This window comes from Halichoerus grypus, chromosome 10, assembly GCF_964656455.1.
Source record: "Halichoerus grypus chromosome 10, mHalGry1.hap1.1, whole genome shotgun sequence".
NCBI classification, from domain to species: Eukaryota; Metazoa; Chordata; class Mammalia; order Carnivora; family Phocidae; genus Halichoerus; species Halichoerus grypus.
In genome coordinates, this window is record NC_135721.1 from 94,035,211 (window position 1) to 94,107,299 (window position 72,089).

The window sequence follows — 72,089 nt, forward strand, 5'->3', positions numbered from 1 at the left end:
ATCTCAGGAAACAAACTGAGGGTTGCTGGAGTGGGTGGTGGGGTTGGGGGGATGGGATGGCTAGGTGATAGACACTGTGGAGGGTATGCGCTATGGTGAGCGCTGTGAATTGTGCAAGACTGTTGAATCACAGATCTGTACCTCTGAAACCAATAATGCAATATATGTTAAGAAAAAAAAAAAGAAGATAGCAGGAGCAGAAGAATGAAGGGGGGGGGGAATCGGAGGGGGAGACGAACCATGAGAGATGATGGAATTTGAAAAACAAACTGAGGGTTCTAGAGGGGAGGGGGGTGGGAGGATGGGTTAGCCTGGTGATGGGTATTAAAGAGGGCACGTTCTGCATGGAGCACTGGGTGTTAATCACAAACAATGAATCATGGAACACTACATCAAGGACTAATGATGTAATGTATGGTGATTAACGTAACAATAAAAAAACCCAAAACAAAACTCTTCAGAGTACAGGGATAGAGCGTTCATACCTCAATATCATAAAAGCCATCTATGAAAAACCCACAGCAAATATCATTCTCAATGGGGAAAAACTGAGAGCTTTCCCCCTAAGGTCAGAAACACGGCATGGATGTCCACTATCACCACTGCTATTCAACATAGTATTAGAAGTCCTAGCCACAGCAATCAGACAACAAAAAGAAATAAAAGGCATCCAAATCGGCAAAGAAGTCAAACTTTCACTCTTTGCAGATGATATGATACTTTATGTTGAAAACCCAAAAGACCATCCAAAAACTGCTAGCACTCATACAGGAATTCAGTCAAGTGGCAGGATATAAAATCAATGCACAGAAATCAGTGGCATTCCTATACACTAACAACAAGACAGAAGAAAGAGAAATTCAGGAGTCGATCCCATTTACAATTGCACCCAAAACCATAAGACACGTAGGAATAAATCTAACCAAAGAGGCAAAGGATCTGGACTCCAAAAACTATAAAATACTCATGAAAGAAATTGAGGAAGACACAAAGAAATGGAAAAACGTTCTATGCTCATGGATTGGAAGAACAAATATGGTGAAGATGTCAATGCTACCTAGAGCAATCCTCACATTTAATACAATCCCTATCAAAATACCATGCCCTTTTCTCAAAGAAATGGAACAAATAATCCTAAAATTTGTATGGAACCAGAAAAGACCCCGAATAGCCAGAGGAATGTTGAAAAAGAAAAGCAAAGCTGGCGGCATCACAATTCCGGACTTCCAGCTCTATTACAAAGCTGTCATCATCAAGACAGTATGGTACTGGCACAAAAACAGACACATAGATCAATGGAAGAGAATAGAGAGCCCAGAGATGGACCCTCAACTCTATGGTCAACTCATCTTCGACAAAGCAGGAAAGAATGTCCGATGGAAAAAAGACAGTCTCTTCAACAAATGGTGTTGGGAAAATTGGACAGCCACATGCAGAAGAATGAAACTGGACCATATCCTTACACCACACACAAAAATAGACTCCAAATGGTTGAAAGACCTCAATGTGAGATAGGAGTCCGTCAAAATCCTAAAGGAGAACACAGGCAGCAACCTCTTCGACCTCAGCTGCAACAACTTCTTCCTAGAAACATCGCCAAAGGCAAGGGAAGCAAGGGAAAAATGAACTATTGGGACTTCATCAAGATAAAAAGCTTTTGCACAGCAAAAGAAACAGTCCACAAAACCAAAAGGCAACAGACAGAATGGGAGAAGCTATTTGCAAATGACATATCAGATAAAGGGCTAGTATCCAAAATCTATAAAGAACTTATCAAACTCAACACCCAAAGAATAAATTATGCAATCAAGAAATGGGCAGAAGTCACGAACAGACATTTTTCCAAAGAAGACATCCAAATGGCCAACAGACACATGAAAAAGTACTCAACATCGCTTGGCATCAGGGAAATCCAAATCAAAACCTCAGTGAGATACCACCTCACACCAGTCAGAATGGCTAAAATTAACAAGTCAGGAAATGACAGATGTTGGCGGGGATGCAGAGAAAGGGGAACCCTCCTACACTGTTGGTGGGAATGCAAGCTGGTACAGCCACTCTGGAAAACAGTATGGACATTCCTCAAAAAGTTGAAAATAGAGCTACCATATGATCCAGCAATTGCACTACTGGGTATTTACCCCAAAGATACAAGTGTAGGGATCTGAAGGGGTACATGCACCCCGATGTTTATAGCAGCAATGTCCACAATAGCCAAACTGTGGAAAGAGCCAAGATGTCCATCGACAGATGAATGGATAAAGAAGAGTGGTATATATATAGAATGGAATATTATGCAGCCATCAAAAGGAATGAAATCTTGAGATTTGCAATGACGTGGATGGAACTGGAGAGTGTTATGCTGAGTGAAATAAGTCAATCAGAGAAAGACATGTATCATACGACCTCACTGATATGAGGAATTCTTAATCTCAGGAAACAAATTGAAGGTTGCTGGAGTGGTGGGAGGTGGGAGGGATGGGGTGGCTGGGTGGTAGACATTGGGGGAGGTATGTGCTATGGTGAGCGCTGTGAATTGTGCAAGACTGTTGAATCACAGATCTGTACCTCTGAAACAAATAATACATTATTTGTAAAAAAAAAAAAAAAAGAAGAAGAAGAAGACGAAGATAGCAGGAGGGTAAGAATGAAGGCAGGGAAATTGGAGGGGGAGATGAACCATGAGAGATGGTGGACTCTGAGAAACAAACTGAGGGTTTTATAGGGGAGTGGGGTGGGAGGATGGGTTAGCCTGGTGATGGGTGTTAAAGAGGGCATGTTCTGCATGGAGCACTGGGTTTATACGCAAATAATGAATCATGGAATACTACATCAAAAACTAATGATGTAATGTATGGTGATTAACATAATATAATAATAAAAAAATAAAAATAAAAATAAATAAATAAAATAGGATGAAAACATGAGGCAAACTTTTAGTGATGTCACTTTAAGGTTTGGTCGATTTGTCATTTTGCTATTATTCTTCATGATCTTTATCAACCAATTGATATAACCTCTATTCAAAATAGGCATATTTTACATTAATGACCAGATTCAGTCTCTACTTCTCTTTCTCTTTCTCTTTCTTTTATCCCTCTTTTTAATCATTAGGTCCTAATTTAGGGCTTTGTGTATAATAACTGTTCAATAAATCTTTGGAAACAATCTCTGTAACTGAAGTTCATGCCACGTTCAGAAGTACCATTAGCCTATTTAACAGGTGGGAAGCATGACCATCAGGTTTAATGAGTTGCCATAAGTCAGAAATCAAGTCTATGGTTGATATTTCAAGTGCATTAAAGCGTTTTCATTGAGTCAAGTTTTTTATAGTGCTATCTGCTGAGAAACAGGGTGATCATTTGCGAATTCAAAGGTGTTTACTAATTTGTCTGCTTGCTTTTCTCTCCCTCATAAGTAATGATATAAATAAGTAGTCACATTCATGAACATTCACTCATATCCTTTACATAATCCCATGTAAGCCCTTTCTCAATTAAAAGCAAATGATCTACCATCTATGTTTGTCTTGTAGTGGGGGCCAGACTGATTGCCAGGATTCCAGAGGCTTCGGTCTTGGAACCAGCATGTCTGGTGGAGGTGGGGAGTGAGGAATGGAGCTGGACACAGTGGAAGGGAGGAATGTTTACACAACTGTCTCTGAGGGTCCCTATCTGCCATGTGCAGAATCCCTATCAAAATCTGGGGAACCTTCTCTGAAAAATCTGCATGTACTGGGAGGGGTGTTCTCATGAGTGGATGTCGGTGCTTCTCAAGTAAAGCCTTCCGAATTCTGCCTTCTGCAGAGCGTGCAGCTTGCCAGTTGGCCCAAACCTACTCAACTGTATCATCAGGTCCTGACACCCCAATTAGAATAATGCACGGTGGGCTTCTCTATAAGGGACTGTACTAGACTCCTCTAACACCGCTTCAGGTCCTCTGGGCCTTACCTGTTTCTTGGTCCAGCCACTGCAGACTCCAACTTCCTTTTCACAGGTGCAATTCAGTAATGTCCATGGAGCCAGTCCTTACTGGCTTGGGAGGATTAAAATAGCCATTTAAAAATTAAGTTATATAAATTTACAAATAAATAAATTATATAAGAAACAAAAGCAATTAATATTCAAAACTCATTACTTTTTACCTATTTCACCCCATTTTACTATTATTTATACTCTGGAGTATATTCTATTGTATCTGTATGATGTCTATCGTACCTGTATGATGAACATACCATATAAGGGACGTCTATATTGAAATCAGGCATGGTGAGAATTACTACCATGGAAATAAGAGAGCCAGTTGTCAAACATTTAGTACCGCCACACTGGTGCAATCTGCCAGCACATGCCCTCATACCTGCCCTGCACACATATTACTTCCTGCCCTGGGGCTTAATTAGCAAACTGAGTTGGGCCACCAGGAGATCATGCTTGGAGCCCACCACATGCCACCTGAAAGTGCTGGGACATGAACACCTTGTGGAGTTACTACCCTTTGACAAATGGGAGATGGGAGTCAGTGGATAAATTTTTGCCCCTGTCTTCCCTTGGACAGCCTGTCCTACTTACACCCCATCTAAGAACATAGTCCTGTTCTTAGGACTGAGCAACCAGCTGCACTCAGGGGGCAGCCAGCACCATCCTATCTCCTAGTATTGGCTCCCCGTCCTTAGCCCCATTTCCTTATTCCTCTGCTCTGGGATTGAATTCTCTAATAAAAATAGCATGTTGCCTCTGGCTCTGCCTTCTAGGGAAGTCAAGGTAAGATGAATCCTAATAAGGAAAGTGAATGAGGGGTGCTGGGAAGACAAGGGATGGTGCTAGACCCAAGGCCAGAAGCAGCAGGGTGTCATAACCCCCAGTTTTAAGAGGCAAGGGCAGGGAGCAGTTATCAAAAGCTGGAGGGTGAGTCATTTTGAAAAGATCTGAGACCTTCTGCTGATGAGCACAGACAATCTGAAACAACACACGGGGAGGAAGACAGGAAAGTAAACACCCAGACCACACTCTTGTTCTCTCTGTCTCGTCTCTTACCAGCATGCCTTATTGACCAAACACAACTGGGAGGGAAGAGATCAGGAGGGGGTTGGGACAGGGTGGAAGGAAGGGCAAATGGAAAATTTCCTCACTCTATCCTAGAGCAAAATCTGTCCATTAGCATTCACAGGACTCAGGTGCACTTTCCACCCAGGAGAGAGTCTGGTCATAATATTGACCAGCTGTCTCAGTAGCAAACAGACAGCAAATCAGCTGTGTGTGTGAGAGAAAAACCAAAACAAAGACAAAACTGATTCTGGAAGAAACAAAGACAGGCACTTGAAAACAAACTTATTATATATCTATACAATGAGAACAGGGTGTTATGAGTAAAAGGAACAATCAGATAAACAAGAAAGAGTTTTTAGAAATTAAAAAATGATTATGGAAGTAAAAATTTCAATAGATGAACTAGAAGGTAAATGAAAAAATTTTCCAGACCCTAAGGCAAAGCCTTAGAAAATATGAGTCCATAGATAAGAGTCAAAAAAGTTTAATCCAAAAGAGTAACTGAGGAAGAGAGTAAAAAAATTGAAGAACATATCAGCTGTAGCAACATTTTTTTTCTAGATACGTTTCCTAAGGCAAGAGAAACAAAAGCAAAAATGAACTATTGAGACTACATCAAAATAAAAAGCTTTTGCGTATAACACCCAGTGTGCCATGCAGAATGTGTAATGCATGGTGATTAACATAACATAATAAAAAAAAATTTAATAAAAAAAAGTTTAAAAAAATAAAATAAAATAAAAAGCTTTTGCATAGTGAGGGAAACCATCAACAAAACAGAGACAACCTACTGAATGGGAGAAGATATTTTCAAATGATATATCTGATAAGAGGTTAATATGGCCAAAATATATAAAGAAATTATACAACTCAACACCAAAAAAACCCAAATAATCCACTGAAAAAAACAGGCAGACGACCTAAATAGATGCTTTTCCAAAGAAGACATACATCCAGATGGCAAACAGACATATGAGAAGATGATCAACATCACTAATCATCAGGGAAATGCAAATCAAAATCACAATGAGGTATCATCTTACACCTTTTAGAATGTCTGAAATAAAAAAGACAAGAAATAACAAGTGCTGGGTGCCTGGGTGGCTCAGTCATTAAGCGTCTGCCTTCGGCTCAGGTCATGATACCAGCAACCTGGGATCAAGCCCCACATCAGGCTCTCTGTTCCGCAGGAAGCCTGCTTCTCCCTCTCCCACTCCCCCCTGCTTGTGTTCCTGCTCTCTCTCTCTCTCTCTGTCAAATAAATAAATAAAATCTTAAAAAAAAAAAAATCAAGTGCTGGTGAAGATATGGAGAAAATAGAACCATTGGTGGGAAAGTAAATTGGTGCAGCCACTGTGGAAAACAGTATGGAAGTTCCTCAAAAAAATAAAAATAGAATTACCAAAGGATCCAGTAATTCCACTATTAGGTATTTGCCCAAAGAAAACAAAAACACTAATTTGAAATGACATATACACCCCTATGTTTATTGCAACATTATTTACAATAGCCAAGACATGGAAGCAGACTAAGTGTCCATTAATAGACGAATGGATAAAGAAGATGTGGTACACACAAACACACACACACACACACACACACACACACACACACATATATTACACTGCCATAAAAAGGATGGGGTTGTGCTATTTGAGACAACATGGATGGACCTAGAGGGTATTATCCTAAGTGAATAAGTCAAACTGAGAAAGACAAATACCATATGATTTCACTCATATGGGGACTCTAAAACAACAACAAATGAATAAACAAACAAAAAACAAAACCAGACCTACAAATACAGAGAACAAACTGATAATTGCCAGAAGGGAAGGGGTTGGGAGGTTGGGCAAAATGGGTGAAGGGAAGTGGGAGATACAGGCTTCCAGTGATGGCATGAATAAGTCACAGGAATAAAAGACACAGCATAAAGAATATAATCAATGGTATTGTCATGGTGATGTATGGTGACAGATGGTAGCCACACTTGTGGTGAACTTAGCACAATGTATAAACTTGTTGAATCACTAGGTTGTACACCTGAAACTAACGAATATTCTGTGTCAACTATACTCAATTTTTAAATAAAAAGAACATATTGAAGATAGATAGATAGATGATAGATAAAATATGAAAATGTTCCAGGATTAAAGATCCAAGTCTTGAAAAGGACTAGACCTTTGTACCCCTTTATTGACCGGTCACTGGACATGGGCTACCTTCAGGGAGGGGATGGGTATAACCTCGAGGAAAGTGGCTCCCTTCAGCCAAGGCAATTCCTGGAGAGGGACTTAGCTGTCAGCCATCAGCAATCAATACCTCTGGGAGCAGGGAAAGAAATCTGGGTTTTAAAAGGGAATCTGATGGTACACCACTTGTGCTGCTCAAGTTCGGTTGCTGAAATAGACATTCATCCCATCTGGGAACAAACTTGTCCAGGATTCTAGTTGGGCCTTCTCCTGGGAAAACATAGAAGAGGAAGGGCAGTGAGATCAGCTGTAATGCCCATACCTGCTGCTGGTCTGGAGGCTGTAGCTGATTCTCATCATCTCCCTCCTCTATTTTATACCCTCACCTCTTGTCACCTTTGACACCTCTGCTGGCCTGAGGTTGTTTCTCTGGTATATACTGCATACAGCTCTAGAGGCTGGGAGTCTGAGATCAGGGTGCTGGCATGGTTGGGTGAGGGCCGTCTTCCGGGTCTCTGACTTCCTGTTGTATTGTCAGGTGGTGGAAGGGGCAAGGAAACTCCCTCAGGTCTCTTTTATAAGAGCTCTAATCCCATTCAGGAGGACTCTGCCCTAATCACCTCCCAAAGGCCCCACCTCCTGAGGGTTAGGTTTCAACATATTGGGGCAGAGTGGGGGGGAACACATTCAGACTATAGCAACCTCTATGTCAGCGGCTCTCAAGAGGGGGATGATTTTGTCAACAGGGGATATTTGTGGATGTCTGGGAACATTTGGATCACAGCGAGAGGGGGAGGGGCAGTACTACTGGCATCTAGCAGGTGGAGGCCAGGGATGCTGCTGAACATCCCACAATGCACAGGACAGCCCCACACAACAAAGAACTACCTCACTCAAAATGTCGGCAGTGCCAAAGTTGAGAAGCTCTGCTCCATGTGATAAAACACAGGGCTTCATTAGCACAGGCTATTTGGGCCAAAACTGCAACTTAGCATGAGCTTTGAGAAAAGCATCCCTCACTTTCACCTGGTCCCATTTCTTACTCTGCCAACAAATGACTGTGGATTCAGAAATTTACAGATCCTCTTTGTTCCCCATCCCTGAATCTGGACTTAAAAGAAGCTGATGCCCAATGCTCATGTGATCACAGGTCTGCTACACCTTGACAGTTACCAGTGAGGCTACGACTTGTTTACTTTTCTTTATGGAAATGAGGGTTCTGAGAAAAAAGTTCATTTGGCAAACTACGGGGGGAATATAAGGAAACAGGAACATTCCAGAAAGATTTTTCAGGGTCTACCTGGCTCTGAGGTAGTTAAAGTAAAGCATACAATTTTTAAAAAGAGGGGCGCCTGGGTGGCTCAGTCGTTAAGCGTCTGCCTTCGGCTCACGTCATGATCCCAGGGTCCTGTGATGGAGCCCCGCATCAGGCTCACTGCTCAGCCAGGAGCCTGCTTCTCCCTCTCCCGCTCCCCCTGCTTATGTTCCCTCTCTCCCTATCTCTCTCTCTGTCAAATAAATAAATAAAATCTTAAAAAAAATGAGAGAGAGAAAGAAAAGTAAGACAAACACCCAACAAACCACAGAAGTCATAGGTGTTGTCTTTGCAACCTGGGACTTTTGCAACTGTCTTTGCAAGCTGAGGAAAAGGCAGCAGGCCTGGGAGCTCCAGAGCGAGGGATTGCCTGCTGGAGGAGCCCCACCCTGCAAAGAAAGGCCAGGCCCTGCACCTGTGCCTTGCTTAGTCTTTGGCAGGGGCCACCCCCAGAATAGCATATTGTCAGCCAACCACATTCCGGGGCAGCACCTCTTTTCCTAAATGGGGAACTGAGTTGTGTCTCAGCCTGGATCCCCAGAAACAGACTCTGAGACAGGCATTTGTGTGAAAAGGATTTATGATGAAGTATTCCCAGGAAAACCTGAAGTGGGATAGTAGACCAGAGAAGGGAGCAAGGCTAAACCAGTGACATCTCAGGCAAAATCCCACTGAGGGCAACTTTGGCTCAGCCCTGATGAAGGGCACGCTTGGAGTTGACCAATCAGGGTGGCCAGCCCCAGTCTCCACCCCTGCACCCTGCCAGACCCTGGTGAGTCACAGGTCAGGGCTGCCCCCAGGGGCAGTAAATTCCCAGGCACTTGGGTTTTCTGTTCCGCACTCACTCAAAGTGAGTTCCCACAGTTTAGGAACAGCCTGCTAAAGAGACTCAAGCGCTGGCTGTAGAAGGTGAAAACATCCCAAGAGTAGGTGTGCTTGAAAATGCAAAGGGCCCAAGGATGCATGGGTTGAGCTCCAACAACACCCAATCCAGACTGAAACCCAAATCTACAATGATTGAGGCAGAGAAGGAAAATCGAAAATAGAACCAATTATTTTTAAAGTTTGTGTAACTTTATTTAAAAGTAACCCTGACATTTTTTTTTTCTTAAAAACATCCGGGCATGGGGGCAGGGAGGGCAGGTAGGGAAAGGTTGGTAAAAGGGTACAAACTTTCAGCTATAAGGTAAACAAGGTCTGAGGATCCAATGTAAAATATGGTGACTACGGTTGATCACATTGTATTATTTAATTGAAATTTGCCAAGAAAGCAGAACATAAATGTTCTAACCCCCCCCAAAAGATAAATATGTGAATTGATGGATGTGTTAATTAGATGGTGAGAACCTTTGTATGATGTATACATCTATCAAATCGCCATGGTGCACTTTTTAAATATCTTACAATTTTATTTGTTAATTATACTTAAGTAAAAGTGGAAAAACTCAGCATAGTATTAATGCTTCAACTTCTCCAGAGCTCACCTATCTGTAGCACTGAGGCTTCAGCAACCCTGCCTGGGATATTGGAGGGGTCTTGCAGACACAAAGACTGATCAGAGTCTTCCCAGCAGCATGATATCTATAGAGAGCAAATAAGCCAAAGGGGTGGGAAGCCACTTGCTTCAGCAAGCAAATTCAATGTATTTCCCATAGCTACAGTAATGGACTTTGCTTCAATAAGGCCTTTGGGTTGTGAAAAAAGAAAGTCCATCAGTGACTTCAACAAGCACAGAAGGATTTAGTTAAGGTGAATCAGAAGTTATCCTCAAAATGCTTTTCCCCTAAGTCACACTGCAGAAGCTTGCTTACAGACTTTTCTTCCTCTCAATATTTTTTTCCTTGAGTCTCTAGATAGAAGCTTCCAGAAAGAAATTTTAGAACTTTTATTTCTTTGGTTCTTGTAGGGGTGGGAAATGGATCAAAGATGTCTCCCCACCACAAATCACGGCTCAGATTTGGATTTCCCACGATGAATTTGATCACTGTTGATAGTGGAACCAGATAACTCTGATCCAAATACTGTCGCCCTTGAAATCCAAGTTATCTGTCTGGATGGTTTATGTGAACTTAGCCAGAAATTGTCAAATCTCCATGAAGTACTATGTAAACACATGTGGTATAACTCAATTTGCTTTTTCTTTTATTTTGCTTATTTATCGTATTTGCTTATTTGCTTTTTGGTTTTTTAGAACAGTTTCAGATATACAGAAAAATTAAGAAGGTAGTAAAAAGAGTTCCCATATAGCCCCCTGCCCACAGATTCCCCTATTATCAATATCTTACATTATTATTGTACATTTACTACAATTGATGAACTAATGTTGACATATTCTTATTAAACAGTTTATAGTTTATTTGGATTTCCTTAATTTTTAACTTAACATCCCTTTTCTGTCCCAAGATCCCATCCAGGAGACCACATTACACTTGCTCATCATGTCTTCTTGGGCTCCTCTTGAATGTGACAGTTTTTAGACTTCCTTTGTTTTTGATGACTTTGGTAGTTATTTTTTTAATTTAAATTGTGTTAGTTACCGTACAGTGCAATATTGGTTTCTGGGGTAGAATTCAGTGATTCATCACTTACATACAACATCCAGTGCTCATCACAGTAAGTGCCCTCTTCAATACCCATCACCCATCTAGCCCATCCCCCACCCACCCCCCTCCATCAGCCCTCAGTTTGTTCTCTATCGTTAGGAGTCACTTATGGCTTGTTGCCCTCTCTCCTTTTTTTCTTTAGCCCCTTCCCATATGTTCATCTGTTTTCTTTCTTAAATTCCACAGATATCATATGGTATTTGTCTCTCTCTGACTTATTTCACTTAGCATAATATACTCTAGTTCTATCCATGTCATTGTAAGTGGCAATATTTCATTTTTTTTTTTTGATTGCTGAGTAGTATTCCATTGTATATATATACCACCTCTTCTTTATCCACTCATCAGTTGATGGACATTTGGGTTCTCGCCATAGTTTGGCTATTGTTGATAATGTTGCTAAAAACATTGGGGTGTATGTGCCCCTTTGAATCTGTATTTTTGTATCCTTTGGGTATATACCTAGAAGTGCAATTCCTGGGTCATAGGTTAGTTCTATTTTTAACTTTTTGAGGAACATCCAAACTGTTCTCCACAGTGGCTGCACCAGTTTGTATTCCCACCAAAAGAGCAAGAGCGTTCCCCTTTCTCTGTATCCTCGCCAATACCTGTTGTTTCTTGTGTTGTTAATTTTAGCCATTCTGACAGTGTGAGGTGGTATCTCAGCGTGGTTTTGATTTGTATTTCCCTGATGATGAGTGATGTTGAGCATCTTTTCATGTGCCTGGTAGCTATGTGGATGTCTTCTTTGGAAAAGTGTCTATTCATGTCTTCTGTTTTGAGAAGTTGCTGGCCAGGTATATTGTGGGATGTCCCTCTATAAAAATTTGTCTGGTGTTTTTGTCATCATTAAAATGGGATTATGGATGGGACGCCTAGGTAACTCAGTCAGTCAAGCGTCTGCCTTCGGCTGAGGTCATGATTCCAGGGTCCTGGGATCGAGTCCTGCATTGGGCTCCCTGCTCAGCAGGGAGCCTGCTTTTCCCTCTCCCTCTGCCTGCCGATCTCCCTGCTTGTGTTCTTTATCTCTCTGTGTGTCAAATAAATAAATAAAATTTAAATAAATAAAATAAATAAAATAAAATGGGATCATGGGTTTTCAGGAGGAAGAGCACAGAGAGGAAATGCCATTTTCTTCACTTCGTCTCAAGGGCACACACTATGAACATAAATGTGACTGCTGATATTGCCTTTGAGCACCTGGCTGAGGTAGTGTTTGTCAGGTTTCTCCACTGTAAAGCTCCTCTTTTATTTCCACCTTCCATACAGTGCTCTTTGTAAGTAAGTCACTGTGTGCAGCCCATACTTAAGGAGTAGGAAGTTTGCTCCACCACATTGAGACTAGAATATCCACATAATCTACTTGGAATTCTGCCTGAGAGATTTGTCTCTTCTCTCCCCATTAATTATTCATCATTTACTTATATCAGTATGGGCGCATAGATATTTATTTTTTATTTTACTCCTGCTTTATTTAATACCATTTTTTTCTTTTTTTATTATGTTATTTTAATCACCATACATTACATCATTAGTTTTTAATGTAGTGTTCCATGATTCATTGTTTGTGTATAACACCCAGTGCTCCATGCAGAACGTGCCCTCCTTAATACCCATCACCAGGCTAACCCATCCCCCTACCCCTCTCCCCTCTAGATCCCTCAGTTTGTTTCTCAGAGTCCATCATCTCTCATGGTTCGTCTCCCCCTCCGATTTCCCTCCCTTCATTTTTCCCTTCCTGCTATCTTCTTTTTTTATTATTATTATGTTATGTTAATCACCATACATTACATCATTAGTTTTTGATGTAGTGTTCCATGATTCATTGTTTGCGTATAACACCCAGTGCTCCATGCAGAACATGCCCTCTTTAATACCCATCACCAGGCTAACCCATCCTCTCACCCCCCCTCCCCTCTAGAACCCTCAGTTTGTTTTCAAGAGTCCATCGTCTCTTATGGTTCCTCTCCCGCTCTGATTCCCCCCCTTCATTCTTCCCCTCCTGTTATCTTCTTCTTCTTCTTTTTTTTTTAACATATAATGTATTATTTGTTTCAGAGGTACAGATCTGTGATTCAACAGTCTTGCACAATTCACAGCGCTCACCATAGCTCATAACTTCCCCAATGTCTATCACCCAGCCACCCCATCCCTCCCACCCCCCACCACTCCAGCAACCCTCAGTTTGTTTCCTGAAACTAAGAATTCCTCATATCAGTGAGGTCATATGATACGTCTTTCTCTGATTGACTTATTTCGCTCAGCATAACACCCTCCAGTTCCATCCACGTCGTTGCAAATGGCAAGATCTCATTCCTTTTGATGGCTGCATAATATTCCATTCTATATATATACCACCTCTTCTTTATCCATTCATCTGTTGATGGACATCTTGGCTCTTTCCACAGTTTGGCTATTGTGGACATTGCTGCTATAAACATTGGGGTGCATGTACCCCTTCAGATCCCTACATTTGTATCTTTGGGGTAAATACCCAGTAGTGCAATTGCTGGGTCGTATGATAGCTCTATTTTCAACTTTTTGAGGAACCTCCATACTGTTTTCCAGAGTGGCTGCACCCACCAACAGTGTAGGAAGGTTCCCCTTTCTCCGCATTTGCACCAACATCTGTCATTTCCTGACTTGTTAATTTTGGCCATTCTGACTGGTGTGAGGTGGTATCTCATTGAGGTTTTGATTTGGATTTCCCTGATGCCGAGCGATGTTGAGCACTTTTTCATGTGTCTGTTGGCCATTTGGATGTCTTCTTTGGAAAAATGTCTGTTCATGTCTTCTGCCCATTTCTTGATTGGATCATTTATTCCTTGGGTGTTGAGTTTATGAAGTTCTTTATAGATTTTGGATACTAGCCCTTTATCTGATATGTCATTTGCAAATATCTTCTCCCATTCTGTCCGTTGCCTTTTGGTTTGTTGACTGTTTCTTTTGCTGTGCAAAAGCTTTTTATCTTGATGAAGTCCCAATAGTTCCTTTTGCCCTTGCTTCCCTTGCCTTTGGCGATGTTTCTAGGAAGAAGTTGTTGCAGCTGAGGTCGAAGAGGCTGCTGCCTGTGTTCTCCTTTAGGATTTTGATGGACTCCTATCTCACATTGAGGTCTTTCAACCATTGGGAGTCTATTTCTGTGTGTGGTGTAAGGAAATGGTCCAGTTTCATTCTTCTGCATGTGGCTGTCCAATTTTCCCAACACCATTTGTTGAAGAGACTGTCTTTTTTCCATCGGACATTCTTTCCTGCTTTGTCGAAGATGAGTTGACCATAGAGTTGAGGGTCCATTTCTGGGCTCTCTATTCTGTTCCATTGATCTATGTGTCTGTTTTTGTGCCAGTACCATACTGTCTTGATGATCACAGCTTTGTAATCCAGAATTGTGATGCCGCCAGCTTTGCTTTTCTTTTTCAACATTCCTCTGGCTATTCGGGGTCTTTTCTGGTTCCATACAAATTTTAGGATTATTTGTTCCATTTCTTTGAGAAAAGTGGATGGTATTTTGATGGGGATTGCATTGAATGTGTAGATTGCTCTAGGTAGCATTGACATCTTCACAATATTTGTTCTTCCAATCCATAAGCATGGAACCTTTTTCCATTTCTTTGTGTCTTCCTGAATTTCTTTCATGAGTATTTTATGGTTTTTGGAGTACAGATCCTTTGCCTCTTTGGTTAGATTTATTCCTAGGTGTCTTATGGTTTTGGGTGCAATTGTAAATGGGATCGACTCCTTAATTTCTCTTTCTTCTGTCTTGTTATTGTGTATAGGAATGTCACTGATTTCTGTGCATTGATTTTACATCCACAAATTAATCATTGTGATACAATACATTAAAAAAGAAAGAACAAGAACCATATGATCTTCTCAATAGATGCAGAAAAAGCATTTGACAAAGTACAGCATCCTTTCTTGATCAAAACTCTTCAGAGTATAGGGATAGAGGGTACATACCTCAATATCATAAAAGCCATCTATGAAAAACCCACAGCAAATATCATTCTCAATGGGGAAAAACTGAGAGCTTTCCCCCTAAGGTCAGGAACGCGGCAGGGATGTCCACTATCACCACTGCTATTCAATATAGTACTAGAAGTTCTAGCCACAGCAATCAGACAACAAAAAGAAATAAAGGCATCCAAATCAGCAAAGAAGTAGTCAAACTCTCACTCTTTGCAGATGATATGATACTTTATGTGGAAAACCCAAAAGACTCCATCCCAAAACTGCTAGAACTCATACAGGAATTCAGTAAAGTGGCAGGATATAAAATCAATGCACAGAAATCAGTGGCATTCCTATTTAATACCATTTTATTTATTTTGTTGCTCACATTGTTCTAGCTTTCACCATTGGGGGCTCTTTCAGCTGGCTGCTGTGGTCATACATACCCCCGTCAGTGTGTGTGTTGTATTTTTTAGTACTTTTTTATTTTATAGCACTACAAGGCTCCAGGCTCATCTGGCATATTTCCCACCCCAGTTGCAAAATGTGCAATTTCTCCGAGGGCCCTGATTCCTTTTATTGGAGAATGGTATTAGAAACCAAGATCTGGGCACTAGGTGCACTCATTGCTATGAGGGTGTCATTGCTTCTAGACTGTCTCAAGCTGACAGAGCAACGAAATACATGTATAAACACACATATCTATCTGTAACCATGTGTACTTATATTGGGTTAAACATTAGTTCTTACTGATATCTCTAACTCCAACTCATTACCACATGGCTCACTCTAGCCTCCTCTCCTTGCTCATACGTAAATTCCCACTCCAACATGAGAAACTGGCTCCCATCATCACCATCATTAGCTTAATTGTTCTGTTCCATATACAGGCATAATGGTATCAAACTCGTTAACTCTTCCCCTATGGGAAACGAGTTTATCAAATAGAGTGCAATGATTTTGTGCAGTTCCTTTTGCCTTTAGAATTACAGACTCCATTCATTTCCAAAGTGATTTGGGTCAATACCTTCCCCTTGATCCCCCCGCCCTGACTCTCTTCAGTGAAGTTATTTCATATTTGCAATACATTTAGATTCTCTTGTCATAGTCTTCATTTTCCCCCTGGGATTCTGTTTAATTTGCTTCAGATTTTTAAATCTGAAGTAGTTTTTCTCTCCCCTTCAGAGTGCATCAAACAGAAAACATAAATAGCAAAATCATTTTCGCTGGTAATCCAACAATATAAAAAAGTTGTCACTAACTAAAGCATGCCACATGTTAAGGAGAGGGACAAATTGTTTAACTCCTATGTAACTATGTATTCAGTTTTCCTGTGAATCAAAAAATGATAAAATTGGTCCCTACTTCTCAGGGTTTTCGTAAGGCTTAAATGAGTTTAATACACCCGACAGCCTCAGAACAGATCCTAGCACCTAGAAAATGCTTCACAAATGCCCCAATTATTATTATCACCAACAAGTTTTCAGTGGAAGAGCACTGTGGCATGAATAACATCTTAAAGGGTCATTCTGGAAACTGAAGACAAGAAGTGAAGAAGCTATTGTTAGAAATCTGATTGAGGGATGGGGGCAGCATGGGGTCAAGCATGGAGAGAGGGAGAAGGTTAGTTGCCAATGGATATGAAAGGATATGAGATGGAAAGAAAAAAGTCAAGGATATTACATAGTATTTGTCTTGAACAAACAGGTGCCAAAACAGTGGTGTCATTTACTGTGGGGAGAAGACTGGGGACCTTGGTTTGGATAATCCTGAAAGCAGAGCCTTCCCAAAGTTTATTTGGACGGTAGTCCCAGAAAACTGGAGTGAGGGATAGTGATCTGGAAAGAGAAAAGTCAACAAAGGATATGTCATTGGGCCATTATTGGGATGATCCATTGGGATGAGTCATCACTATGGGCCACTGGACTCCGTCCCACTAGGACATACCTCAGAGTCATTCCACTGAAGGATAAGGGGTTGAGATGTTTACCCACCAGCCCCTACTCCTGTTAGTGGAGGGGTGCCCCTAGAAGCATGAACTGCCCCATACTTGCTGTAGACTATGTGGGCTTCCATTAGCATTAGAGAAAGCCCTAGGGCAGAAAAGTGAAAGGTGCTATGGTGGCAGAGGCAAGAAGCTCTTGGTGTGCACCTCAGCTGCAAGAACATCAGAAGTAGTCAGAGATGCCCAAAAAGTTGGCTATACTGAGAGAGAACAGGGTGCCAAGGGTGGGGTGGAGCACAAATTAAAGTCTTTTCATTTTCAATTCAATGATTATTTACTGAGCATGTAGAATACATAAGGTATTCTGCCCAATGCATGGGAGATAGGCAAGGGATACATACCACAGAGAGTAGAGACATGGTCCCTTCTCTCAGGGAATTACATCTAGTAATATAATGGAATGGAATGTCTTATGACGTGACATGACATGATATGATGTGACATGACATGACATGACTTGATGTGACATAATATAGAGCACTGGCTTTGGAGTTACACATGTCAGTTTCAGGTATACCATTTTCCACCTAGATGAACTTAGGACATGTTGCTTGACCTTTCTGAGATTGTTTCCTCATTTGTAAAATGAGGATAACATTAGCTCCTCCCTGAGAAGTTTGTGTTGAGTATGACATGAAATGATGAACATGAGGAAAGCAGTCGGTAACTATTAGCTGCTTTTATTCCTGCTGCTGATAAGAAGAGAGATAAGATATTTGTCACAATCACTATAAGGCAAAAAGATTTTCATAAGAAGGCAAAATCTTATCTCTCAACCCTCTCCTAGTTAATTCTAGTTACTTCTAGAATTTTTTTAAAGATTTATTTATGTGAGAGAGAGAGATGGGGAAGGGGCAGAGGAAGAAGGAGAGAGAAGCAGACTCCCCACTAAAATCAGAGCCTGACAGGGGCTCAATCTCATGACCTTGAGATCATAACCTGAGCTGAAATCAAGAGTCAGACAGCCAACCAACTGAGCCACCTAGGCGCCCCTAGTTACTTCTAGAATTTTGAGGAAGACAAACAATAAACCTAATACCTGATTATGTAGCCCATTCTTTATGGCTACAAAGTGAAGAGTCACCCAAAAGGAATCATTTAAAAATATTTCACATATGTTCAATCTTATCCCTTTCCAACCTCAGAATTTATTCATTATAACCTTAGAATCCCCCATTTGTGTCAAGAAGTGGACTACAGAACAATTTTTTTGTGAGAACTATAACCCATACTACCAAAATTTATCACCCTGATGTCCTTATAGCTTATCTTTATCATTTTTAGTCTTTTCTCTGTAGATTGAAATCAGGGGCTCTCAATTTGGAGAATGTATGCATGTATATGTTTGTATGTATGTTTAAATGAGTGTGTTTAAGTGTGTGTGTATGTGTGTGTGAGAGAGAGAGAGAGAGGAGCTGTATCAGTTTCCTACCACCATTATAATGCTGCATAACAAATGATCACAAAATTAGTGCCTTAAACAAAAAGCATTTATTTTGTTCATGTGTTTGAGGTTCAGCGATTTAGACTTGACTAAGCTGTACAATTGTGATTTAGTGAGATCCACTCATAAGTCCGGGAGACAGTTGGTGTTGGCTGATCAGAATGGACATGGACTTGGCTGGAATGACTGGGGCATTTGGACTCAGCTTCCCACTCCTCATCCTCCAGTAGGCTGGTTCCAGCATCTTTTCATTGGTGAAGGCAGAGGAGCAGGACAGGAAGAGCAAAAGGAAAAGTGTTATCTCATACCCCTGCATGCATCATATCTGCTAACATCCTTTGGCCAAAGCCAAATCAAAGGATGTTCTAGAACAGAGACTCACCTCTTAAGTGAGACAACTGACAAAGCACATGGCATAGGGCCTGGATACAGGGAGGAGTGGAACTGAGGCCATTCTCACAATCTGTCATGGGGTAGGTACCAGAGCCACTGTGGAAACGTTTTCTAATTCCCCAACATGTCCTCCCTCTGCCCCAGGGACCCTGACACACTCTGGTCACCCCACATTGCTGGGTGGGAACCACTTCCTCACAGGCTCTACCCAAACAAACCTTCCTCCCAGACCCATTCAGATTCCATGTGGGTTACGGACTTCCATTCGTACGGGAATTTTCAACTGTATTTAATAAAGAAAACACTTACTTGACAAGTTGCTAGTTCTGGGGGTCCAGAAATGACTAAGAGACTGTCGCTGGCCCCAGGGCACCAGAGTGGTGGAAAAAATAGCATGACAAACAATTCTAATGCTACAGAGTAGGTAGGGGACACAATAGAAGACAAGGCAAAGTGCTATAGTGGCTGGGAGATTTGGAGGTAAGACTTATTCATTCATTTATGTGTTCTGCTTTTACTTCAAAATGCAATTTAAAAAATAAATTCCAGTCAACAGATATGGAGCAAGGAAAAAAAAAGAGATGGTGCTGGTGGGAATGCAAACTGCTGCAGCACTGTTGAAGATAGTATGGAGATTCCTTAAAAAATTAAAAATAGAACCACCATATGATTCAGCAATCACACTACAGGAATAAAATATACTAATACAAATACAAGAAAGAATACAAATATACTAATTTGAAGGGATATGCACCCCTATGTTTATTGTAGCATTATTTACAATTGCCAAATTATGGAAGCAGCCCAAATGTCCATCGATAGATGAATGGATAAAGAAGATGTGGTATAGGGGCGCCTGGGTGGCTCAGTCATTAAGCGTCTGCCTTCGGCTCAGGTCATTGTCCCAGGGTCCTGGGATTGAGCCCCGCATCGGGCTCCCTGCTCCGCGGGAAGCCTGCTTCTCCCTCTCCCACTCCCCTCTGCTTGTGTTCCCTCTCTCGCTGTGTCTCTCTCTGTCAAATAAATAAATAAAATAAAATAAAATCTTAAAAAAAAAAAAAGAAGATGTGGTATATATAGATATATTGTTTCCATATATATATGGAATATTATTCAGCCATAAAAAGAATGAAATCTTGCCATTTGCAGTAACATAGATAGATCTAGAGGGTATAATGCTTACCAAAATAAGGCAGTCGAAGAAGGACAAATACCATATGATTTTACTCATATGTGGAATTTAAGAAACAAAACAAACGAACAAAGGGAAAAAAGAGAGAGACAAACCAAAATCTAGACTCTTAACTGTAGAGAACAAACTGATGGTTACCAAAGGGGAGGTAGGAGCAGGGATGGGGGAAATAGGTGGAGGGGATTAAGAGTACACTTATCTTGATGAGCACTGAGTAACATATGGAATTGCTGAATCACTATATTGTACACCTGAAACTAATATAACACCATATAGTAACCATACTGGAATTAAAATACAATACAATATGGTACAGTACAACAAATTAAATAAATTGAAAAAGAGATGGAAGGGAATCTTACAGATCAGAAGAGATTTAAGAGACACAGAATTACAACCTAATCATAGTGTGAATCTTATTTGAATTCTGATTCAAACAAACTGAAAAAAAATATGTCATTTTTGAGATAATCTGAAATTTAAATAGTAACATTAAGAAATTACTGTTAATTTTTTTATCTGAAAATGGTATTATTGTGGTTATGTTCAAAATAGTGCTTATTCTTAGAGCTAGATACTTAAATATTTATGAAGTCACATAATGCTTAAATTTTGCAACAAAAATAATATGGGATGTGGATGGACAGAACCAGCCTTGGGTTGTTAGAAGTTAGGCCTGGTGGTCAGCACATGGGCTTTTATATAGTTCTGTTGACTTTTGTGTATGTTTCAAATTCTTCACAATAGAAAGTTAAATAAATAAACCCATCTTCCCTGGAAAGACAGATGGAATGAACCCACTTGATTCTGATTGTTTCCAGGACACCCCACAATCATAGTCCAGTCCACACACAATCATCACTGAGTAGGGGCTTGGTGTTTGTCATTTATATATCTCTCTTTCATTGGTCTGGTACCCAAGGATTCCAGAAGTATGTGGAAACAGTGTCTGGGCCCTAAGGGAATTATAAACCTGGTTCATCTCCCTCCTCTCTGGGGTCGCTTTGGGTGGTCCCTACCCTTACTCACCAACTCCTGCCAATCAAGGTTTTGTCAAGAATTCTTATGACTGTACCACATTCTCTTTTAATGATGGTGACCCACAGACTCTTAGACACATTCTTGCAAACAGGAAAAAGAGGGGAAAAAATTAGCCCACCCATAACTCAGCACACTGCTCTCCAGGGATAAAAGCATTCCTTTGCAAATTATTATCTCAAGCTTAAATGCCTGGACCATTTCATGTTCGAAAAATGCTAATAGTTCTGTATCCTTTGTCAAGAAAATCTTGGACACCAATACAACCAAGTCCTTTTAGCTGCTCAGGCAGTCATTAGGTCCTTAGCCCGAGACAATAAATATTACTTGGAATTGAAGTTTTAGTAAGAATAAGCAGGCAAATTTGCAACATGGATGGAACTAGAGGGTGTTATGCTAAGTGAAATAAGTCAATCAGAGAAAGACAATTATTAAATGATCTCACTCATATGTGGAATTTAAGAAACAAAACAGAGGATCATAGGGGAAGAGAGGAAAAAATAAAACAAGACAAAATCAGAGAGGGAGCCAAACCACAAAAGCCTCTTAATCATAGGAAACAAACTGAGAGTTGCTGGAGGGGAGAGGGTGGGATGGGGTAACTGGGTGATGGACATTAAGGAAGACTCGTGATGTAATGAGCATTGGGTATTATATAAGACTGATGAATCACTGACTTCTACCTCTGAAACTAATAATACATTATATGTTAATTGACTATAAATTAAAAAATTAAAAAAAAAAAGAACAAGCAGGCAAGTACAGCACAGCTCATGATGCATGAAGCCAGAAGCTGATGCTGCCTTGTAACTAATATTGACAGTCTTAATGCTTCATTCTCTTCAGTATCTTTGACAGGATGTCCCAGAATATCAGTCCTCAACTATATGCCGACCCCATGGATGCAGCCATATGGGGAAAAATGAACCAATCCTTCCTGCAGGACCACACACTTGCCCAACAGCAAGTTTCTCTAATGCTTCTTCTTGACACACTTGGCAGTTCAGCTTTGGGGGGATAGGAAATCAGGTTATGAAAGCTGAGGATGGTTGGTCTCACATGGAGACCTAAGAGCTGAAGATTATTAAAAGTGGAGGCTGAAGGCTACAGGAAGGTACCTCAGGTAGCTGTTAAGCCTATAATTCATTACTGTGGTCCAGATGGCCTAACTACTTAGGCCTTCAGCAACAGCTCGATGTGGGTACTTGAGATTCTGGGATACAAAAGCAGGTGCCTTCAAGAAGCAGGCAGATAATGTCTAGGAGTAAAGTGGCCAGAGCAATGTATCCTATTAAGTAGGCGTGGCCTTTGTTTCTAAAAGAATTGTGCATTCTCCCATTTTTCTTGAGACACATGGCTTTCTGTATCTCTCATTTTCCCTCTTTGGGAGAGATGTGTGGGCATAAAAATTATTTTACTTTCCACTTCCTTGTATGTGAAATAACAGAGCAAGCGAGTTGATAATTGCCGACTTGCACTCAGCATAGACACAAGAAAGGGAGTGGGGAGGGTGGGGACCTGGGTAAACTGCGGAACTGGGGTGGTATATTACATCTTGTCAAAGATAAACAAAGCCAGACACCTGTCAAACTGGTAAGGACAGATTTTAATCAGTAATAACTATTACAATAGGGAAAAGCATGCAATGTAAACTGAACTCAACTTTGGATTGTACAAAGGTGACTGGGCCTTTTAAAGGGAGAATGAAGGAATGGGGGGTGGGTTAGTGGGTCTCAGTAGAATCAGGGAAGTGAAAAATTTACAAAAAGTGGGAAGGGAAGGTGTTCCATGAGAAATGCATCTGAGGTAGCAAACTTAGGGAAGTTAGGGACACTTAGGGAAGTTACTCTCCTGCCCTCCCACAGAGATTGGGAGACAGGGGCCCTACCCTCAGGTATTGGCTGGAACAAATAGGAAATTATTTTGGCAGCCTTGAGCTTTCTCAGGCAGGCACTTTAAGGGGGGCTGGGTCATCCTAGGGATGTGGCCTTGAGCTGTTAGAAACTATTCATGTTTTTTCAAGTCTTTATAGGCCAAGATTGAGGCCCAGTAGAGAGGAAGGCTCAGAGGAGCCTGGCTAGGACTTGGTCAAGGATTGGATCTTGGTCAGTCTTAAGGTTATGCCCACTGCTTAGCTCAAATGGTTATTACCACTTAGGACCTGACATTGCCAAGTCTTCCAATTGCTGAAGGAAAGCTAGAAATGCAGATATTGGCATAAAATCTCTCAATTTAAAAATTTTGGTAGCTTATTCCAATACATATATTTTTAATTTTAGCAGGACAGGCAAAAAAACCTTGTCTGTGGGTGAGCCATGGCCCTGGGACCATCAGTTTACAGCCTCTGAATAAACTAATTGGGGGGAAAATTAACCCTTGACCTTCATTCTTTCCTCATAAAAATGTCACCATTTGGCAATAGCATTTCCCCAAATCTTTGTGTGTGTTCAGTTTGACTTCTGAAGTATAAATAAAAATACTTTCTTTTTTTGTGACCTCTACACCCAACATGGGGCTTGAACTCACAACCCCAAGACCAAGAGTCTCATGCTCTACTGACTGAGCCAGCCAGGTGCACCAAAAATGCTCTCTGACATGTGAACTTTTCCCTCCCAGACAAGGTAGATAAGAACACTTCCCTAGTTCACTGCTAAGTTCTATGGCTTATGAATCCTTTTCCTTTAAGAACTTACCTTTATCTCATAGCTTTGGGCAACAAGTTTACTCTGCTGAGAAAACTTGGCAAAAGATTATATTTAGAAAAGTGTAGAGCCAGGCAAATTCCTCTATCAGCTGCACTGCAACCCATGACCCCCAGGAGCCAGAGCCTGCATCCTGCTATCTCTGCCTGCCCTCCGGAGGGCTTTTTATTAAACACATAATTGGGTACTTCTGCCTTGTATGCCCAAGAGAAGTTTATAAGCACAGATTTAAAAGCATAATAAATCCCTCTTTGTAATAATTGGAATTGCCTGATTTTATTGTTAGCTTAGATGCCAGAACATTAAAAAGAAAGAAAGGCCATTATGAGAAGTAAAAGGGAGAGTTTAGCTCCTTCTCTCCCCTCCCATCTAAGCCAAGAGCTCATTTCTTAACGCTTTCTCCTTGTATCTATCTACTTGTAAGCAGACAACAGTGCTCTATGCTTTTAGCTTCAGGAAAAGATACCTAGTTGGGCTATCCTCAAGTAGCAGGAGTTTACTCCAAGGAAAGATGAAGAATAAGGGCGAGAGGAATCTTTTGGGAACTCACAGACTGCCGTGCAGGGCGAAGGACTCACTGAAATTCAAGGTTTGTGTCTGGAACCAAGAGGGGTTCCTGATCCCAGGATTCAGTTCCATCGACAAGGCCCTTGACTCCCAGCCTACAGGAGGGGCTGGCCTATCCCTGGCCTTTATGGGGTGTTATGGACTGAATTGTGTCCCCTACCCTCAAATTCATATATTGAAGTCCTAGTACCTCAGAATGTGACCTAATTTGGAAATAGGGCTTTTAAAAAGGTAATTAAATTAAAAGGAGCTCATTAGGGTGGGCCCTAATCCAGTACGACTGGTGTCCTTATTAATAGGAGATTAGGACACAGACCCATCCAGAGAGAAGATCATGTAAAGACAGAGAGAAGACATCTACATGTAAGCCAAGGAGAGAGACCTCAGAAGAGACAACCCTGCTGACGTCTTGGTCTTGGACTTCCAGCCTCCAGAACTAGGTGTTTGCTAGAAGCTGCTGCCACTACCCACCATCCTACCCGCTCCAGACCATGGCTTGTGCTGATCCAAAGCCTCTGCCTATCAGTAGCTGCTGTGGCCTCATGGCCCTTCCTGTTGGGCAGAGCACTCCAACAACCCTCCTTTCAGACTGCTAGGTCAGGTTTCCTGCCTTCTTCCAATTCTGTGGTCAGGAGGTCACAGGGTATGTTCCCAAGATATATAAGGCTGTTTACTTTGTTGTGAGGCTATAGAAAGACTCTCCTTAGAAAGGGGTGTATGTGTGTACACAAGCTGTCTGCTTGTGTGTGCATACATGTGTATGTGTGTACACAAATATGTGAAAGATGCTTAGATTTAGCCCATTGCCACAGCCACTTCTCCGAAAGCAAGTTTATTCTAGAAAATGGAAACCAGTCTACAGTGACAACGAGGTGGTGGTAGGGGGAGGGAGGTTGGACTGCAATTGGTTTGAGGAAACCTTGTAGATAAAGAAAATGTTTTGATTTTGGCCATGATTTCATGAACATATTTATCTTTCCAAAACTCAAGAAATCATAACCCTTATGACATGGGTGCTATTATTGCATTAAATTAAAGCCCTCCCCCCCAAAAAATTCCAAGCAGAACTTGGGGTTTTTTTTAAAGCCATTTTAAGAGGTGAGTTTCCAGATATTTGGCACCTTGGGGGATGACAAAGAGGCCTGAAGGCCTCGGCCAAGCTCTAGAGATAGCTCTGCAGAAACCGCCCCCCTTTAGGACATGAAAGTGATTGCTCTACTCTGCTTGGCCTGGCAAACAATGAAGTCAATAAGCAAGGAAGGACAGGGTGCGTGGGGAAATGAGTGAGCAAACAGGGTCAGATGGAGGCGTTGAGTAATCGTGAATGAGGAAGTCTCAGCTGATTACAGTGATTACTATTTTCATAGTGTCTGAAACCTCCGATTCAGGGAGCATAAGAAAACACCCTCTGGTCTGAGCCCTACTTTTGTTCATCACTCAGGAACTAAGTTTTCTCAACTTTGTAATACAAGCGCAGCTCCGGTTCCACTTTGGTGTGCAGGCTTTGATAGCCCCCTGTCAGCGCAAGGACTTAATGAGGCAGTGTTGACTGTGGCAAACCTGGAAAGAATCTTGCCAGCACAGAGAAGGGGCATGCCCAGCACAGCCCCAGTGCCTTGCTTCGCCCTGCTGGCTTCACTGTAGGCTGGGTGGGCAGGAGTAGAGCCATTACATCCCACTAGTTCAAAAATAGTAGAATTCAAAGATACAATCGAATTTTTAAGAAAAATCCTTAAAACAGAGACAGGGATTTTTCACAAAATACTCCTTTTTAATAAACTTTGTATTGAGATACAGCATATACAGAAAAAAGCACACCAATTATACTAGGACAGCTCAATGAAATGCCACAAATGGCTGACCCCTGGGTGAGCATCCAGGTCAAGAAACAGAACCCTTAGAAGCCCCCTCATGCCATCTCCAGTCACTGTCTCTGCACACCACACCCAAGATAACCACCACCCAGACTTTTAACAGCATTAAATAATTTTACTTCTGGAGTACCTGGTGGCTCTGTAGGTGAAGTGTCTGCCTTCGACTCAGGTCATGATCTCAGTGTCCTGGGATTGAGCCCCACATCTGGATCCTGCTTAGTGGGGAGCCTGCTTCTTCCTCTCTCTGTCTCTCCCTGCTGCTTCTGCTCTCTCTTTCTCAAATGAATAAATAAAATCTTTAAAAATAATAATAATAATTTTACTTTTCCTTCACACTCATTTAAATGTAATCTTATAAGACAAATTCCTTTGCGTCTGACTTATGTCATTCAAACTTCTGTTTGTGGAGCGCCTGGGTGGCTCAGTCGTTAAGCATCTGCCTTCAGCTCAGGTCATGATCCCAGGGTCCTGGGATCGAGCCCCTCATGGGGCTCCCTGCTCAGCGGGAAGCCTGCTTCTCCCTCTCCCACTCCCCCTGCTTGTGTTCCCTCTCTTGTTGTCTCTCTCTCTCTCTGTCAAATAAATAAATAAAATCTTTAAAAAAAAATTCTGTTTGGGGCTCCTGGGTGGCTCAGTCGTTAAGTGTCTGCCTTCGGCTCAGGTCATGATCCCAGGGTCCTGGGATCAAGCCCCGCATCGGGCTCCCTGCTCAGCAGGAAGCCTGCTTCTCCCTCTCCCAATCCCCCTGCTTGTGTTCCCTCTCTCGCTGTGTCTCTCTCGGTCAAATAAATAAATCTTTAAAAAAAATAAAAATAAAAAAATAAAAAATAAAAAAAAAATAAAAAAATTCTGTTTGCAAGATTTATCTGTATTTTTACTTATAAATGTTTACTCCCATTGTTGTACGATACTTCATTCTATGCCTGTACCACCATTTATTTATTCCTCTACTCAGGTTCTGTATTTGGACTGTTCCAAGTTTGGGGTTAATATGAATAGTGCTGTTGTGAACATTTTAGTACATGTCTTTACATGAATATATGTCCCGAATTCTGCTGAGTATATATCTAGAAGCTGAATCGTTGGCTCAGATGTTCAGTTTTAGTAGATTCTACCCAATAATTTTCTAAAATGGCTGTAGCAATGTTCGCTTCCATCATTTGTGTACAAGGGTTCACATTGGTCCTCCTCTTTGGCAGCATTGGTTTTCCACATCTTTTTCATTATTACCATTCCAGTGGGTCAGAAATTCTTTTGAGAAAAACTAAAGTTATAAGCTGGGAAGGAATCGTCACCATAAAGATGTTCTCAACATTAGGCAAATTTTGTTTCCTACAGAATTAAGTATGTGGAAAACTTTTCTGGCTTCAGATAAGCAATTATATACTTAATATCGGAAGACGCCCAAATGTAATTACAGTTAAGGCTCAAGGATGTTCTGTGAATAATCATAATGTGGTGGAAGGAATGGCAATTGGTGCAGCCATTTGGAAGGGTAACTCAGAGGTATCCACCAAAGTTTCCAATGTCCATTGACATGGCAACCCTTTCTTGGGAATAATAACACAGAAATTCCTAAGTATACAAAGATTTTCATACAAATATATTCCTTTGATATTGTTTGTGATAGCAAAAAATTGGACACCACCTAAGTGTTTGTCAGCATGAAAGTGGTTTACTATATCATGCTATGTTCATATTATGGTATACTGTGCAGCCATTAAGAATAATGACATTGATACTGTGTACTTCCATGGAAAAATATCCATAATGTATTGTTAAGTAAAAAAAAAAAGAAAATTTAGAAATGATATGTATGGTGCGACTTCACATTTCTTGGAAAACAACAAAGCAATAAGCATTGAAAATAGTCTGGAAGAAAACACTAAGAACTAACAGGGATTTACTTGTGGGAATAGGATTAGAAAACTGGAATCAAGAGAGATGTACGATCTTACTCTTGTATTTTTGTTCTTTTTGAATTTTTTGCTATGATAAAATATTATTTTACAATTTTTAAAACACATAACCTTTCTAGTATAAAACAACACTAATGAGGGTTTGGCTTTGATATGCCTTCTTCATTAAGGTGATGAATTTCACTAACCCTGATACCCTAACACCTCAATCATTGGCTCTGATGGTTAAGTTAGGTTAGATTATTGCTTAGCAAATGTTCGTTCCCCCAACTCCACCCTCCATGGGAGCAGCGTACTTCCCCATCCCACTGATGTTGGTCATGACTGCATGACTTGCTTGGGTCATTGGAAACTAGGCAGAAGTGACAGTGTACAAATTCCAGGGCTAGGACTTAAAAGACGTCATGTGTTTTCACACATATGTGTTTTCATCCCTCTGGGACCTTCTCATTTTCTTAATGAGAAAAATGTGCCCCAGGTAGACCTGCTGCACAGCAAGAAACATGGCAGGGAACTGCCCCATCTGACCACATGAGAGCATGGGAATGCTTGTTTATTATTGTATGCCACTGAATTTGTTTTGTTTTGTAGTTACTACTATGCTGATATCTGATGGAGACATTCACTAACAATTTTCTTGATTTTCTGTCCCATTGACACTTTTTTTTTTAATGGGCTTACTTTAAAAACCTAATTTCCTATTTTAGCTCTATCGTAAGCTATAACAATCATGAAACATAAACTCTATGTGCTACTTATATATTAAATACACATTAATACGCATAAATATACAACTATTAAATGTTTTAAGTTGATCTTTCTGACTCCCTAGAATTATCTGGCCCACCATCAGTAGTATAAATACCACATTTTCAGAAATACTGACACCAGATATATTCACTCTCTTCTCTTATTTAGTAGTTGTAGACATTTGCAGGTTGACATGTAGAGTCTGTGGTCCTGAACTAAGCATATTTCTGACTGTCAGAAGTGGAGATAAACCAAAGTTTTTGGTGGCTTTGTCACTGTGCAGTAATTTACTGGGTTTACCAGCTCAAGCTATGGGGGGGACAATATGTTGTAATGGGAGCCATTAGTTACTTGTCAATATGCAGTATTTGTTCCATGTTTCCTTATACAAATAAGTTAGTCACATCTATTGTATTTAAACCCAAGGTTTTCTCCTACTCCTGGGCGCAGTATGGAGACACCCTGAAAAGAACTGAAATAGCAACAAAAATTCAGCCAATTCAAAGGCAAAAGTATTTGAGATCTACCAATGGCCAAATGTCAATATGGGGTAAGTAATGACTGAGCATTGAGTAGCTGTTCTTGATCAGTTTTACTCTTGTAGTTTGACATATAGAATTATTTTGCCTACCACCAGTAGTATGAATACCACACTTTCACATATGCTGTCCATAAGTAATATCTTCTTGACATCTTGAATTCTTTTATATGGCTATGCAGTGATGGCTTGTTGCATTCTCTGTGATGGCAAAATGAGTGAACCCCAACTCTCAGCACATGCTTGCTTTTGGCTGGGATTTCCTGAGATCTAAGATATGGGTACCATATTTCTCATTTAATTCCAAAGTCTTATGTAAATCTATCCCAATGTTAGGCAAAATTCCTATTCCTTGTGGCTCCTAAAGAAACATTATTCCATACTTAGCACAAAGTACTTTCATGATAAACTCTTATATGAAGCCCTTTTATAATTGTGGGTTCTTCTGGAAAAAAAGAACCACTGACACTCTTTTCAGAACTTGCCACTCGAACATGGACTTATCTATTGAATTCTGAAGCTGGGAAGAATTTCTCAGGGAGTCAGAGTCTCCAGTCCCTTTTCCTCCAAATCTACCAGGCAACCTTGGAAAATACTCCCTTTCCATGAAATGGAGCTGTTTGGCCATAGATTCATTGTAATCCTAGAATTCCCCAAAGAATTCAAGGATCTGATTTCCCATATGTAGAAAGTTTCCAGACACAAAATGTTATGTGAATTTTACATAAAGCATATTTTATAAACAAATTAAAAATACATTCTGGGAACTACCTCAACTTAATAAAAACCAACATATAGCCTCATATTTACTGATGAAATCTTTCCCTCTAAGGTCAGAAAAAAGACAAAGATATTTTCTTTTGCCACTTTTATTCAACATTTCATTGGAGATTCTAGCCAACTCAATTAAACAAGAAAAAGGGAATAAATGGTATTTCACATCAGAAAGGAAAAAAGTAAAGTTATTTCTATGTATAGGTGACATGATCTTGACTACAGAAAATCCTAAGGAACACACAGCATACACACACACATACATACCCTCTAGGACTAATAAACAAGCTCATTGTACACTGAAAACCATAAAACATAGTTGGAAGAAATTAAAGAAGACATAAATAAATGGAAAGGTATCCCATGCTTGTGAATTGGAAGTCTAAGTATTGTTAAGATGGCAATACTCTTCAAAACTGTTCTACAAATTTACTGCTTTCCGTATAAAAATCCCAGGTGGCTTTTTTTTTTTTTTTTTTTTGCAGAAATGGACAAGTGGATCCTAAACTTCCTACGAAAAAGTTAAGATGAGGTCATAAGGGTGGCTCCTAATCCAATCTGACCAACATCCTTATAAAAAGGAGAAAGGTATGTGGACAGACAGACACAGAAGGTAGACGGTGTGAAAAGGTACAGGGAGAATGCCATGTGAAGACAGAGGAATGGAGTGATGCTTTCTATAAGCCAAGGAGCACCAAAGGTTGCCAGCAAACCACCAAATACTAGGAAGAGACAAGAAAGGATTCTTCCTTACAGATTTCAGAAGCATGGTCCTGGCAACACCCTGATTTTGGACTTCTAGCCTCCAAAACTGTGAGAGAATAAATTTCTGTTGTTCTAAGCCCCCCTAGTTTGCAGTATTTTGTTAGGGCAGCCCTGGAAAACCAATACAAACTAGTTTCTTTGTTAGGGGTAGTAAACGTGTGTGTGTATGCGCATGCATGCATGAGTGTGCTCTAAACAAATCTGGACTATTTCGTTATTTCACATCCAAATCTTCTTCTACTGTTTTCAGCTCAACTGCACATACAAACAACATGACTAAACTAGTCCCAGGAGCAGAGTCAACAGCTTCCTACAGTGATATAAATGATAAAAGACTACATCTGTCCAGCAGTGTCTCTAGAGTTTTGCACTGCAGTTACAATTACTCTTTGGGGGTAGTGTGTCTGAAATTGCCTCTGTAAAAGGCATAAGGGCCCTGGAGGGTGCCCCATAGTTACTTGCATCCTAAGGGGGAAAAGAGAGCAGGAAGTCCTAGCTTGGGCTCTCTGGAAAGCAGACGTGAGACAGTGCTTGTGTGCCCAGGCTTTATTGGGAGGAGCAATCACAGGGCAGTGAAGGCCATGTTATCTGGCAGGTTAGTGAAGGGCATACACAGCTTGCTTCTGCTGGGGACTTCGGGAGCCTCATGGGGCACACCTCAGAGTTACCTTAGCCAGCGGGCAAGGTTGCTGGAGTCCTTATTTATCAGTTTCCACCATGGGTGGAAGGCCATGGTGGAGGGCTACTTGCAAGGACTCAGGGGCTCCAGAGGCCCCAGAAGGTCCTCGGGGGCTTCTAGCTGGAAGCTTTTGGGTTGGCATGCCCAGAGATGGGGGTACTAAGGGGATATGGGGTGTCTGGAGGGGAGACACCAGCAGTGTGTTCTCTAGTGACCATCCATGTCTTTAGAAAGATAACAGTGTATGAAATCAACATAAAGATCAAATCTGCACTTCTGACAAGTTCTATCACCCCCAATAATTCCTTTCCATATATTTCCAACCTTCCCAAATCCGAGTCTCTGAAAACATGAATCACCAAAGAGTGGCTTTAAAAGCATAGATACTGCAGTGCAGTGAACCCAAGCAACACGTAATGGGGGTGAGTAATATTTTGTCTAGGCTGAAATTACTTAGTTCTTGTTTGATTATACAGAGATCAAGGAGTATTTGGCTCATAACCTCCCTTTGTGTTGTAACTTCCACAAAACTTTCTGGGTTAGCGCTCCTAGCTTATTGGACACCACAAGACAAAGCAAATGGGAGCCCCAGGGCAAGGATTGCCTGAGCTCATTAGCGGCTTTCAGTGGAGAGTAATGTGCTACATGGGAGCAGTCTTGCCCTCGGTTTATCAACTTTCTTACTGAGCTGTCATATGTTCTGCTTTTCCAAGTTGGTCCGTTAGTCTGAAAGGCAGCTGTGCCAAGTTTCCGGAGGCTGTCCTGGCATGCTGTCAGTAAGATGAGGCTCCCGCAGGCAAGGAGATGATATTTTACCTTGTCTGAATATGTTAATAATGTCCCAATCCCTCTAAGAAGGATACAGCTTCTCAATGGCCTGTATCAATAACAACTTGGTTTTAGCAGCAGCACAGGGTTTGCAATCAGGTAGGTGAGCTGTCATTTGACAGCATGAAAAAAGAGGGAGAGAGAGGAGAAGAGAAGAATGTGGGGCTTAGAAATCAGGAGAAAAAAAGGAAAAGGAGAGAGAGAAGGAAAGAAGGCATTGAAAGCAATAAGAAAAAAGGTTTTACATGAAAGTGTACCTTGGCACAGGTTGATGTCCTTTTGAAATGGACATTGTCTCAATACGGATTCCCTCAGAAGCCAATCCCAGGATAAGCAACAGAGTGCAAAGAATTGATGTGAGAAGTGAAGGTGAGGGAGCAGGGAAGTGATCCAGGATGGGAGGGGTGTCGATCAAAGATGTTACAAGCCAGCTTCCACGGTGGGCAGCTGGAGCTTAGGCCTTGTGTGGAAGACCCACGTCAGAGTTCTCCCACCTAAAGGCAAAGGAGGTGGCCTATTTATACACCTATTTACGGTAACCATTGTTTGATGGCTTTTCCTGGGGTGGGGGGCATCGTAATTCCTTTGGTGCTTCCGGTCTGTGGCAAGGAAATACTCAGTGGAAATGCAGTGAGTGACACTTGGAAAGGAAGCCAATGGGCATGAGGTCGGGAGGCCAAGAGGATGGCGGGCAGGGCCTCCAGTGTAGACCACAGCTGTCTGCTCAGTTTTCTTTTTAACCTCCTCCTCTTACAAATCTCTATTACTGGCATTTCAAAGGAAGGCAATGATACTGTTTTTGCTTGACTTGAATTGATTCCAACACTTTGCTATGATGTCCCAGACCTAGGTAACCTGAATCCTCTGCTGTGAAGCTGCCCTCCCATTAGGAGAGCAGAGCTGGGGGTGGATACTTCTGGGACACAGCCATGGAGCTACCTCCTAACTTCTGGTAAATTGGCCTCAGCTTCAATTACCCTAGGCAAAAGAAAAAATAGCTACATGTATTTCATATGAATGCCTTTCCTCACTGCTTGAGATGACTCATTGCAGGCAGACATGGCTGTCCTAAGCAAATAAAAGCAAAAAATGGGAGCTTTAAAAATTACATTTCTTATAGAATAGGCTGTAGCTTACTTTGGTTGTATTTTGGGTCATAGCCAAGGAAGTTCTGTTACTGAAATAATCAGAGCATCTTGTATGGTCTCACTTAAAAGACATTTCAATGGTGTGGATTTCAAGGGCAAGTTTAATGTATTTCTAAACATGATATGGCCCAATGGCAGTATCAAAATGATGACTAAATCACTTGTTTCAAATACTCATTCTTTTTTTTTTTTTTCTTTAAGTATGCTCCTCAGCCAACATGGGGCTTGAACCCATGACCCTGAGATCAAGAGTCCCATGTTCTACCCACTGAGCCAGCCAGGCGCCCCTCAAATATTCATTTAACATGTTGAGAGAATCTTGCAATAGCTGAGCTCTGTTCTCTATGCTAGGGATATAGCAGTGAGGCGCAACAACAAAACTCCTGCCTTGGTGAAAGTGTCATGTACTTGCGCAAAACAGACAATGAATAAATAAGCAAGACACACAGGGTGTCAGATGATGGTAAGTGCAATGGAAAAGGACAAAGTCAGGTTGGGAGCTGCAACCTTAAATAGTGTGGATGAAGCCAGTCACACTGGAGCTGGGTCCAGGCAGAGGGAAAGCATGTGTGAAAGCCCTGAGTTGGGAGTGTGCCTGACCTGTTAGAGCTCCAGCTGGAGGGTGGGATGGCCAGGGATGAGCCGCTGCAGGGTTTTGACAGAGGAGTGTTATGACATGAATTCCTCCTTTCCAACATGTACACGTGGGCAGCTGAGATGAGAAGAGGCTGGGCGGGGAAGGGGGGGGGCAGCGAGGCGGAGGCAGGAGTAATGTAATCACACCATTCTGAGTGTGCTCATTTTAGGGGTAGTAATAATGGAAGGAACTTCTGACAGTTGGCCAGAGGTGCAGTTCAGAGTCGAAGCCTCATTTACACCAGGAACATATCCCACAAATACTCCTTTGCATTTGCTGGTTCTAGTCCACATACATGGTCCCAGAGAGTGAGACACTAACTCAAACAGGGAGTCTGAATCTGATTTATAATAAGCCAAGACCTGAACAGACACCTCACCAAAGAGGATATACAGGTGGCAAATAAGATATAAAAAGATGCTCCACAAGATACGTTATCAGGGAAGGGAAATTGAAACAACAATGAGATACCACTACACATGGGTTAGAAAGGCCAAAATCCAGGACACTGACAACACCAAGTGCTGACGAGGATGTAGAGAAGTGGGAACTCTCATTCATGGCTGGTGGGAATGCAAAATGGCATAGGCACTTTGGAAGACAATTTGGTGGTTTCTCACAAAACCAAACATACTCTTACCATATGATCCAGCAATCACACTCCTTGCTATTTACCCAAAGGAGCTGAAAACTTATGCCCACGTAAAAACTTGCATATTAATGTTTAGAAGCTTTGTTTATAATTGTTAAAACTTGGAAGCAACCAAGATGTCCTTCAGTAGCTGAGTAGATAAATGGTGGTACTTCCAGACAATGGATTATTATTCGGCCCTGAAAAAAATGAGCTATCAAGCCATGAAAAGACATGGAGGAAACTTAAATGTATATTACTAAGTGAAAGAAGCCAGACTGAAAAGGTTTACATACTGTATGATTGGAACAATACGGCATTCTGGAAAAGGCAAAACTATGGAGACAGTAAAAAGATCCCTGGCTGCCAGGGGTTAGAGAGAAGGAAGAGATGAATAGGTGAAGTACAGAGGATTCTGCCTGACACTATAATGGGAAGTATATGCCATTGCACATTTGTCCAAAGCCATAGAATACACAGCACCAAGAATGAACCCTATTGTAAAGTATGGACTCTGGGTATTAATGATGTGTCAATGTAGATTCATCAACTTTCACAAATGTACCACTTTGGTGGGAGATGTTGATAACGAGGGAGGTTACACATGTGTGGGCATAAATGGGAAATTTCTGTACCTTTTGCTCAATTTTGCTGTGAACTTATAGCTGCCCTAAAAAATAAAGTCTATAAAACAAACAAATTAATTATAGTCTGGTTTGCATATGTGAAAGTAAAGGAAACCTCAATAAAAATGGAGTCTGGAATCCCTGAAGGGGGAGCTCTAATACTACCCCTCACCTTAAGAAACACAGCTTGCATTACCCCAGCTGGAAGAAGCTTACTTTATATACTCCAGCAGCAGGAAGGAAGACTTTCTCCCTGCCCAGCAACAGCCTAGACTTCCACACTTAGCCAAGGAGAATCTGTAACAGCCCTTCCCAGCTTCCTCTCTTCCCCTACAAAAACAAACCCTCTTTTTTGTTCTCCAGACTTGCTTCTGGTTCACCATATTTTTCTTCTCCCAAATTGCAATTCTCTGCCATTCCAGAATAAATTCATTTTCCTGAAAAATAGCTGACTCTTTTGTTTTTTGAGGTCAATATGTATAAAATCTTCTCTTTAATTAGCATGAAGGGGGACATTGGCTTTTGATGAGTTGCCCTGGGCTGGACACTCGCGGGGTTTTTTTCCTTGCCACCAAAGCTTTTCAGGAGTGAGATATAAAGCTATGGATACTCATTATCCCCACCCTCATCCAGCACACACCAGTCCTTGGGCAGGAAGAATAGATCCAGCTGGTTCCAATGGGAACTTTCCTTTGGACTTCATTTCCGTGAGTTTGGCTCCCTGTGACCAACTGCAGTGAAGTTCTCTGGTGCAGACTGGGGCAGAAAGAAAAAATAATCCTTGAATGAAGCACCTGTGCACTAAATTTTGGTAATCCACTCAATGGAATTTTACACAGCTACTTAAAATAATGGCTATGATGACTTTGTAGCAATATAAGAAATGCTTTGGGGGAAAAGAAAATAAAATACAAACTTGAATACACACCACAATTACCAAGCTGCATTTTTAAAAGTTTTAATTTAAATTCAGTTTAATTAACATATAATGTATTATTAGTTTCAGAGGTAGAATTAAGTGATTCATCAGTTGCATATAACACCCAGTGCTCATTACATCAAGTGCCGTTGTCCTTAATGTCCAACCCCCTGTTACCCCATCCCACTACCCACCAGCATCCCTCAGTTTGTTTCCTATAGTTAAGAGTCTGTTATAGTTTGTCTCTCTCTCTCTGTTTTCATCTTATTTTGTTTTTCCTTTCTTTCCCCTATGTTCATCTGTTTTGTTTCTTAAATTCCACATATGAGTAAAATCATATGGTATTTGTCTTTCTCTGACTGACTTATTTCACTTAGCATAATACCCTTTAGTTCCATTCACATTGTTGCAAATGGCAAGATTTCATTCTTTTTGTTGGCTGAGCAATATTCCATTGTATATATATATACCACATCTTCTTTATCCATTCATCTGTCGATGGACATCTGTCGACGGACAGATGTATTTTGGCTATTGTGGACACGGCTGCTATAAACATTGGGATGCGTGTGGCCCTTCGAATCACTGTGTTTGTATCCTTTGGATAAACACTTAGTAGTGCAATTGCTGGGTCATAGGGTAGCTCTATTCTTAACTTTTTGAGGAACCTCATACTCCTTTCCAGAGTGGCTGCACCAGTTTGCATTCCCACTGTAAGAGGGCTCCCCTTTCTCTGCACCCTTGCCAGTATCTGTTGTTTCACCAAGATGCATTTTAAGAAAATAGACCAGAAAAAAAAAAAGACAGGAAGAACATAAGAATGATAAAAATGTAACAGGGATCATATTACAAAAGTATCATAGGGCTGTGGTCTCTATGAGTGTACTTTTTTTCAGAATTGTTTTGAACTCCTAGCTTTCAGATTTCTTCTTTGCTACCAAAGAAAGTCTAGATTCCAAGAACTGAGAGTTTTTGAGAGTTTGAATGTCAGACTGTGGACAGCCCCATGGGTCTGCTCTCTCCTCTTCTGTGTCTAGAAGCTGAGACTCAGGTCTTATTTGCAAAGGCTCCCTTGCCCCACGTGGGAGGCAAACTTTGAGTCACTCTATCCCTTTCAAGGTTCCAGGAACAATATAACAATTTCCTGGCAGTAATCACCAGTCGTCAGCAAATTAAACTGACAAAGATATACAATATTGTCTTTCCTCCTTCCTCCTTTATCTTCAGAAATTTAGTCAAACAGGAATTTCAAAGGTCACCTTTTTCTTACCACGTGATTCTAATACCCTTCTAACAACCTCAGACGCTTCTCTGTAAATGTAATGAATGAACAATCCCTGCTAACACATGTCAAGGGAGGGAATTAAAGTTTTCATTAACTAGAAAGTGGGTAAAAATATATGATTTATAAAGAAGTCTGAGTTAACATGCAAAATCAAAAGTTTAAGATACTTAAGTCTTAAGTATCTTATGCAAAGGCTGCCATTTACTTCCAAATAATTCAATGTATATATTTTGATGAAGTAATTTATACTCTCACTCGGGATCTTAATTTTTCCTCCTATAAGAATTTTGTAAAACTCGCTGTCCAAAAGACTGCCAGGTGTATGACCATGATAGTTGTTGAAGTCACACTACCAAAAGATTTTTGATCTACTAACCAACTTGCCACAGTGTCCCAAACGCATGTAAAGAAGAATTGGATTTATGAAATCTTTATTTTCCAGATAAATATCTAGTAAGATGCTCCCATATAACAATTGTGGATTTTTATAGCTATTTCTCTTTCCTCCCTCCCTGTTTCCCTCCATCCCTCCCTTGATTCCTGACTAAAAATTATAAGAATCATTAGTCACTTGTGCTCATGCTACTATATTTCTCCAAACACTTAAATTATTGAGAATATTTAACAGGCAATTTTTTTTTTGTTAATTTTTCATAGGTAAAAACGCAGTTACTTACATGCTCCAATATATTTTCTCTTGTCCTTCTTTTCCTGCCTTGCTTTTCTCACTTAGCCTTTGTCCTCTTGCAAATAAGAATGTGGGAAAGCTACTCCAAGATTTTGGGGGAAATATAATGAGGCTCCATCACTAATTAATGCTTTAATTAAAGTGGTCATTGGAAGTGTTCTCCTAATGAACTGTTGCATCCCAAAACCACAGCCGTGACCTCACCCTTTGATGTAGCTGTTGTGTGGCTCTGCTTCCATCCTTAGTTGTAAAAAATAGATTCCAGCATAAGTTGGCATACGCATGTGGTTGCAATCATTTTTTGGCCTTCCTACAGAAGCTACCTAGTTCCTGCTCTGTTTTGAGCCAAGTTGGCTTGTCCTTCCTTTCTTCCCTCCGTGGTTCGAAGGTTGGACATGGCAGGCATGTAGATGACTGCGATTCGGATTAAACATTTCTAAGAGTTGTCTTTGACAAAATTGTGTGTCTCGGGGGCTACCCCTGTACCCCGGGGTCCCTGCCATTGGGAACACAGCCATTGTACTGCTGTAACTGCAACCTGACTTCCTTCCCCACCCCTCGTTCTGAGCCCCAACACAACTTCTCACAGACTTTCCCCTGTCCAAGTGGTAACCCAGTTCTGCAGCAAGAATATGCTGGATATTTAGACCAAACTCTTACCACTTCTTCTAACAAAAGTTATCTGAGCCCACATATTCACCATTTTGTATACAATGAACACAGCAGGAGTTGTAGAGGCACAACCAGTGAGCAAAGAATCCAGAATTTATAAAGAGTGCAAACGTTGCAACTGGATTCATTCCCAGTAGCATACTGGTTCCAGGATTGCCACTTACTTGCAACAACACTTACTACAAGATTCGAAACAGCCAGATGTTTGTGAGAGAAACAATTTGGTGTCTCTATTTTTTAGTAATTTACTGGTGTAGGGAATTTGCTGGGTCGTAGAGTACGTATATATCAACCCTTTTCAGCTTCCTGGCTGGGTCCAGAAAGTAAACTGATGAAGACTGGGGGGTGCCTGGCTGGCTCAGTCAGAAAAGCATGTGACTCTTGATCACAGGGTCATGAGTTCAAGCCCCACATTGGGTGTAGAGATGATTAAAATAAATAAATAAATAAACTTAAAAATAAATTGACGAAGATTAACAGGGGAAAAGCACATACGTTTATTTAATATATGTTCTATGTGACATAGGAGGCTTTAAAGGAAGTGAAGACCCAAAGAAACAGCAAGATCTATGTAGCTTTACATTAGGTTTGATGGAGAGTAGATGGTCACGGAGGAATATGATAGGTTAAGGAGTGTGAGGAAATTGTTGTAAACTGTGGGAAACTTAGCAAGTCCTGCTTATTAGGATTCTTTCAGTGTCCCTTTATCTTCAGAGATAAGGAAGTTCCTTTCCTGCAGGCATAAGGAGGGCACCTCTCACAAAAGTGTTTTATGGCCTGTTTCTGGGAAGAAGGGCTGAGAGAGGAAGCCAGAGTGACCTTCCTGCTTCTGTCATTTTCTCAAAATATCCAGTATGCCGAGGAGCTGTATTTTGGGGTACTGTGTCCTGAACCACATCAAAACACACAGTTATGTTTAAGCTCTCAGCCATTCACACTGCATTTTGCTCAAAACCACTTAAGGTGACATTTCTACAAGATCTAAACAGCATCACCAGTGAGAACACATGTGTCATGTCGATTCAGGGAGTTGCCAGAGTATAGATTTGAAGGGGAAAAGAAGGTTTTATTGAAAGACAAAAACTTTTATTGATGTGTAAAATAAAAAAAGTACATGTCAACAGTAAATAGTTTGCTCAATTTCTCAAACTCAGCATACCCTTACTACCAACACCCAGATCAAGAATCAGAACATTTCCAGTCCCCAAAAGCCCCCTCAAACTTCCTCCCAGACACTACTGTCCAGCAACAGTATCATATCCTGACTTCTCACAGCTTAGATTAATTTTTCTATTTCTATGCTTTTTGAGTATGGCTTCTTTCACTCAACATCATATTTGTGATAATTCCCTGGTGGCATGGACTTGCAGATCATTCATTTTTATTGCTGTAGAGACCTGTGTTTCCGTGATGTGAATAGACCACAATTCATTCTACTGGTGTGGCAACTTGGTGGTTGTGTTTGGCTGTTGCAAATAGTTCTGCAACTAATGAACATTCTGGTACATACATGACTTTTGATGCACATATATGCTCATTTCTAATGAATATGCTTAATGTGGAATTGCTGGGTCATAGCGCATGTCCATGTTCAGCTTTACTCAATACTGCCAAGCTGCTTTCCAAGGTGGTGATGTGTCAATTTACACGTTCACCAGCAGTTCTTAAGAGTTCCAGTTGTTCATTGCACTACTGGGTATTTACCCTAAAGATACAAAAGTAGGGACCCGAAAGGCTACGTGCACCCCGATGTTTATAGCAGCAATGTCCACAATAGCCAAACTGTGGAAAGAGCCAAGATGTCCATCAACAGATGAATGGATAAAGAAGATGTGGTATATATATACAATGGAATATTATGCAGCCATCAAAAGGAATAAGATCTTGCCATTTGCAACGATGTGGATGGAACTGGAGGGTATTATGCTGAGCGAAATAAGTCAAACAGAGAAAGACATGTATCATATGACCTCACTGATATGAGGAATTCTTAATCTCAGGAAACAAACTGAGGGTTGCTGGAGTGGGGGGTGGGGTGGGAGGGATGGGGTGACTGGGTGATGGACACTGGGGAGGGTATGTGTTCTGGTAAGCGCTGTGAACTGTGCAAGACTGTTGAATCTCAGATCTGTACCTCTGAAACAAATAATGCAATATATGTTAAGAAAGAAAAAAAGAAGAAGAAGAATGTAGCAGGAGGGGAAGAATGAAGGGGGGGAAATCGGAGGGGGAGAAGAACCATGAGAGACGATGGACTCTGAAAAACAAACTGAGGGTTCTAGAGGGGAGGGGGTTGGGAGGATGGGTTAGCCTGGTGATGGGTATTGAGGAGGGCACGTTCTGCATGGAGCACTGGGTGTTATGCACAAACAATGAATCATGGAACACTATATCTAAAACTAATGATGTAATGTATGGGGATTAACATAACAATAAAAAAATTAAAAAAAAAAAAGGGGTTCCAGTTGTTCTACATCCTCACCAACACTTGGCATTTCCTATATTTTTCATTGTAACTATTCTGATGTGGCTATAATTTGTATTTCCCTAATGACTTAATTAAATTGAGCATGTCTTATATGTTCATTGACCATTCAGATATACCTTGGGGGGGCAGATTTTTAATATTTCCAAGGAGTGTTTGCTTGTGCAATATAAAATAAAGTAGAAGAAACATTTTCCATTAAGAAATAAAAATGCAAAACTAAGCTTTTGCCTTCAATTAATTTTCTATCCAGGTATACACACACAGGTGTATATCCAATGGCCGATGGGAAACAGTCTAACTTAGATCGATTAGTGAAGGGGCTTCTAACAGTGGTGCAGGCAGGATTAACAGGCAACCAAGAAGCACCCAGGGATCCACAGGAGTGAGGAACCATTATCACTCCAGACCTAAAGAGGCAAAGGAATGGGGCACTGTCCCAAGAGCCCCTTGAGAACGGCTCCAGGGAGGGGACCTTCTGGCAGAAGCTGTGGTTGTGGAAGGATATAGCCACTGCCATAAAACACTGCTCAGAAGGAGAGGAAATGGGGAAGAGATACCTTAACTTCTCTCTTCCCCTGCCCTTCACTCCCCTGCTGGTGCCTGCCCTTGGCCAAATCCAGCCAGAGTCTCGAGAACAAGGGAGCACTGATGAAGCAACTCAGAGCCCAGAGAAGGAAAGTAAGGAGAGTGGAGTGGACCTGTGGGAGATTCGGGTGGAGGAAACAGATTAAGCAGTGCAGGCAGATACAGCAGTGGGGGGGGGGGGGGGGGACACAATCCCAGAAGCCCTGGCCTCTGGCACTCACTAGCTCTGTGTTTTTGAGAAGAGAAATAACCTTTCTGAGCCTCATTATCCTCATTTGTAAAGGGGAGCTCCGCCTAAGCGTTGATAGATTTCCTTTTAGTTTCAAGATTGTGCTTTTCCAGCTCCTGCCTTCTTCATCAGGATGGGTTAGCCAGGTCCTCATAGGTCCTCACCACTTCTTATTGTGCTATAGGGCCCCCCAAAGGCATTTGGGTTTTCAAACCAGGGCCTAAGGTTTCTAGGTAGAATAAGATGGCAATTAAAAACCTCCCCTACGTAAATCTTGTATTGCCACCTCTAAATGTTTTTCTGCTTCCTTCACAAGTGCCCCAGCGAGAAATAAATGACAAAGCTACTCTGACTTTCAGAAATTCCATCCTTTTCCTGCAGATAGCTGTCTAGATGCAAGGCAGGCCCATCAGGGAAGATTGATGTGGCATCAAACATAGGGTGGTACTGAAGACAACAAAAATAAGGTAAGGCAGAGGTCCAGCCTTATATACTAACCAAATATGAAGGAAGGTGGACAGAAGTGTCAAAAATATCACTGCAAAACGTAACAGGAGCTATTAAAACCTAAAACACGCATACCCTATGATCCAGCAATTTCATTTCTAGATATCTCCCCTAAAGAACCCCTCGTGTATGTATATATGTTTTATTTAAGCTAACTTGAATTAAGTAGGTTCTACCACTTACTACCTACTTGTTACTTCTCTCCTCATTACTTATTCTGTGTGATCAGAGTGTATTCATTGATTAATGATTTATTTTGACACTGTATTTATGGAGATTGTTCTTTGAGCTTCAGTGATAGGCTTGATTTCTGCACCTATTTGAGTGTTTTCATTAAAAGTCATGCCATCTAGAGAAATTCAATGCCAGGAAGTGTTGCCTAAGAGATAGAGGGCCAAAGGGAAACCCGGAGGGCCAACTGCACCAGCCAACTACTTCACAGAATGATGGCCAACTTTGGGTGACCTTGCTCACTGCTCTGGTTTCTCCTATCTGGGCATGCAGCTCCTCATTGTAGATCCTGAGGTCACTTTCATTTATAAAAAGCCTCAGGAAGACTACACATAGGTCTTTCTCTGTTCACAACAGACAAATACCTTTGGGACCATCTAAGGTGGATGCCTTATCCTTTTATCAACTGCACTTGAGTTATTGGTGTATGAAAAAGAGATGTTTGTATATCGACTCATGGAAGTTTTTGCTAAATAAGACTGAAGTTAAGTTGGCATTTACTGCCTCAGGCAAGTCAGTGAAATTATGCACTGAAGTTTTTATTTAGCCATGTAGCTTCTCATCTGTCTTCTAGTTTAGAAGTGGAAATGCAATCTGATTTAATAATCAGTAAATAGAAACACTACTGAAATTGCAAGTAGAATTATTCAAAATTTTTATGGTATTGCAAAGCATTACATTTCCTCCAACAGCTAGAAATGGCGTGATTTTTAGAGCAAGTCAATCAAGGCATGGAATTTTTAGCCCGGTTTCAGCTCTCCCATTTTGTCTAATACAAAACATTAGGCCTTGATTATTAAGGTTCTTTGTTCTTTAAAAGGAAATTCTATAGTTAAAGAAGCAAGAAATACAACAACATGGATGGATCTCACAGACACAATGTTGAGCAAAAGAAATCGAACACAAAAGGCTGTATACGGTAGGATTCCACATGTATGAGGTTCAAAAACAGACAAAGCTGATTTATGCTGATAGGAGTCAGAATAGTGGCTGCTTCAGGGGGTTATAGAGGAGGGCATGAGACAGTCTTCTGAGGGCTTGAAATATTCTATATTCTACTGCTTTTATGGGTATAGACATATGTAAGATTTATCAATAGCCACTTGCTATTTTTGTCCTTTGCTGTAATAAATAAAGTAACAAAAAATTAAAGAACTGAGTAAGAACTGCATGGCACACAATGGTAGCTTATGACTACTATTCTGCAAATAATCTGCCTATAATTTAGAATTTAGAATTATTCTTGACTATTTTAAGGGATCATGAAAACAAAGAAAATCACAAATAATTTGAGCTGTATTTAGAAAACAGTTGATTTAGATAATTAATGAATCAATTTGTTTTATATGAATCTCTCAGGATGAACAATAATGAAGAAGGATAGTCTTTAATAAGCATGATTTATTTCTCAGCCATATGGGTAGTAATCTCACTGCCAAAATTATTTGATTTTGATGATTTGGGTCATATAGGATGTTCTATATTATATATTTTAATTACCTTATCGTCCAAAATGTCCTTATCTAATTACAAATATCCTGTAATACTTGCTTGTGTATATTTGCTCAGATACTATCTGGTGAGGAACAGGTTGATTAACATTTTTATTTTAATACATTTTCAAAGATTTTCACATGGTTTTCTGCAAAACATCAGCTGCGTTGCTAAAAATGAATCTATTTGTTGTTGTGTTCTGCCGGTCGTTAGATGGAAAAAAATGTTGACAAATTATGAAATTAATCTTGAAGCTATAATTATTGCAATTTCCTTTACATTTGAAAGAAAAGAAATATCAAGCCCCTGAATTACCAGTGAACTAAGAACAACTTGTTAATAAATCCTATGTACAGAAAATGCTGGGCAGTTTTATGTTTATTTTCAATTGCATGCACAATTACTATTTCCAGTTTATTTTTTTTTTTAACTTCTACCCTAGAGAGCTGGCACAGATAAAGCTCAGACATACAAGAAAACGAGAGGAACTGATATAAATCATATCATAGAGTCTAGAGCTGAGTGGCTTATTGTTTCTATAGAGATCATAAAAATTCTTGCTCGTGGTTGTTTTTGGATGAATTCCACCACACAGATTGTCCCCTTCTTCCTAAGCCACAAAGTTAGTAGGCTGAAGTGACCTAGAGCAGACAATGTTGGCACCCTGCCCAACTTTCTTTGCATGCTTTCCATTGTGTTTACATGCCCCCGTCTCTAACCTCCTCCTCAAACTTTGGAGTTCTTTTCTTTCCAACATCCTGATCTACAGCTCTTATTTGGGGCATGTTCTCTAGCTACTGGGCAACCATTTTGCCCAAATGTGCAGATAGCCTGGAAAGCTGGAAAGTTACTCCCCTCCAGCAACTGATGGGTCTCAGACTGTCTCAGGTTGAAACAAATTCTGAGGTGTAACTTACCCTCCTGAGTTCCTGCAGGATCGGGCTGAAGCCACTTCAGCAGGAACTTCCCAGACCCTGCGTCCTCTCTCTTTCTGCTCCCCATACTGCTTCCTCCACTTCCTTAGTGTCTCCCCTGGAGGTACTTCCTTAATCAATTGTTTTCACATAAATCATCATCTTAGGGTTTGCTTCTGGGGAATCTGAACGAAGACATGACCCCAAATCCTAACCTGTCACCCACAACTTGGGTTTCATAAATGCTGTATCAGTATCGAGATTTGAAGGTGCTCAGGAGCTGAAGTCTGCTTACCATCACTATATTTTCCCCCAGTCTCTTTTTACTCTTGCAAGAATTCCATTCTAACTCCCCCACACTCCCTTCTATACGCTCAGCACCTTTGGGCTGTCAACTTAGTGTTAGCACCAAATGTATACCATAGCGTGGTAGACTATATATAACTTCAACATGACTGTTAGTGCAAAAGTGTTGGAACTGTAAGCTGCTTACCTAATTTACCTCTGGTGGGTTGGAGGCATAAATATAAATCCTTCCAATCAAGATCTTGCAAGTCCAGTGCTATTATAAAGCATTGTTATTACAAAGCAGCACAGCTAGTTAAAATATCAGGTGAATTATCACTACTCTTGCATTTAAAATATATGTAATAAAGAAATAAACTAGATCTCTTGCCCATTTTTCACTCAATGTGCATAACTGCAAATGTAGAGTGAAAAATACTTCAACCCATTTGGAGAACCACAGTCAAACATGCACTCATAAGGAGTGATCTTGAATTCACAATATCACTTAACATAGATGATTGGCTACCTGCTTCAGTTTTATTGAGCTCAGGAGACCTTATTCAACAATCTTGTTTGTAATTTTTAACATCAAAGGGAATTCTTTTATAGTTACTTTTTGAATCTCCCTGGGATAATAGAGAGGAATAATTGGATAAGTGTTAGCGTGAACAATTCAACTTCTACTTTTGTCATATACTTATTTATTTTTTTTAATTTTTTATTGTTATGTTAATCACCATACATTACATCATTAGTTTTTGATGTAGTGTTCCATGATTCATTGTTTGTGCATAACACCCAGTGCTCCATGCAGAACATGCCCTCCTTAATACCCATCACCAGGCTAACGCATCCCCCCACCCCCACCCAGAACCCTCAGTTTGTTTTTCAGAGTCCACCATCTCTCATGGTTCAGAGGGGGAGACGAACCATGTCATATATTTAAAAATAATCGACCAATCGAGTAATTGTTAAGTCCCTGAGATTACCAAAGATGTAGCATACCTAAAAATAGGACACAAAAACAGGGCCATTCTCTGCAACATGACGCTTTTTTCTCACAACTCAAAAACTGAAACAGAACTAGTGAGCTAGTTTACTAATCACTGTTACAAACTAATTTTCTGAAGAGTGAGTTCTTGCTAATTTAGGGGCAGTTCTTATCCCCTGTTCCCCTGATGGGGAAAATATGTGTCCTAAGATGGCCAACTGAGCCAGCGAGAGAGTCCCAGCCCCTGCCCCGGGGTTCTTCCGGGTTCTTCTCCCCACTCTGCTTCCTGCGCGCACCAGTCCGGGTTCTTCTCCCTGCCCCACTTCGCGCACGCACCAGAAGTGCCAAGTGTGCAGAAGTAGAAGTGTATAAATTGCCCCCTTTGTGCTCAGGCTCAGACATTTGGAGACCACTCCCCTCTGAGCCCGCCAGTGTTAAATAAACCTCCTATCCTCCAAGATCTCCAGGTGCCACTTGGTTCTTCCAATGGTTGATCCTGTCCAGGTTCCGTAACATTTGGTTCCCTGATGGGAAAACCCAACTGCGCAGGCCCATTGTTGCCACCGGTTTGGGGGCAACAGCGGGGCAGTGACGGAAGGAGGGATCCTAATGGAGAAGGCACGCCCACCTAATTTTCGCCACTCTCCCGCCTGGGTTGCCTCAGGCCAGCCCCGCTCTGCTGTTCCTGCCGGACTCAAGGAGACTTGGCAGGTGAGGACCTGGTCCCAACGTCGGATTCCGGTAAGGCCTAGAGCCCCAGGATGTAGATAGGCCCACCCGTCGGGGTGGGAGGGGAGCCTGATCACCTCCCAGAGACCTCTTAGAGGTCTCACAAGAAGGGATTCCCAGGGAGGGAATGTAATAACTTCCAGAGTGTGAATGTGTGAGTGAATGTGCAGTCCAACCCGGCTTGCTCAAGCGGACTGATTCTGTGACTCCACGGGCGGGCACCCTTAAGGTCCGCAGAAGCCTATGGAGTCTGAGTGGGCCCGTCTGCGATTCCATGGTGAATGGCATACAGTCTGTGGAGGCATCGGAATAGTTTCCGATTGTAAGTCACAATGCTGAGACCGCTATGGCTAAGCTCCTTCGGGACACGGCCAGACGGGCATCTGATTGGTCTCCTCACCTCAGGAGGCACCTTGTCTGTCTCTGCGTCACCACACACGGGAACATCACCGTGGGGTCAGGGCAGAGTAAACCTACGGTTCTAGACACCACGATCAAAAATTTCAAGAAGGGGTTTTCAGGAGACTATGGAGTCAGGATGAACCCCGGCAAGTTGAGAACCCTATGTGAATTGGAATGGCCCACCTTTAATGTTGGGTGGCCTTCAGAAGGGACATTGGATGTCCCAGTGAGTCATCGAGTATGGTGAGTCGTAACAGGAGAACCAGGAGACCCTGACCAGTTTCCATACATTGACTCCTGGCTAGGAATTGCTCAGACCCTTCCCCCCTGGGTGTGATTCTCTTGCAATAGGCAGGGACAGGCCAGGGTCTTAATCGCCTCATCCAAGCAACCTAAAGAAAATCAGCAAAAGCCCCAGTCTCCACAAATACTAGCCGGAGATCCCGAGGATGAACCGACCCTGCCCCCACCATACATACCCCCAAGACCCCCTACACCTGGCCCTTCAGCTCCAGACACTCCGCCACCATCAGTTTCATCAGTGCCCCCAGGCGCAGAGGATCCACCGGTGCCCCCAGGCCCAAAAGATGCACTTTCTCCAGGACCAGCAGCCAGGCTGCACCCCAGGCCAGGTGCAAGTGCCCTCCAAATGCTGGTACGAGAGACACGGGAACCCGAGAGGCACGATGAAGACAGGATGGTCCAACCCGGCCATTCCATGATGTATTATCAACCCTTCTCCACCACTGACCTCTTCAACTGGAAACATAACACCCCATCCTACTCTGAGAAACCACAGGCTATGGTAGACCTCATAGAATCCCTCTTCCAGACTCATCTGCCAACCTTGGAAGACTGCCAACAGTTACTCCGCACCCTGTTTAACACAGAGGAAAGGAGGAGAATAGTTAAAGGTGCACAGCAGTACCTGGAAGAGCACGCACCAGCAGGAGTCATCAACCCTGCTGCCTGGGCTAATACAACCCCACCCGAAGAGTGCCCAGCATGGGACTTCACCACAACTGAGGGATACGCCCACATCCGCTGGTACCAGGAGGCCCTCCTCTGGGGTATCTGGGCAGGAGCTAAGAAACCCATGAATATGACTAAGGTATCTTTGGTCACTCAACAACCAGGGGAGTCCCCCGGGGACTACTACGAAAGCCTATGTGAAGCCTACAGGATATACACTCCATTTGACCCTGAGGCACAGGAAAGCCAACAGATGGTAAACACCTTTTTCGTGGCTCAGGCTGCCCCAGACATAAGAAAAAACCTCAGAAACTAGAGGGTTTTGCTGGGATGAACATCACCCAGCTGATAGAGATTGCCAATAAGGTCTACATGAACAGGGAGGTCGTAGCCGAATGGGAAGCCGACAAAAAGATGAAAAAGAAAGTCAGCCTCCTTGCCGCTGCCCTGAAAGAAAAGGATAACACAAAGATGGGGAGACCCAACCACCGAAAGGAGGGAAGCCCAGAACCCCCTTGGCGAGGGATCAATGTGCCTACTGTAAAGAGAAAGGGCATTGGAAAAACGAATGTCCCAACCGGGGAAAGGCTCAAAAGCCCAGCCGCTACAAGGAAGAACCCCGAGAGGAGGACCTCATAGGCCTTGTAGGAATGGACTCAGACTGAGGGGGACAGGGCTCTTTCCTCCTTGGCCCCCATGAGCCCACAGTCAAAATGAAGGTGGGGGGCCAACCAGTGACTTTTATGGTTGATACTGGCGCCGAGCACTCTGTTGTCAGCAAAAGGACTGCAACCATCCTTGGGGCCACTGGGACGTGGGCAATACAACAGCCCTTTTGCCAGGCTCACCAGTGCAAACTCAGGGGCCACAAGGTCTGACATGAATTCCTTTATCTGCCTGATTGTCCCATCCCTCTCCTGGGCCAAGACATACTTTCCAAGCTTAGGGCTCAGATAACCTTTGAGCCCACTGGACACACTAGCCTCTGATTGAACTCAAGGCAAGAGGAGACGGGGTCTCTAATACTAGCAATTACCATGCCAAGGGAAGAAGAATGGAGGCTATTCTGTGCCCAGGCCCAACCGAGCAGTCTGCTGGAGATTGGACTCGCCTTCCCTTCAGTATGGGCTGAAAACAACCCACCTGGCCTAGCCCAGAATCAGGCCCCTATCATTGTTGAACTGATCCCAGGAGCCCAACCTCAGAGGCAAAGGCAATATCCCCTTCAACAAGAAGCTAAGATTGGCATCCAAGAACATCTGACCAAACTCAAAGAAACAGGTATTCTAGTCGACTGCCAGTCGGCCTGGAATACCCCACTCCTGCCAGTCAAGAAGCCAGGAGGGGGGTACCGACCAGTTCAACACCTGCAGGCCATCAACAAGGTGACCATCTCTCTGCACCCAGTGGTCCCAAATCCATACACCCTCCTTGGCCAAATCCCAGGGTCGGCCAGATGGTTTACTTGCCTAGATTTGAAGGATGCCTTCTTCTGCCTCCACTTAGCGCCCCAGAGCCAGCCACTATTTGCCTTTGAATGGTCTGAACCTGATACAGGGTGCCAGATGCAACTGACTTGGACGCGCCTCCTGCAGGGGTGTAAAAACTCACCCACCCTCTTTGGGGAAGCGCTGGCCGCAGACCTCGCCAGCTTCCCAAGAGAGGCCACATGGTGCACCCTCCTCCAGTATGTGGATGACCTCCTCCTCACCAGTGACACACAAGAAGACTGCACAAAAGGCACAAAGGCCCTCCTACAGCTCCTGTCAGACTCGGGTTACCGAGCCTCATGGAAGAAGGCACAAATCTGCCAACAACAGGTCTGATACCTTGGTTTTCTCCTCACCCAAGGGAAAAGAGAACGAGGGCTGGAGAGGAAAAGGGTCATCATCTCCCTGCCATAGCCCCAGATAAAAAGGGGCCTATGAGAATTCCTGGGGGCTGCAGGATTCTGCCTCATCTGGATCCCTGGGTTCTCGGCAATAGCAAGACCCCTCTATGATCTCTTAGGGGGGCCAGGTTGAGAACCCCCTGCCTGGACTGAGGAAGCAAAAGCCACTTTCACAGAGATAAAGACTGCCCTGGGGCAGGCTCCAGCCCTGGGCCTACCAGATGTTGAGAAACCCTTCAATCTCTTTGTGCATGAAAAGGAAAAAAATAGCACTCAGGGTACTCACCCAGACTGTTGGACCCTGGCAACGGCCAGTTGCTTACCTGTCGAAGAAGCTGGACCCCGTGGCAGCAGGATGGCCACCATGCCTCAGGGCACTGGCAGCCACAGTCCTACTCGTCAAGTAGGCAGACAAGCTCACCTTGGAGCAAGAACTTAACATCAAGGTCCCTCATGCAGTTGTGTCCCTCATGAATGCACAGGGACACCGCTTCCTTTCCAACTCTCGGCTAGCACAATACCAAGGGCTCCTCTGTGAAAACCGGCAGGTCACCCTTGAAACAGTAAGGACATTAAATCCAGCAACCTTTCCCCCACGGAAGAGGGGGAACCAGATCATGACTGCTCTGAGGTGACTGATGAAGTCTATGTGAGCCATCCAGATCTGCGGGATCAAGCCATAAAGAATCCAGAGCTCATGCTGTTCAGTGATGGCAGCAGTTACCTAAAAGAGGGTGCCCGGAAAGCAGGTTATGCAGTAACCACAACCACTGAAGTCCTAGAAGCTAAGGCATTACCAGCTGGATGGTCAGCTCAACAGGCTAAATTATATGCCTTAGTCCGAGCCCTCACCTCGGTGAAAGCAAGTGAGTCAACGTCTATACTGACTCTGGGTAGGCCTTCACTACTGTACATATACATGGAGCCATCTACAAGGAAATGGGCCTCCTAACCACAGCAGGAAAAGCTATCAAGAACAAGGAGCAGATACTGAGACTCCTTGAAGCCGTCTGGCTTCCAAAGGAAGTAGCAATCCTGCACTGTAAGGGACACCAGAAAGGAGATGAGCCCATAGCATGGGGGAATGGTCTGGCGGATGAGGCAGCCAAGACCACAGCCAGTGAGGACATGGACAGAGCCCCTTCCCTCACCATGGCCCTAACACCCCCGGAAGAAGTCCCTCCACCCAGTTACACTAAAAAGGAAAAGGAATGGGCCATGGCTGAGGGAGCCACCCTGACTGAAAAGGGATGGTGGATGATGCCAGACAGGTGCATATTTGTTCCAACAGCAACTGGAGGGCATCTAGTCAAGGAATACCACCAACTCACTTATCTGGGAAAAACTGCATTAGAGGCCCTTCTCCAGAAGCACTACGGCATCAGTCAGCTGCCAGCACTGTGCCGAGCAACGAGTGAATGGTACATAATATGTGCTAAAAATAATCCTCGATCTGCACCATGGCCCCAGCCAGGTGTCCAGAGGATGGGAGCAACCCCCCTTCGAAGATCTAGAGGTAGACTTCACAGATGTGCAGCCGAGCAGGGGGTTCAGATATCTCCTAGTAATAGTATGCACATACTCTGGGTTGGTCTAAGCCTTCCTGACCAGGACGGAGCAAAGCCGGGAAGTAGCTAAATTCCTCTTGTGGGAGATCATGCCCCAGTTTGGCCTGCCGTTAACAATCCATAGTGACAATGGACCCGCATTTGTGGCAGACGTTGTACAGGTCTTGACCAAATCTCTCAACATCACCTGGAGACTCTACACCACTTACCGGCCCCAAAGTTCAGGGAAAGTGGAGCAAATGAATCTCACCCTCAAGGGAACCTTAGCAAAGTTTTGTCAGGAGACTAACCTCCCATGGCCGGATCTGCTACCCGTAGCTCTCCTGCGTGCTCGCTGCATGCCCAGGACATTGGTTTCTCCCCATTCGAATTAATATATGGACGGCCTCCCCCATGCTTGGGAAGCCTTCCAGGAAACTTGCATCAGGTTGGAGATAAAGGGATAAAGGAGCAGCTTCAGGCCCTGGGGGCCACCCTAAATAAATTACAAAAGTACACCATTGAGAGGACCCCAATCTCCTTAGGGTCTCAGGTACACTCCTTCCAGACAGGGGACCCTTTTGGGTCAGAGATTGGAAGAAAGACCCCCTCAAACCACAGTGGACAGGGCCCCACACTGTTGTTCTAACCACCCCTACTGCCCTCAAGGTCTCAGGTGTCACCCCATGGGTCCACCACTCCAGAGTGAAGAAAACTCATCATTCAGACGAGGAGCCTTGCCAGTGGAGAGTCCAGCCAGACTTCACGAACCCACTCCGGCTTCACCTTCGATGAGACTCCACCAACTGATGGACACCTGCTTACCATGTTCCCTGGCTCTTATCGGCATGATTTCCCTCATCTTGGGAGTCGGACTCTACACTGTTGCCCCTCCTGACTGGACTTTTCCTCAGAGGCTTACTACTGTCATTGCTTATTGGGTGACCCTAGGGTGTATTACTGCACTTAACTTGTCCACGGGTTTCATCTGCTGATGGGTTAGCCACGATGGCTCCCTTTACCTAAAGTCAAAGATCCCACTTTTACTGGCCCCCTGCTGTCTACTCCTGAGTGTGTTTCACCATGGTTTTCCTGGCCCTAGTCAGTCCTTGTCTTCTGCTACCTGGTGTGCTGTTCCTCCTCACTGCCTCTAGCTTGCCTGGCCAGGCAAGGGGGACAACTCTCGTATCACCATTACTGGCAAATGGACTTTCCTGCTTATCCCCCTCAATCCTACACCAGCGCCCCCACTGACTTCTTCCACCTGGGATGGGCACACACCAAAGGTTAACCTCCATTTTAATAGATGCCAGCTTCTTAATACCTCCTGGGAACCTCATAGACGGTGTTCCTACCATGGCTCTCACTCAGGTTACCGGCTGGTAGATATCTACATCTGTGGGGGCCCTATGCCTCAACAGCCAGACACCTGCCCTCAGTTCTGCTCACAAGCCTGGGGATGAGAGTCATGGGTGGCGACTTGGCCAGGAATGGAACGATGGTCCACTAGGTGGTAGCACCTCAAACAGCGAAGTGACATCTGGATTTCCTTGTCACACAATGCCACCCCATCCTCTTGCCCTAACAATCACTGTATACCGCTCACCCTCTCAGTCTTAGAACCCAACGCCACATCATGGGCTACAGGAATCATTCACCTGTTGGGCCAATATCACCCTATGGGGACCAACCCCATGGCCAAATTTATGATTAAGTCCATGTTCACTCCAGGCCTACAGTCAACCCCCAGAGTCAGACAGAAAATAACTCGCCCTGGCACATCCCTGGGTCCCCCAGCCACACACAGCAAGCATCTATAGCGCAACTGTTAGGTATGATTAACGCCTCCCACCAAGCACTTAACTACTCAAATCCACCCCTAGGTTCTGACTGCTGGATCTGTATAAAGCCCGGTCCCGTCCAATACCTAGGTGTCATCCTCAACCAATCTACCCTGTCACATCCCACCTCGGCACAGGGGACCTCAGATTATCCCTTTCTGGCTCCGGTACTGCTGTATGGCAACTCTTCCTCTCCCATTACGGGCCACAGTCGGGTTTGTGCGCCTAACAACACTTTTCTGGCTTGTGATCAAGGTGTATACATCTGCATCACCCCACACAATCAATCATGCATGCTTGTTAGTCTCTTACCCGATCTTTCAGTCCTCCCCGGGAGCGATGCCCCACTCATATGGAGGCCTCCTAGCCACCCTTGACACTCCCCCGTGGCCATCCCTCTTATCGTGAGCCTGCTGGCCACATCAGGTGTTGCCCTCGGCACCACTGGTGTCAGGATGTCTCAGGTTCAGTACCAGGGGTTAACTCAACAACTCACAGCAGACTTTTCTGTCCCCCATACCTTTTGGGGGAAGGGTGTCTGTGGCTTCTACCAGATTCTCAAATGGGTTCATGCTCAGAATTCAGTTAAAATTCGGCCCTGGCCCTGCAGTGCCAACTTGATTCACCAGCCTCAGTGGTCCTCCAAAACAGGTGTGGACTCCACTTACACACAGCCGCTCAGGGCGTGCTCTGCCTCTTCTTACAGGAGGAATGTTGTGTCTATGCTAATGAGTCGGGGGTGGTCCAAGAAACTCTTACCCAATTACAGGAATGAGTGCATCATCGGTGGGAAGCACTCCAGCGGACAACTTGGTGGGATACCCTCTCACAATGTTTCCCTTGGTTCACCCCCCTCATCGGTCCCTTCTATTGCTTCTTCTCATGGGGGCATTTGGTCCTTGTAGTCTTAATGCCCATACTAGGTTTATCACTTCTCAAATTGCTAAAATCAGACTCCAGTTACTCCTTACTCACTATCGCCCCATAGAAGATGAAAATGATGCCCTTTAAACTAGGTGTTTAAAGGGGCATCAAAGGGGGGAATAATGGGGAAAATCTGTGTCCTAAGATGGCCGACTGAGCCAGTGAGAGAGTCCCAGTCTTTGCCCCAGGGCTCTTCCAGTTTCTTCTCCCTGCTCTGCTTCTCACGTGCACCAATCCGGGTTCTTCTCCCTGCTTGCTTCGTGCACGTGCCAAAAATGCCAAGTATGCGGAAGTAGAAGTGTATAAATTGCCCCGTTTGTGCTCAGGGCTCAGACCACTCTCCTCTGAGCCCACCAACGTTAAATAAACCTCCTATCCTTCAAGATCTCCGGGTGCCGCTTGGTTCTTCCATCAAGCGATCCAGTCCAGGTTCTGTAACACCCCAACCCTAGCCATGAAGATAGGGTAACGGTGATGTCAAAGAATGAAAGTGATTGACCCAAGAAGTGGCGCCTGCTTCACGGTCTTTATGGAACCATAGTCAAGGGCTTTGGACTTAACAATTCAGGAATGGATGGCAGAACTCAACCATGGATCTCCTCAGGTTCTTTTCCTATGTCATACATACCTTTTTGGGGAAGGGTGTCTGTGGCTTCTACCAGATTCTCAAATGGGTTCATGCTCAGAATTGGGTTAAAATCCCTGCAATGGAATGTCCCGGTTTTGCTCATACGATATACAGCCTTTGACTACGGTGGGGGCACCCTGGTCTAGCTGGTTGCCAAGCCAGCCTCAAGACACAAGATAAGAAATGCTGTTGTTCACCTTACTACAAGCCATCTGAATGTATATACCACATGGTCATGTTTTCCAAGCTGTTCTCAACTTGACTGTTGAAATTATGGCAGAAAGCACAGTAGCAAAAAACAGAGAGTTTTAGCATCAAGTCAAAGAAAGTTAGAGATTGTAAGAGGTAGCCTAGCATAGGTGACTTGGACCAGGCCAAAAGAAATAAGATGAGAAAAATGGTCAGATCCTGGATGTGTTTTGGAAGGCAAAGCCAACAGTTTGCTCATGAATTGGTGGAGGTATGACAGAAGTTCAGGTTTGTTTGTTTGTTTTAAGATTTTATTTATTTATATGACAGAGAGAGAGAACAAGTAGGCAGAGAGGCAGGCAGAGGGAGAAGGAGAAGCAGGCTCCCCGCTGAGCAGGAAGCCCGATGCGGGGCTCAATTCCGGGACTCCAGGATCACGACCTGAGCCGAAGGCAGCCGCTTAACCGACTGAGCCACCCAGGCGCCCCCAGAAGATCAGGTTTGAACACAATCAACCAACAGGATGGAGTTGCCATCAACTCCATGGGGAAAGGTATGAGTTTGAGATGCCTATTAGACATCGAGCAGAGAAATGAGGTAGGCAGTTCATGGAAGAGGTCCAGTCTAGACATATACATTTGAGTCATTAGAATATAGGTGATAAGCAAATCCATGAGATTCTCTGATATCACCAAAAAAGAGAAGTAAATAAAAGAAAAGTCCAAGGACAAAGCTCTGAGGACTCCAGGTTCAAGGAGTAGAGAAGGTGAAGAGAAACCAGTAAAGCAGGGTAAGAAGCAGCCACTACTGAGAAAGGAGAAAATCCCAGAAGGATGTCGTACCTTGGAAGCCAAGTCTGGTAGGTCCTCTTCTTCTTCTCTAAAGATGGCCTCAGCACTCTTTCCTTTACAATGTGATCTTAACACAGTGCCGTTGACAGGTGGGGTCTGCGACTATGGCCAAAGTGAAACTAGAATTTCCAAGGTTAGATGGTAAAAGGAAAAGCAATACAGCTTTTGCCTGGCCCTCTTGCTCTTTGGTGATGTAGCTCATGAGGCCTGAGGATTTAAGACACCTGGCTACTCTGATGCGGATGCTGCCATGCTGGGGACACCACAGACAGAGACAAAGACAGAGGTGGAGACAGATATCAGAGGAGTCCAAGCGTTCCAGCATCTTGGTGTATGTGAGTCTTCTTAGCCCAGGCACCAGGCCTGTGAGTAAATGAACCTCAGAGGCTTCCAGCCCGTGGTCCTTGAGTCTCCCCAGCTGACATGGAATGTTGTAGAAATGAGTTGTCCCCTCCAAGCCCTGTCCAGTTTGCAGATTTATGAGCAAAATAAATGTGTTCATTGTTGTAAGTGATTAAAATTTGAGATCATTTGTTACACTGTTCTAGTAATGGGAACATGAAGAGACTGCAGAGTTTCAAAGAGAAGCAAGTTCTCATTTGTGTCAAAAGCTGCTTTAGGTAAAATAAGATGATGGCCTGGAACGGACCACTGGAAAATAACATAAAAGGCACTGGAAACACTGAAAAGGGGCATGGGCAGAGCTGAAATGAAGTGGGTTAAAGAAAGAACGGGAATTGAATTGTAATGTGAGCCAGTCATGATAACTCTTTCAAGGAGTTCTGGAACAAGTAAATTTGAGAAATGAGGCTCTAGCTGGAAAGGAAAGCAGGGTCAGGAGACAGGCTCTGGTTGATGTGGGAGATGCAATAGTGTGTGTGTTGATGGGAATGATCCAGTAAAGAGGGGGAAATGGATGCCATAGAAGAGAAAGGAGAGAATTGCTGGAGCCACTTCTGCTAGAGATAAGAGGGCCTGGGGTCTGTGACTGGAAGGAGTGGCTTTAGCTCAAGCATGTACAGTTTATTCGTAGTTACAGAAGGGAAGGCAGAGTCTATGGGCACAAATGCAGAAGCAGGTACACACAGTGGTGGGAAGAGGCATAACCTCTTGCTTGTTTGCTCCCATTTTCTTAGTGGGAGAGTAAGTGGCCCGAGGCAAGAGGTTGGCTTTCTGAACAGCATGAGCGGCCCACTGGAGGTGCATAATCATGAATTTAAAGGTAGACCAGTTAGTGTGGTTATGCCATTTTCCAGCCACAATCAGTGGCCTGTGTGCAAGCACAAAGCAGATGGGACATTGGACTTAACTGGAGTTATGGTTTGCCAAGAGAAACCTAGTAAGGGAGAAGGTCAGGGAGTTGAGGGTCTATATGGAAATAGTCAGCATTGATAGTCAGCAAGGGCTCCAAACACCAGATCTGGAGAAACCTCAGGGAGACATCCCTCGTGTCCTGAAACCTTGGTTCTAAGTCCTAAGTGAATTATGCTGTGTGCTTTTTTAAAGATTCATGGTTATTTTGATTGGAAACCAGTTCTTAATTGAGTTCTCTTTAGAACAGAGTGCAGCAAACAGTGTTGGCACACGGGTATAGAAACTAACACTGGTAGTTTCAGTCTATCTTGTGTGACTAGTACGTGCATCCTTCCCCACGGAGGTATTTCCTGCAGCCCATGGAAGATTTCATCAAAGGAAGCCTGTGTTGGAATTACATCATGAGCCCAATTGTTTCAAGTTTTCTATCACAGCCAATTAATTATAATGAGAACCAGGGGGCTCTCTATTTCAAGCCCTGATGAGACACTTTGGCTGATGGCATCACACCACAGTTATGAGAGGATGTTTGTAAGAGGAAGTTTTGTAAGAGGAGTTTGACAAGGCTCTTGTGTGTATTATGCTCTCAATTGTATTTGCAATATCATTTCCTATTGTTGATTGCCCTGTAATTCTGGTTGTGCAGGAGTTCTGGCATTGGTAATGTGTTTATCTCCAGAGGAGGTGGTTTGGGTGGGGAAGAAGGGGATGGCTGAGAGGTTATTTCTTATGTGTTTAAAAAGGGCAGCTTAGCCTGAGGTAATTATCTTCTCTTTGGAGGGAGGGAGAGAGAGGGAAAGAGATAAATTCTATGACTTAGGACATGAGCTTATTAAAGTAATCTGAAGAAAATTAGGTCATTCAAAACCAAAATGAGGTTGTAGAGAAGGAAGAATTTTCTCTACCTATTGTTTGGACTTTATTTCTCCCATTTCACCCCACCACTCCTCCCCCCACCTCTACTGGGACTTTTGGGACCTCCCCGTACTTTATAAATATGGACCCAAGGCATAGGAGAAAGAACATTAAGTTTTAGCCTCAGAAAGACCTGAGTTTTTATCTCATTTCCATATACTACTGAGTGGCCTTGAGCCAGATAAGGCCCTCTGAGCCTCAGCTTTGTTCTCCACCAACTGGAGAAAATAATGCCTACTGCACAGGGTGGTTTGTGAGGCTTAAATGAAACAAAGTATAAAAAGTATCTGGTCGCTCACAATTGGCACATTTTGTTGCCTTTTGTTCCTCAGCGTGTCCTTTAATTCTTCCCACCATTTCATCCTTATCTTCGTACACAGCGCTTGGAATGTCTCCCACATTGCAGCTAATTTGATTCCTTTCATCCATTCATCCTGCCTTCTTTGCTTCCCGTAGGTCTCCAAATTCCAATTCCTCAATGAAGCCTTTACAGTTTTTCAGAAGACATAGTTCACATACCAAGTTTCCTCTGAAATCACCCGTGAATTTTAATGACTCACATTACTATAGGCTTATCATATCAATCACACATTTATTTATTCATCCAAGTATTTGATTTGCATGCTGGCTCAATGTTTCTCTTCTTGTTTATGCCTCCCCATGTTGGACTTGTACCTGAAATATTCTATTTTTATAGTTCTTCACACTCTGTTTCCAGCATGGTTTACCATACATTATCCCAGTTGAGCTTTATAATATCCGCTGAGGTAAGCAGGACAAACATCATCATTTTCTACTTGTATAAATGTGAAAGCAGACTCTGGAGTAGGTGGTTTGCCTACCCTCCCAAGGCCACAACACTGGTGTCTGGAAGCCTGTTGTAGGCCATCTTGACCCAGAGCATACTCATGACCTTCACAAACCACCTCCTACTTTGTCCAATGTCTCCTATGCTGTATGTGACCCTAATTCCATCAGTGGAATTCTCCAGCTGCAGAAACCCAGGAACGTGGGTCTCTGTGTACTCTAGTTGCTTTTCCAGGTTACACTAGGGCTTTACTTTTACATCAATCTCCATTTTTCTTTGATCTGAAATATCTTTAAGTGCTGAGGAACCATAGATACTAGTTTTAATTTTCCAACCATTTAGGGCTATCAGGAGCAATACCTTAATCCTCACAGTGAGAAGAGAAGATCTCTAACAAAGCATTAGGTTTTGGCTCGAAGAATTGACAAATATTTGGGCTAGTTCTTTGACCAAACAGGTTCGGCTACCCTTAATTATACTTCATAAATTCAAAAGTATGATGATTTGGAGGCACCTGGGTGGCTCAGTCGATTAAGTGGCCGACTCTTGATTTTGGCTCAGGTCATGATCTCAGGGTCCTGGGATGGAGCTCTGTGTTCGGGAGTCTGCTGGGGACTCAGTGGGGAGTCTGCTGGAGATTCTCTCTCTCCCTCTGACCCTCCTCCCGCTTGTGCTCATGCTCGCTCTCTCTCTCTAAAATTTAAAAAAAAAAAAAGTATGCTGATTTTTATTGTAGCAGAACCTGCTTATCCCTTATCTCATGAACAGTTGATGTGTTTAGATTAAGTTGAGCATTGCTCTTTGTGTCTCAATCCTTATCCTGACCAGTCACCGTATGATGGCTCCATGACCAAAAATTCTAACACTCTTATATTGGCAATATAATAACCTTCTAATTATATTTTGATTCCAGAAAAGGCTGTGTTTCAGGGGATTTAAATGACCTCAGACAAATCTGTAGAATCTTGATGACCTCATTTGTGTTACATACGGCCCCTTTTCAAATGTGACTCCACCCCCACCACCATGAGGCACATGAGCAAAGGAAACAAGTACAGTGCTAAAAATACAATGTTTGAAGCTTTTATTAATAAGTATGCTGGCATTATAAATAAGCCAAGATTCCTTTCTGGGCCAGGTTTTGACTCATATGTCACTGGTCATTGTCTATCTATTTTCACTCTTATAAACCTCTGAATAAAAATTATCTGATTTTCTTCCAAATTTATCTTAGCAAAATTTTAATATTTTAAGTATGTATTTGCAGTTTTGTGTTTTATTTTCCAGGGAAGCTTCAAGTGGTTAACCTATTGCACATAAAGCTGAATTCAGATGAATGTTGTCTCTTGATAAGTTGAGCTAGGTTTAAAAGACAATCCAATATGCATGAAGGAATATTTGGAAATGAACTTTCAACTCAGTAATATGTGTTGCATGTTTATTTTGCAATAAGCAGTAGGAGAAAAAAGCTTGTTTTTGGAGTATATGAGATTTGTTGATAAAAAGAGAAATATTAAATATAATTTAAAAAATAAAAATGGAATATAAATGGAATATAACCAACTGATAGATGAGGTCATCTGTACTATACCTAGAAGAAAAGGGAATTATCAATACGAACCCAAGTCATTGTGAAGTTGGCACGCCATGAGGTCATGCCAGGCACCTTGCCTTCTGGACTCTTAGAATATTAGTTGTCATGAATGATGGCTAAGGAAAGTTCTCATTAGAATCCAAAAAATTTGTACAGTCTGTTTTAGTTACATATCACAGAAAAAATACTCCAGAACTTAGTACCTTAGAAACAACATCATTTCATTATCTTTCCAGTCTGTGGGTTGACTTAGCTCAGCGGGGTGTTTTTTCTGCTTCACATAATGGTAGCCGGGACTGTAACCCACTATGCAGGGCTTGACTGAACTGGATGTCCACAATGGAAAACTCACATGGTTGGTGCTTGATGCTGGCTCTTGGCTGGGAACTGCGCTAGGGCCATAGACTGAGTGTCTCAGTGTTCCTCCATGTGGCTTGGGCTCCTTACCACATAGTGACTGTGTTTCATGAATAAGAAAGAGGAAGCCAGCAGGCTTCTTAAGGCTCAGGCTCAGAAGTCCCAGAATACACTGTCCTTCACAGTGGATTGGCCAAAGCAGCTAAAACGACAGCCCGGATGCATGGGGAGGAGATATAAATGCCACCTTTCAATGGTAGAGTGACGTGTGCATAAAGGTGAGGGAAAGAATTTATGGTGGCCACTGCTGGACACAATCTACCCCAGAACTCAAGCTAATGCACAAGATGTGTGGGGAATGCAGTATCTTTATGTTGGTGAGCCTGCCAGAGCCAATACTACCAGTTCTGTTACCAGTATCCTTTCTTTTTCTTTTTCTTACCTGTTCTTCCCTTGTGCAAACTGAATGTGACTTCTGAAGGCATTCTAAACTTAGGATGCCTACATTTTTCCAGAGACTGAAAGTCTTCCAGCACAGACTTACTTCCCAGACTTGACTATCTCCTGCACTGCAGTCTCACAGAATTATCCTTAGTGTAATGGGTTCTCTCTCAGGCCTATACTTAGAGCCCTGAAGCCCAATTGCCTCTGTGGGGTTTCATGGACTCTCAGTCCCACCCTGCCCATATAGAGTCTGATCTATTGCTCCCAACACTCTGTTTCTAACGTCGATAGAGAATGGGATGGGGTAGATGGATAGCCATGAAAGAATCCATAGATCTTAATAAGTTAAATAGGTTCTGATGGAACAGAGTATGAAGAATCTGAGTGAAGCTGTACAATTAGGACCAGGCATAGAATGCTGACAAACAGAGAGGGTGGAGAAATCTTGGCTTGGAAGAGGAAAAAGTGGGGGTGGGTAGGAAAATTGGTGTGTAGGGCCTGACGATGACAGCCAGACAAAGAAATTGAGATTTGTTGTGATAAGAAGTGGTAAGCCACTGCGCATTCTTCAGCAGAGGTGTGGCCTGGTGAAATGATGTTTAAACAAGATAAGTACAAAAGTAGAAAGTAGGATAAAGTGAGGAACTAAAATCAAGGAGGCCAATGGTTCTTGGGTTCATGGATGATGAGTGCTAGGGTTTCCATGGGCTACCATGGAAATGTGGGGGAAAAGATGGATATGAGATAATTTGAAGGAAAAAATCTAAAGGGCAGTGACTTCTTGGAAGTTAAGCGAAAGATGACTAATAAGTGGACTAATGAGATGGACAGTAAGAGGCTGCTGGGGGCTCTGGGGAGGGAAGGGGAGGAGTTGGGACCATTGATAGCAGTGGGCAGAAACAATGCACACGGAGAGACCAGAGTGAAGACAAGGTCAGTTAATCAGCAGTCACTTCCTCATTTGGGCTGGTGGATGCTGACACAAAGAAGAGATGTCTCAGAGGAAATTTCAAAGGCAAAAGAGATGGTATTTAATGAAAGTTTCAACTGAAAAGAAAAGGAGAAAGTGTAGAGTAGAAGTGGGTCTTGAAATCTTTGGAGCCACTGACAGAAACAGGTGAAAAATGGTTAGCTTGGGAGGGAAGCTGAACATCACATAGACTGAGTATAAGTTAACACTTGGCACTCTGGTAGGAATATCTAGAAGGGCCAAGAGATGGGGTGATAAGTTAGGTAAAACAACATTGACGAGTAAGTCCCTTATTTACAGTTGCTATCCTGTATCAGTGTAGACGTGGTACCCACCGATGTTCCCGGACCGCCTTGGGTTTGCTCTTCACCATCATGACTCAAGGGTAAAATGGCAGGGTAAGAAGGCCAATGGTACATGGGTGGTATGGGGAGCCATGAAATTCTAGTTCTTGCCCTTATTCCTCTTAGTTCTTCAGTGGGCTCCCTTATTGCACACCTGACCTCCATCATCCAGCATGAACTGTTCTGGTCACAAGGTCTGAGGGAATATGGTTACATCACTAAGGTGTCTTCCAAGTAAGATTCATATCACTCAGGTTCAAATGAATTTGAAGCCATGGACCCAGCCAACTCTCACAGGTGGAAGGACAGGCTGAAAACCTCACAACCCCTTATGCATACACTCTTTCATAAGCTTAGACCTGAGCCCTGAGGTGGTAGTTCAGAATGATTCATCCTCCTGCTCCCTTCCTTCTTCACATGGAGTCCACTTCATCCCCACGATGTCTCAGGAGGAGCGACACCTTCCTCTCTTCCTCTGTCTTCTCCTTTTGATTTGGAACATAGATGCTGCTCCCAGTTGGTCTCTTTTCCTGCTTCATGGAATTTGGGTATCTGCCCTCCTCAGCCCTGTTCTCTCAATTAGCAGCCTGCCTCTAAGGAAGTTCCATGAGCTTCAAGCTTTTGATCATTATAAGGCTCTTCCCTTTCCTCTTCAAGTGCTCTCTCTCAATTAATTTCTGTCTCTTTCTATTTCTCTCTCTCCCTCTCCCAAACCTTCTGAAGGGAAGCTGTATACATCATAGCTTTTTACTCCTGAAGACTCCAGTGTATATTATCTAAGAATAGAGATCCCTTAATAATCAGTGCAATTATCAAATTTATCTACTGCCTTTGTAAGTTGAATTTTTAATTATGCATGTTAAAATAGAAATCCACTATTTTTTTAAATGATGGCATTACAGATAAAGCTTAATCTTTAACCATCCCCTTCTCCAATCCTGGCTCCCTCTGTTCTTCCAGAGCTTATAATTGGGAGTTTGGTTTCTATCTTTCCAAAATTGTTTTTTATTTCTTAAAACAGTGTTACATACATAACAGCCCAATAAAAAACCAGGCAAAATATTTGAACAATAAAAAAGAACTACTGATATCTGTAACAATATGGATGAATCTTAAATGCATTAAGCTAAGTGAAAGATGCCAGACTCAAAAGACTACAGACTGTATAACTTCATCCATAAAACATTTTGGAAAAGGCAAGATTATAAGGACAGAAAACATATCAGTGGTTGCTGGTTGCTTTTTCTTTCATTTTATTATAGACCTATCCAGGTTGATATGTAGAGTTCTAGTTTATTCCTTTTTAAATGCTACATAGTTATTCTATCATATAAGTATATGATTTTTCATTTATCTAGTCCCCTACTGATGGACATTTAGGTTGTTTTCAATTTTTTGCTAATATAGCAAAAACCAATGAATATCATTGTGTGCTTTTGAATGAGTTTGTCTATGGTTAATATGCAAAAGTTGAATTGCTTGGTGGTAAAAAGTCTACGCATTTTCAGTTTTAATAATTTCTGTCAAGATGTCCTCTAAAGTGGCCATATACGTTGGGACTTCTACCAAAATGGTATGAGAATATTCACTTCCCCACAGTACCTTACAACACTTCATATTATCAAACTTATCAGTATTCAAGCATCTGCTTCTACTACATTTTCTAAAACATTTGAAATGACAAAGTTTTATTTAATAACTGCTTCATGCTGGGGGTAGTAGCAGAGGGAACTCTGTGACTCCAGAGGCATCTATGTTTTAGTGTTGAAGGGACTTGAGTGTTTTTTCCCATTAACTTTGCATATGGATGGATTCATTGAACAGGAAAAGAGTGGAAAGCCCAAGCTGGACCTTAGGAAATACCTGCCCTGGGTTCGGAGAGTAAAAATAAAAATGGGTGAGAAACAAAAGAAGTGATCAAAGGCATCAGGAAAAAAACCTAAGAGCCAAAGAAGCCATGAAAAGAACTGGCAAACAGGAGAACTTGTAGGGAAGCAGAATGTGCTCACATCTACTGAGCCCTTATTATGTGCTGGGTTCTGTGTTAATTGCTTTGCATGCACATTCCATGTAATCTTCACAATTATCTTTATGAATTATTAACATGCCCATAACTCTGAGGCATGTTTTACACTGTTGCTCAGTGCTCCCCTGGGGGATTAAGCCCCAATTGCCCACAGTGGCAATTTGTGTGATAATGCAAGCTTTAATGGTTTCTCCTTTCCCTGTTTCGTTCCTCACTCCCTGCCAGTGTTTCCAACTGTCACCTCCCAAATAAACTATTTGCACTCATATACTTATGTCAGGGGCTCAGCTGAGTCACTGTGGTTAGTGGGGCCCTGAGAAGCAGTTCTTCCAGGTTCCTCGTAGGCCCCATGCATTGAGAGCTCTGAATGAATAACTACCTGGGGGTCTGCTAAGTGGGAAGAGGTGATGCCTCCGCAGAGATCAGAGTGGGTATCAGGCACCAGGCTGCTGGAGGATTTGGCATAGTTGGCATGGTTTCAAGGTCTGAAATCAGACCTTCAAGAGCTGAGGTGATACCGACCAGCCAGAGGAATTTGGCTGACATTCCCTGTGGGCAGGAGGCTGACCCTGAGTCCTCTGGCCACAGACGGGAGCCCCAAAGACCAGCAAGGTAAGAACCAGGGACTCAAAGGGCCTTTGGCCCAGGAAGGAGCAAGAGGATAGCATCCCCAAGGACCCTAAATCTTTTCCCCAAACATCCAAAAAAAAAAAAGCCATCTTGCAAAGGATTCTGGGAAAGAAGCAGAAGAGGGAGAAATCTGAAAGACTGAGAATTGCCTCATAAGACAATGAAATGATCAGATTGACAGAATTAAAAATTAATTGCTTCCTCTTGCTCACAGTGGGAGGAGGCTTCCTTTGATGGTGTGCATTAAAACGTCTGATTCCATTGGGGCAGCCTGTGGGACTGAGCCACAGGTGTTCACATTGGGAGCCAGTTCCGTTAGGGTTCAAGGACCTTGGGAGAAATATCTTAGGCCACCACTGATGGGTAGAGACAGGAAACATAGTTCACAGTATCTTCTGAACAGGTTTGGATGTGAATCGGTCTCATTTCAATCCCAGCACACTTTCGAGAGTGCTCTTTGTTTGTTTTAAAGAACCTCTCCACCCTTGAATACTGGCCCTCCAGGAACAGGATGTTACAATTAGGCCAACTTTTCCTTCCACCAGGATATCGACATGCAAAAAGGCACTGGTTGCCCCCTCTGTTTTGTATTCTGCTGGAGTGGCTCTTTCTGAATCTGCTAGGATGGGAGCTGGCCTCACTCAGCTCACTGGACCCAGTCCAACCCCTCTCGGCCAGATCTGGGGGTTGGTGCGTGTGGGCACGGGCTTCCCTGCAAGCTGACACACGACTGTTATTGAGAAACTGCCCAAGAGGAAAGGGGCAGCATTTAAGCCTTATGAGGTGAGCTTCTGGCTAAATAACAACACAGATACGATGATTTTGGGGGGATGGGGAGACATGCATTATGGAGAAAACAGGAGGCTGCTCTAAGGAATTTACAGGGCACTTTGTGTCGGCAGGAGTTTAATTATTCATTCCCAGCCAGCCAGATCACAAATGCTCAGCTGACAAAGCTTTAGCCCTTCTCTGAGACCATTAGAGGAAGTAGTTTGAACCCTCTCACTTGAGTAAACATGCAGTGAGTACTGGTTCCTACGTCCCGAACAATGTCTGAGAAGAGGGCTCCAGGCCATTTCCTTTACTGGAAGAATAGTCACTTTTCATAAGGATAAGCTCGCCATACAAGGGCCACAGGCCCATCTGCAGCTAACGCTGAAGGGGAGAGGGATTGTGGGGCAAAATCATGGCTGCCACAAGAACACCAGTAGTAGATATTGTGCCCTGAGCCCCTTCTAGGTGCCAGGCCCTCCCTGCACCCAGGGCAATCCTTTAGTATCACTATCCCGTGTGACAGCTGAGGACACTTGGGCTAAGAGAAGTAGTTTGCCTCAAATTTTAAACCTACAACTGCTAAGTGACTGAGCCAGGAAGCCCCAGTTACTATCTGGGTCTACTCACTAAACTGCTTTCTATCTATATTTCTCTGTCATTCTCTCTGTCTCTCTGTCTCTGTCTCTCTGTCTCTCTCTTACACATCTTTCTCTCCTATGGAGCGATCTCTAAAACCTTTGGCTTTACAAATCAAAAATTGAGACACATCATTGACAAATTTCCCCCTGAAGTTCTAAAATCAAGTCACTTTATCCATGATGTTATTTAAAAATAAAATAATATTAAAAATAAAATGATATTCCAAAATTCTGTACTGGCTCAGAAAACTGGGTGTTTGTTACCTGCCATGGGTTTGGTTTCCTGTTTGACACAAGGTAAGCAAGGTGGGTATGTTGAAATTTTTCACCTTTATTTAAATGATTTATTTCAGTAGAACCTTTGTGCACAGACCCAGTTTCCCCTCTTGTTGGCAAACAAGCAAGGTGACCTTTCTTTGAAGCCTCTGAGATGCTGAATCTTCCTTTACAGAACTTCTCCTCTTACCTCTCAGCACTGACTCTTGTTTCAGTTCCAGAAATACACCGACAAACAAGGAGGTCTTTAGAAGCATTCCATTGAGTGCATTTTTCCCCTTGACATACCAGACAAGGTAAATGGATGCTGAATTGTCTGTTTCCACATGACATTTTTAAATTAGTGAATTCAAATTATCCTTCAGACCCTACAGGTTGTATCTGTGGTTTAGTTCCAATCATATCAATTTTATCTTACATGGCAATCATACTGCAAGTGTATGCACATTGCATACCAAGTCTTGAAAAAACATGGCAGCAAGGTTACTGAAAAAGAATTTGTTTCCTCACTCTGTCACTCACTGAGGTGTCCCAATGGGTGGTTGTGTTGTACCCCTTATTTCTGTGCACCCACTATCACCACAGCTGCAAGACCACCTCCCAAAACTGGTTCTGGAAAACAAGTTGATCCAGCAAGTATTACCAAAATGTTTGTTATTTTAGGGAACAGATGCCACTACTTGGGTTTCTGCTGGATTTTTTTTTCATTGCTTCTGGGTAAGGATACAGACAAAATTACTCTAGGATATTTGTTAAAAGGTGAGGTTTTAATCACTCAGTTGGGCTTTTCTTCATAAATCGAGTTATGTAATATCACCAACAAGGCTCGTGGGTCCATGGCAACTGTATTTGCTTTTGACATGGTGCCCAGAGTGCCAGGATAGAACTCCCTCCATTGTCGACTCTAATCCTGCAACTCTCGGTTTTTGAGATCCTGTTTTGGCCCCATTTATGCCAGTATGCTCCAGAATGTCACCCGCCTTTGCTCCCTTCTAAAGCAACTATGCATTTGTCACCAGCCAAATGTGGCTTCCAAGAGTAATAGGAGAGGCTATGATATTAGTACTACAGCATTTTTGAGGCACATTTCTGATGTCCTGCGTAGCATGCCATGTGCTTTGAAGGGACATTCATTGACTCTTGCCAGCAACTCTGTGCTGCATTTGTCCGTCTGAATCTGGCTGGTAGCAGGTGGCACTCAAACAGTTCAAACGAAGAGAGTTTAATGAAAGGATACATACAGGGATGAGAGCAGGTCCAGGGAACAAACATGGGATGGGAAACACTGCGGGAATAGCAGTAGTGGGAAGGCTTTAGGAGGAGGCTGAAGGGAGCATGGGTGGAAGGGTGGGAGAAGCGGGAGAGACATAAATATCCCTGACCCCTCTCTTCTACCACCTTCCAATCTCCTACAGATGACTCCCATTGGCCACATCCAACTAGCGGGCCAGGCCACTGGGGTGATGCTGTCTGGAGAGACTGGTCTCCTGGGCACAGAGCGAGGCAGAGAGGAGTGAAGAGTGAATCTGGGGAAGCAAATGGAGAAAAACGCACACAGCATACTTATTCTTGTTTTCATCCCTATGTAAAATGCCTATGGAAAAAAATGGGGCAACTGAGGCTTAGGATGTTTCAGTAATGGGCCCAGGCTAAAAAGTGGCAAAGTTGAAGATTCAGAACCAGTCTGTCTGTCTCAGGAGCCCATGGCCTAAGGCCTGGGCTCTCTGCCCTGCCTTGTCCATGACCTTGTCCATGACCTTGCACCTTCCTTCCTCAGACCCCAGTGATCTGAGCTCTGGATATTGCCCAGATCTATTCTTTTCTCTGTGACAAGTAGTTTGGAGCCCTCAGTTTCTTTGTCAGGACAACTTTCTGTTCAAGAAAGTAATTTTGACATGTTGCCACTCACTGTAGATTACTCTGAAAATGTCAAACCACAGACTTGAGTTGAGTTTCATTTGTTGTCTTCCTGGGAGGATACCACACATAAAAATCCCCCTCAGAGTCCATGTCACAGTGCTGGAGAGCTGACTTTGGTGAGTGAGACTGCCCCCGTGCTGGTCCCATGCCACAGTCATCTTTGAAGGTCCCCAAGCCTCGGGCATAGAGTAGGACTCAACAGCTGTTTATTATTTCTGCTAAACCAATATCCCGATTGGGTCAGAACTCTGCTGTAAAAGGCAAAAGAAGCACAGAGGTAAATATGCAAATAAAGAAGAGGTCCTGTCCTATAACTTGGGACTTACTCCTGCCAAATCTTGCTTTTGAGTTTGAAAGTATATGACTATGCAGTTCACACTGTCTCAATAATCCTAGTGCCTCTTTACTTCAACCTTGTGGGGACTTGTATCTCTCTGGAAACCACAGGAAACCAGGGAAGATGTCACATAGTGTTTTGTGGCAAATAGACATGAAAACCCTGGTCCTCAGCTCTGGGACATTTTGAGTGACCAAAGAATAATAATAGATCATTCTATGCATAATCACAGAATACAGTAAGTATCCAGGCATCCATACTGATATAAATAAAAACAATTAAATAAACAAACAAACAAATAAGAAGGGAAAGGTTTTCATTATAGTGAAATTCCAATTCATAAATGTAGAAGGCAGGATGGAATTAGAAAATCACCATTTGGCAAACACCACAGTAATAATTGTTCCAGATAAGAAACATCAACAGAAAAAAAAACCGGTAGCAAAAGTATAACAACAAATTATTTGCATAGCCTCAAGTTACCTTCCTACAAGAGAATTATCCATTCTGAAAGGCAAAGGTGGTTTTGCCCCTTCTTTACAGGATCCGTCTCTTCATTCCGATTTGCTGTATGGAAGCTGATTTCACAACTATTTACATGATAATATCTTGAAGATTCTCCCTCTCTGCTTCTCTATCTCTTTCAGACCTATAGCCCTGTCTTATTTTTTTCCTTCCTGTACCTCTCCCATCTTTTCCCAATCAAAATAGATGGATGGGTGCGTAGATGGATGGATCAATAAAGCCAAGGAAGCATGCTCAGCTGACCTTTGGGCCAGACCTGAGGCCCAGACAAGACCAGGGGAAAAGGAGCTGTTGAGAAGACTCTAGAAGTCAAAGAAAGAGGCTAATAAGAATCTATCACCATTTGGAAGCAAAGCAGGCCCATCTCAAGGAGTTCAGAATATATGGTATAGCTCTCGAGGGAAAAAAACTAGGGGGACGAATTCCAGTGGAATGCTGTGAGGTGGCGGGGGTGTGGCCTGATGTAGTGGAATACTGTGAGGTGGCGGAGGTGTGGCCTGATGTAGTGGAATACTGTGAGGTGGCGGGGGTGTGACCTGATGTAGTGGAATACTGTGAGGTGGCAGAGGTGTGGCCTGATGTAGTGGAATACTGTGAGGTGGCGGGGGTGTGGCCTGATGTAGTGGAATACTGTGAGGTGGCGGAGGTGTGGCCTGATGTAGTGGAATACTGTGAGGTGGCGGGGGTGTGACCTGATGTAGTGGAATACTGTGAGGTGGCAGAGGTGTGGCCTGATGTAGTGGAATACTGTGAGGTGGGGAGGTGTGGCCTGATGTAGTGGAATACTGTGAGGTGGCGGAGGTGTGGCCTGATGTAGTGGAATACTGTGAGGTGGCGGAGGTGTGGCCTGATGTAGTGGAATACTGTGAGGTGGGGAGGTGTGGCCTGATGTAGTGGAATACTGTGAGGTGGCGGAGGTGTGGCCTGATGTAGTGGAATACTGTGAGGTGGCGGAGGTGTGGCCTGATGTAGTGGAATACTGTGAGGTGGGGAGGTGTGGCCTGACGTAGTGGAATACTGTGAGGTGGGGAGGTGTGGCCTGATGTAGTGGAATACTGTGAGGTGGCGGGGGTGTGGCCTGATGTAGTAGAATACTGTGAGGTGGCGGGGGTGTGGCCTGATGTAATGGAATACTGTGAGGTGGGGAGGTGTGGCCTGATGTAGTGGAATACTGTGAGGTGGCGAGGTGTGGCCTGATGTAGTGGAATACTGCGAGGTGGGGAGGTGTGGCCTGATGTAGTGGAATACTGTGAGGTGGGGAGGTGTGGCCTGACGTAGTGGAATACTGTGAGGTGGCGGAGGTGTGGCCTGATGTAGTAGAATACTGTGAGGT